General features: G+C 38.8%; 1 protein-coding gene, 1 long non-coding RNA gene and 1 pseudogene across 4 annotated transcripts; 1 reads left to right on the top strand and 2 right to left on the bottom strand.

The window, feature by feature from the left end:
* Positions 1–30,287: 30,287 nt before the first annotated feature.
* Positions 30,288–57,327, top strand: LOC308618689. 2 transcript variants are annotated; one of them, XR_014016061.1, is made up of 3 exons: positions 30,288–30,716; positions 44,056–44,152; positions 57,231–57,327. It is a non-coding gene; the product is annotated as an uncharacterized lncRNA (long non-coding RNA). The 2 variants fall into 2 exon arrangements; XR_014016062.1 differs by lacking the exon at positions 30,288–30,716 and having other exon boundaries at positions 43,968–44,152.
* Positions 57,328–64,895: 7,568 nt separating this feature from the next.
* Positions 64,896–65,598, bottom strand: LOC308619075 (spermatogenesis-associated protein 31A1-like). Its single transcript, XM_081237586.1, is given in 2 exon segments — positions 64,896–65,396; positions 65,400–65,598. Coding segments are annotated over 2 exon segments (537 nt in total). The 5' UTR covers position 65,598; the 3' UTR covers positions 64,896–65,057.
* A 47-nt stretch (positions 65,599–65,645) lies between these two features.
* Positions 65,646–69,816, bottom strand: LOC308618790 (putative spermatogenesis-associated protein 31C2; annotated as a pseudogene). The gene is made up of 3 exons: positions 69,802–69,816; positions 65,763–67,014; positions 65,646–65,656 (listed from the first exon to the last, which is right to left on the bottom strand). The product of its transcript is annotated as a putative spermatogenesis-associated protein 31C2 (transcript).
* Positions 69,817–72,089: the final 2,273 nt, after the last annotated feature.

Below are 72,089 nucleotides of genomic sequence, written 5' to 3'. Positions count from 1 at the left end.
CGGACGCAAGGCACGGCTAAAGGCACGGAAACCGGAGATGGGCGTGGGATGCTGGGGTCCCTGCTGCCGCCGCCACAAGGCCTGTGTGCGAGCATAGGTCACTGTCCACCCCGCCTTCCGGGGAGACTGTGCAGCCCGCCACTGCTGGGGTTCCGGGACCCAGGGATGGCTTCCCCAGGAAAGCGCACGTAGCACCTTGGGCTGGTGCAACATCACGCCGGCCTCTGCCACCGCAGGCCCACCCCGCACTGCGTGCCCCTCCCTCCCCTCTGCCTGAGTGAGCCAGAGCCCCCGAATCAGTGGCTCCTTTAAACCCATCCTGTCTGAGCGAAGCTTTTTTCATTCACTTTTTCTCCCTTTTATTCTGAGCCGTGTGGGTGAAAGGCTCTTGGTGCTCCAGCCAGGCGTTAAGTGCTGTGCCTCTAAGGTAGGAGAGCCAAATTCAGGACACTGTTCCACAAGAGACCTCCCAGCTCCATGTAATATCAAATGGCGAAAATCTCCCAGAGATCTCTATCTCAACACCAAGACCCAGCTTCATTCAACGACCAGCAAGCTACAGTGCTGGACACCCAATGCCGGGGTCAACAATATGATGACAGTTGACAACTAACCTTTTGGTGGTGAACACACTGTAGTTTATATAAATGTCAATATATAATATTATACACATGAACCTTATGTGTTATAAACCCATGAAAATATAAATAAATAAAAATTTAATAAATAAATTTACTTTCATTAACTTATGAAACAGCAACATACTTTGCCCAATTTACTTAGCTTCAGAATTTTCATTTGTACAGTTTGAACCAGAAGAAGTACCTTTATTGGTTTATTTTTTTTTCTAAAATTCTAAGACTAAATTGTTATTACAATGTCTTCAAAAAATTATTAATAGAATGCTTTCATAATTATCTCACGTAAATATTTAGGTAAATAGCTATGTAATAGCTGAATTTTCTCAAACTGTTAAAATATTATTTCTAAAGGTATATTTCAGGTTAAGAAGGATTAAGCTGCAGAGATATAACGTTTAATGATATTTCTCAAGTGATAAGAACTTACTATCAGAAGCATGTAATATATTAGTACCCTCATTACGAAGTTCAGATTCTCCAGCAGAAAATGCTCAGGGCATATGTGAGTGATGATATTTTTTTTTCTATGCCTATATTCCTATAGCATTTCTTATCATGATGTCATTGTGTAACTGCATTTAAAGTGGGCTCTTAGGGACTTCCCTGGTGGCGCAGTGGTTAAGAATCCGCCTGTCAATGCGGGGGACACAGGTTCGAGCCCTGGTCCGGGAGGATCCCACATGCCGTGGAGCAACTAAGCCCATGCACCACAACTACTGAGCCCGTGTGCCACAACTAGTGATGCCCACGTGCCTAGAGCCCGTGCTCTGCAACAAGAGAAGTCACTGCAATGAGAAGCCCGCGCACCGCAATGAAGAGTAGCCCCCACTCCCCGCAACTAGAGAAAGTCCGCGTGCAGCAACGAAGACCCAACACAGCCAAAAATAAATAAATTTAAAAAAAGATGATTCTTTAATAAATCAATCAATCAATAAAGTGTGCTCTTAAGCATTTGCCAATTAAAGAAACTCAACCTAAAGACCCCAAGACCCCATCTGAGTTTGCTAAGTGATGCAGTGTTAATAAAACTGTGGCTCATTGGAATCTAGTGTGTTACAGGACTTTTTGCACACTTAGCTCTTCAACTGATTTGGTTTGGATTCTAGTCAAATTACTTGGTACCTTGGTTACGTGGGCTTGTGAAAAATACCTGATGTATACAACCACTTCCTGTGGAGTTAATAGCTATGTGTTTGCTAAGTATTTTGTGAGAAGAAAAGATCAGAGAGCAAAGAAAACTGGATTTCCTTAAAAGCACTGAACTGTAACATGTATGTAAAGACTGGGTAATTACTGGGCAGAAACAGGCCTGCCAGTAAAAGCCAACTATATGCAGCTCCCTTCTTTTGCTGAAAATCTGTCCTAGTTTCATGTTAAATTATATATTAAAAGAATACTACATTTTTCTATAATGATGTTTTTATAATATAGAGGGTATGTTTCTGACCAAAGACTCTACATCCACGATATATGATAAAAGCAAAGGTATAATGATAAAATATCATACTCAACTCATTTAAGTAGTAAAGTATATTCTAAACCTCATAATGGACAAATATAGTCACTGTGAGGTGGTTCTATAAGTCTCTAATATATTTTAAAAAGGTATATATCATGTTCAAACGAATTTCTACTATATCTTAAATTATGACTATATAAAATGAACACATTAACTTTAATGACCACTTATTTACACTAATATAAGTCTGTTCCCCAACAAGAAAGTTGTACATATGTATATGGGTGTTTGTATGAGTTAGGTAACTGGCATCTTTTAAAAAAACTGTTCAAGAAAGTTTGAAGTAATGAATTTTCATGTAGCATGAAGAGGTAATCAAAATCATTCTCCCATATTTCCTTAATTCTAAGGTACCTTATGTTGTATATGTCCTTAAGTTAGGGAAACTTTTTTTGGAAATAAAAAGCAAGTACACCAAATGCGCACATTAGAAGGAAAATTCTGGTTTTATAAATTTTATAATGAAGAAAGAAAATGGAATACATAGTTTTATTGACCTTAGAATTAAATTTGAATTTAAGCTTAATTTCTACAGTAACCTTTAGAAATTTTTATTATGCAGTCTTTCTTGATGATAATTTGTAATTTGCTATGATTGATTTAGAATTTCCAAATTTCCATCCATTTTTAGAATTCAAAATTTTGGCTAAAACCATCAATTATTTGAAATCCTCTCTCAATCTAGACTGTGCCTGAGGCCAGTACCTGAGCTGATCCTCTAGAGAGCTTCATGGAGAGTATAATAAGGGGAGCCCTTGTTGAGTAATTTATAATTGATTAACATCATCATGAATTGCTCCCAACTTTATTCATGATTCTGAACACTTGAGATAATTGAAATACCAAAAGAATGAGTATAAAGCTATTAGGACAAGTGGATACTTGAGCCTACTCACAGTCTCTCTGAGGCAGAGGCTCACTTTGTGCATAAGTGTAAAGAAATATATTTTTGGAAAAATAATTCTAGTTCCAGTTAGAAGATGGTGAACTCAGAGATTTCATTTATCACTGCTCAAAGTGTTTAGAGCCATTGAAAACATTTCCCCCTAGACATTGACATGATGGACTTATTTTAATCAGCAATTACAAAAGTTGACCAAGTGCCAGGCATCAGTGAGTAGATTATTGGGCAAAAATCCGTTTTTTCCCCTTGTACAAAACCTGGATGCATCCTGTCCAAGGACAGACTTAAACAGGCAAGGGAAAGTTTATTGAAAACTTGCAATTGGAGAGAGAGATTGGACTAAACTCTGCTGAAACAAAAGGTGGGACAGTTTATCAGTTCTGGAGTGAGCTAGTGGACTGGTACTGGAGGACATTAGGAGGAGACTGGTTAATGTGATTAGGCCATCTGTGTTTGCTAATCAGCACTTATTGAAGTTAGACTCTTGCATTCCCACAGAGAATGCGGTGCTATCTTTCTTGATGATTACATTTCAAAAACTGGCTCCCATGTCCGTGAGAAAGACATTCCTGGGTTGTAAATCTGGCAAGATTACTAGAAGAAGATTTATGAGTCAAAGGGGTGAAAAAAGAATTTGCATGTTTTTTAGAGTAAATGTTCTAAATAAGGGGAGGTCAAGGGCCTATAAGTCAGGAAGAAACCTGTCTAAAGTTTTATTAATCTGAAAGGAATGTTAAGGCTGTCTTGGTCAATCTAAACCTTGAACATAGGTACAGATGTTTGCGAACTCTAGAGAAAAGCCTACAAGTACGACCAGCTCCTTTACCTTTAATTTCCCATCCTCCCTAATCTGATTTAGGTATTTCACTTGTGTTGTCACAGGCTTACCAATATCACAGAATTTATCAGGTCAAATTGCAATTTTTTGTCTGTTTACTACTCTTGACACTGGACTGTAAGGTACCTTAGAGCAGGTATCCTGTTTACATTTGTAACCATAGGACCTACTGTAATTCCCCTTACCTCAATTAATGTCTGCTAGAATAAACTGAATTCTAAAAAATTTACAGAAAAGTAGCTGAGATAGGAAATAAAAATGTGGGAATTACAAAAAAATTAAGAGCCTTTAGTTTGGTAAAATGAAGATGGTAAGGGAATATGATCAGAAGCCATATATTCCTAGAAGGTATGAAATTTTCTAGTAAATCCTAGAAAACTAGAAGTTGGCCATACCCAGTGGAGATAGGAAAGAGGGCTCACATTTAATGTACACTATATGGTAGACACTATGTTAGCATATCAAATTTAATCGTTTATCTGTGAAGAAAGCACTGCAAACCCTATTTTATAAGTAAGAAAACTGATACCTGGAGTGGCCATATACCACCTACAGAACAGTGAACCAAGATTGAAACACTCACCTTTATGGCCCCAAGTCATAAAGCTATTAAACTTGGCTGTGTTAAACATAAATTATAATAGTTTAAGTTTAGGAGAGAAAAATGATCAATACTTTTAACTTGGCATATGAGATGATATCCCTAAGAAGGGATCACCCTCAAAATATAAATAGAATCAATAAGTATCAGATGTATCTTTAAATACTAGAGACAAGCAAGGGTGTAAAGAAAACTGGTGATGTTTGGGGGTACCTTCCAAAACTTTTGAAGGTTGTGTCCCCACAAGGAGACTCTGTCTCTTGGTAGCACCATCAGCTCTGCTTCTGGATTGGATGGATATTGAGATGACATTAGAAGTGCTCTTCTCTTAGAGTTAGGACATTCTCTGATTCTTTAGTAATGAAATACCTTTGATTCTTTGCTTTATCACCAAAAAAGTTTGTTTAACGGAACAACCTTTTTGTTTTTCCAGATACACACTGGGAATGCTATTTACCAACTCTCACTACATGCTAGAGATATGATGGTAGTCCCCTTATATATCCCAGTATACCGTACAGAAAATATTAAGGCTACTGGCATCAGTTCCATATGGTTAAATAAGCTACTTAAAGGAGGATATTCCTGAACTGGAGAGGGATGTGTGGGACAAGAGCAAGCAGGATGGAGAGGATTTAATCAACAATTTAGTTTTATCTGGAAGCCTGATAAAATTCAAATACCCATGTCTCGCTTACATGGGACTTATTTTTCAACATAATATGGCTTGACAATTTTTCTTAAGAATTTGGGATGAGAAGGAAAAACATAATAATTTAATCTAGTCAATAAAAGGAATATTGATGTTCCTCTTATTTCTTTGAAATCCTTTGGTAAATTTCTTGACTTGTCATCTGACTGACTTTTACCCTTTTCTAGAAAAAAAGCATACCGGGAGGAAGTAAGACCTACTGCTCTTTAGTGTACTCTTGGCATTCTTCCAACTCTTCTGGAAAACATCATTCTATCACTTATATTCCTGTAGAACTGTAAGTTGAAATGAAGAACCCTCTTACCCAGCCTCTTACACAAAAGTATCACGATATTCTTTAAAAGACCCTATCCAAACAGACACATTTTAAATAATCATTAGTTCACCATCATGACCCAACAAGACTGCAAGGTTGCTTAACAACAGAATCAGGCCCTCTTAACAGGAACATGCATGGGAACAATGGTGAAAAGTGATGGAGATCTTACAAAGGCAAATTATTTGAATTAAATCTTTGTGAAAAGACATCACAGGGAAAATAAGTTTTTTAACCTAAGAATTGTTTCCTGAGATTGATATATTATTTCATAGCTAAACATCAACCACTTTCCATAGAATAGATAGAACAATGGAACTTTTAGTCTTTACATAATGTAGGGCACTTACAAAACATTATTTATCAGTGTTAGCTTGAAAATGAATAATATTTCTGTGCCGTCCCATTATCTTTAAAACTATATAGATATATAAAGAAAGGAAGTTACTTACAAAAATAAATACTGCAAATGTATTTGATTAACGATGTTTTAATTTTATGTCATACGTAATTGGACTATAAAAATTGTATTCTTTTAAATTTGAGCAAGATCTAAGTATATATATATGTATATATATGTATACATACATACACACAAACATGCATTATCTATCTAATTCCCATTTCCAGTGGGAAAAAAAAGAAAAGAAAAGAAAAGGAAAAGCATGCAAAGCATTGTCTCTTTGGGACTCCTAGATTGACTAATTTTTGGCTGAATGGGCTGATTTTATACTACAATACCTGTAAAGGCACTAACTTGCTTCTATTAGTAAATGGAAGAAAATCCAGTACATATAGGCTCTGTTGATGCAATATGTAAACACCCAGCAAGTTCAAAGAGTAAGCTCAACATCCTGGCAGAAGACCTCAACTTTGACCCTAGTCCCATCTCTGGCTTGGACAATTCACTTAACCACAATAGACCTCATATTCCTCATCTCTAAAAGGAGGCCTCCAAGATTATTTTCAGCTCTAAAATTCCTAAAGTTCATGTCCATCACCTCTAAGTAGCATCATTCTTTTTTCTCACAGAAGAATTGTTTGTTTTAGTGCATTGGTTATTTGACTACTGTCTTTATGTAAATACTAGAAGTAGCAGGCTTGTTCGCCAATACATTCAAGTATCAGGCAGAAAATTTTCAATACTGGGTTTTTGTTTGTTTCTTTCTTTCTTCACGGCTGATTGCATGTTGCAGAGCTGATTTTTAGTTTCTGGAGGTTAAAAACATGCAGGTGTAGATATAATGTGCTGCAGCCATTTATATCACCAGCCATAATGTTTTAAAACAACTGGCTTTTTTGCATAGTCTTTAGAAGAGGGTTAGATGAGCACTTCTGTTTTCCTTACCTTGAGAAGTTTTATAACAACACCGAAAGGTCATCTTTAAAATGTCAGACAAGATTAACAACAAAATCTTGGAAGACAGCCAGTCCACCAAGGAAACAAACCCAAAGGACTCTTTACAGATGCAAATCTTAAATAAGCAACAGAACCTGAGAGTGGGGTGAGGGCAGGGGAGAGAAATACTTTGTAACAAAGAAATACATTCAAGAGATGCCTCATGGCCTTGAACTGTTGGAAAGGAGTAGCAGTAAACAAACCTGGCCCCCAGCAATTGCTAAAGGGCACATTCATTAGGAAGTTGGAAGCAAGAAGTCTAAGATCATGAGTCAGAGAAGCAGAATCATGAGCCACACCCACACTGGGTTCTCTATGCTATTGTTACAACCAAGAGAAGTTGATGTAAATATTTAAATTGCAAGGAGTTGAAAAAGTGGTTTTTAATCTCACCAGTTGATGCCAGGCCCGGTTTTTGATTATACAACTGAGGATGTAGCTCTATAGTCCTGACAGCTGAGTAGTAGAGAAGATGCAGTTTTCTTCCCACAAAAATACCACTTCTCCTACTAACAATTCTAAAGGGAGAGAAAGCCTTTAACAGAGAACACATTAAAGGAGACTCACAGTTATTTAAAACCAGAAACTTAAATATTGATGGAAGAAGCAAGTAGGTTTAGGAAGAGAGCAAGCTACAGAAATTGATAAAAGCTTTGCACTTTTAGTTGAAATTTTTGAAATTATAAACAGAAATGGAGAATTCTCTGCAATTTGTATTTTATCCAGTATTCAACTAAGTGGCCTATTAGTTTAGTAGGATGAAAAGTATCTTGCTGGCAAATGTGGAAACTAATACAGAAACAAAAATATAAGGCAGGGACATATTTTTGTAGCAAAGGATTTCACCAGCTTTGTCAAGGTTGACACAAGAATCATATTATAGTTATACTTAATATAAATGTTAGATTATGTAATACATAAATGTATATTCAGTAGAAATAGTCAATAAATTGTACATAATGTACTACAGTAGTAAATGTTAGGTTCTTTTCAATGAATACTTTATAGTGTTTTTGCGATCTTTATAAAGAGCCTAGTTTTTAAAAAAATACTATTTCAAATTTGGGGGATGAGAAGTTTAAAATAAGATGAACCAGATTTCTACAGTCCATTTTCTGATGCTCAAAGTGGGCAGACTACAAAATGGAGCATGGCTGAGGCCATGTGGTAATCTGTGTGTTCCTTGCACTGTTTGAATTATATTATACATCCGTAATATGCAGGGGCACAAATCACTCATAGGTTATGCTTTGTAGGCAAACTTTTACACACAAATAACAACTAGTTAGAATAGACCTTAGCAAAACCGTGATGTTTGCTTGTTTCATCAAGCTCCACTTTCTGAGTTTCCCCTGTGAGTCTATTTATTGCTCTGTCTTCTCTATTCCCTAATACCCTCTGCAGAACACTTATGCCCTCAAGTTCTCTTCCCTCTTGCACATAATCAGAACTTGCTTTTGGATCATTCAGGCTGAGGTAAAAATGACTACGATCTTAAAGCACAACCAGTATTTGAATTTTAATGGGAAAAAAAGATTTAAGCTAAAGGGATGAGATTCCGAGATAAAGGGATGAGAGTTGAGTGCCAACCATCAGTTAGTAGATGAGAAGACATTTTTAGGCAGCAAAACTTTTCTGCATCTCTAGTCATAATACTAATTCTGCAAGCTATATAGTTGGAGAGATGCAATCATATGAAAGGCTCAAGATATCAGAAAATAGAAACCAAAACTATTTCTTCTTAGTTCATAAATAGGGTGTAGGTTTACTAAAGAGGACATTAAAATTGCTCCCTGTTTCCTGAACCCAATCCAACCAGCAAGGGAAAGGAGTTGAATAATGTGGCATTTGAGTTGGTTAATGGCAGGGAGAATTCAGAGTGGAATTACAGATGTAAAATGGATATCAGGATGTTATTTGTGTGTATGTGTCCATCGTGTATGTGTATAGAAGCCACCTCTGTCATCTAGGAAAAGACGTTTAAACCTTCCAGAGTTATTAATTCACTGAGAAGAAACGATAAACTTCAGAGTCATTTTGTTGCTCAATTGGGTCCTATTTGAGGGATGAATCAATAACAATGATTTCCTTGAATGGTCTCTCAAGGCTATTGTTTTTTTATGGCCCTGGTATGCAAGGGGGTTGTTCTGAAAGGACACAAACAGGTAATTCTCTCTTTCAAGGATTTTGGTCGTAGTAGTTGAGCAAAAACTACAGTATGATAGAAAGCAGTTCGTTTTCTTTGTCTCATATACAGAGTTAAAATTAAAAAGTGAAAAGACCCTACGTTTCATCATTTTATATTCAACACTGATCTACATAAGTGTTAAAACAAATTGATCTTACTACCCATTATGATTATTAAGGTACCAAAAAAAATTCACTTTGAAAACGATTCCTGAATATGGATACATTTTGTATTCAGAATCACATGGAAAAAGAAGCCTCTTAATTTACATGGGCCAGTGTCCCATAGTTATTGATCATTATTCATGGGAAATAAATTAATTTTCTAACATCCATCATTTGCTATTTTTTTTAACAAAAGAGGGATTTTATTGTTCAGCACAGGGAAACATAGCCATCATTTTATAATAATTAAATGTAGTGTAATCTATAAAAATATTGAATCACTATGTTGTACGCCTGAAACTAATATAATATCGTAAGTCATCTATACATCAATAAAAAGAGGTATTTTACTTTTCTTATCAGCTGTTCTGTTCTTTGGTAAGAAGTGAGGAAAAAAACACTTACTGATTCAAAGGAAGTCAGATCCTTGATTTGCCTGATGACTATGAATATGAAAAAAGTGTTCTCTACAGAACAGTAGCTCTTAATCAAAAAAAGGCCGGCTCTGGGCCTCCCTGGTGGCGCAGTGGTTGAGAGTCCGCCTGCCGATGCAGGGGATACGGGTTCGTGCCCCGGTCTGGGAGGATCCCATATGCCGCGGAGCGGCTGGGCCCGTGAGCCATGGCCTCTGGGCCTGCGCGTCCGGAGCCTGTGCTCCGCAACGGGAGAGGCCACAACAGTGAGAGGCCCGCATACCGCAAAAAGAAAAAAAAAAAAAAAAAAGGCCAGCTCTAACATATTCTACAAAGAAGACTGTTCCAAGATATAGCAATCTTTTTTGATTCTTTTGAAGTTTAAACAAATAGTGTACTCTGCATGAATTTTATCTTTCAACTAAATCATTCTACTGTGGAATTTATGATGTTATAGTACAAGTTTACGAAGAAAGTGTAGTAGGCTTCACATATCTCCATGTCTTATATTGATGGCATTTAAATTCTAATACCAAACTGTTATTGTTTCATAAACTAGGAGAAAATTACGCTTATAACAAGCAGGAGAAGCTGGAAGAAACAATAGATTTCCCATTCTTTGTTTTCTATTGTTTGTAAAACTAATTACCCTAGTTTACCAATTAATGACAACACATGATGAAATTTTCCTGACTGCTGATTAATTAGCTCTAATTTCACTAGCTTTGTTACTGCTAAGGCTTCCACTAATTCTATGTGTGAATGTCTTCTTACCCTACTCCTCCTACTTTCCTCTTTGAACTTCCTCATATGTAGAGAACCCATTTGATTGACTTAAGCATCAGAAGATACTTATAATCAGAGAAAAAGCAAAAAAGAATGACTATAATGCCAATTAGTATAACTATTAATTAGAAATTATGTTTTGAGGATTTTCAGACAGAAGAGGAGTAGAAATGATAATAGTTTAGTTTTAGGAAAGCTGTAGTACACAAAGAGAACCCCAAATCACACCACAGAGAATTTTGCAGGAATTTAATATATCTGATATACACTCAATTTGTGCCCATGAATGGTGAGCAACTAGAAGTAAAGGAGAATCACATAGTTACATTTCTGGACAAATCAGGTTATCAGAATGATGTAATAATGGCAGTTTACCTCAATCACTTCTTAGGCTTTCTTATTTACTATGCTAAATGTTAAATGAGATTTCTGAGTAAAAGCATTACAATGACTTCAGCATTGTGGGACATGAAACACAGTGAGAACTCAGAGCAAGGAAGGAAATAAGTCAGGTAAGAAGGAAAAAGAATTGAAAGAGCTGAAAGATGTATTACTTGGCTGTCAGGTGGTAGGAGAGTTTATTTGTGCTTTTTCTTAATCTTCATAATGCTCTTGTCAGAATGGTAGTAACATACCCATTTTTTTTTTAGATGAGCGACCTTTAACTGTAGGTTGCACGTGATTGTCTGCCAGGTTTTCAAGTCTGTGATGGGGACAGTAATGTCAGAAATTTCAATCCCAGTCAAATCAAGACCTGGTAGAAACACCATTATGGCAGTGCATAGTTTTGACCCAAATTTGACCACATTAAAATGTTGTTCTTTCTTCTCCAGGATGATAGTCTGTATTTCAAGAAGAATTCTAATTCTTGCCCCATAACAATTTCTCTGAGTTCTTTGTGCCAACTAAAGCCTTTGATTGATTTTCATATTAGCAAAGCCCTGGAATTCTATGCAAAATGCTATGAATGGTTAGCAAATAGCAAAAGGATGCAGAGCCGTTATCAGATTCTCAAAACTCAATCAGATTATCTAAGAGTTTACATGAAATGAGGTAATGAATGCCCTTTCTGGATCCAAACATTATAATATTTTAATCCTTACCGTGGTCCCTGAAATGTCTATTATCTCTAATTATCAGTAAGGGAACTGAGGCGTCATAAAGTCTAAGTAAGTGAGAGGTCTGGAATTCAAATCCAGGCCAGTTTCAGTGTTGAACACCACTAATTCTATAGCCTACACTGCATTCTATACTCTTACTGTAGATAATCAATAAATGTTCATTTATTTCCTTTACCCCAGTTGGGGACAAAGAACATGGGTGTGTGAAAGAAAGCACAGATTCGTTTTAATGTAAATGATATAATAATAATGCTAGTCAGCAGTTACAGAATATTCATATTGTGCTAGGAGTTGAGCATTAAGTACTTTACAGGCATTCTTTTATTTAAAATCTCATATATATAATACCTACCTTAGGAAGTAGGTAATATAAATTTGCCAAGGTGATTGAAATAACGTGGTCATGTACAGTCAATGAAACTGGGAAGGAGTTTTCTGGGCTGATGGTTCAATTTTGGCCAAGACATTAAGGGGAGAAGGGATGAGCACTGGTGGGGAGACTGAAAACTTATTCATCATAGGGAGAAAGCACTGGTGGAAGCATTGTACTGCTTGCTTAAGAACTGTTACCCTGATAACCCAAAAACTGAGGTTTTGCTGAAAGCTGATGGCAGATTTCTTGCAGTGAAAAAGAATTTACTGATATCTCTTCATGTTTGAACATGACTGTTTTGAAGATTTGTTGAAATGACTCAAGTTCTCTTTCAGATCTGGACTAAATGTCTGTATCATAGCATTAGGGCCCATGAAGCAGCATCTGCAAGCCCATACTCACCTCCCCCCTTTTTAGTGTTTTGCACTCTGGAAAAGCAAACAACAGCAACAACAATATCTTATTTCCTTTTATCTATAGTTATTATTCATCTTGTCAAGAAACCCATTTGATATATTTATGCTAAAATATAAATGAGATTTTTCCAGTTTTATTGAGATTGAATTGATATATAATATTGTATCTGTCCAAGGTGTACAATGTGATGATATATATATATATATATATATATATATATATATATATATATATATATATATATATATATATATATATATATATATATATATATATAGTGTGAAATGACTACCACAATAAGTTTAGTTAACCTTAATTCACATAATTACAAATTTTATTTCTGTGATGAGAACTTTCAAGATCTACTCTCTTAACAACTTTCAAACATAAAATACGGTATTGTTAACTGTGGCGACCAAGCTGTAGATGACATCACGATTACTCACTTATCTTATAACTAGAAGTTTTTATCTTTTGATCATCTTCACTCATTTTCCTCACCTCCAACCCCCAGCTCTGGCAACCATCATTCCATTCTTTCTATCATGAGTTCAGCAGTTTAGATTTCACATATGAGATCATAAAGTATTTATCTTTCTCTGTCTGACATTTCATTTAGCATAATGCCCCCCAAATCCACCCATGTGGTCACAAATAGCCAGATTTCCTTCTTTATCATGGCTGAATAATAGTAGGTTGTATGCACCCCATTTTCTTCATCCATTCATCCACAAAAATCACTGAGGTTGTTTCCATGTCTTGGCTACTGTATTGGGTTGGCCACAAAGTTGATACAGTTAATGAATACACTGTTCAATAAAACTTGGTGGAAATGAAAAATGTGTCTTTCATTTTTACTTAAAATAAATCTTTGACAAAGCCAGCTAGGCATCCCTTTGAGTAATGACTTATATTGCATTGAAATATTTTAAACATATGAACAGTAATAGCTTAAATGACAAATGTTACTAATATTGACACAATTGATCAAGGAGAATATGTTAGAATATGTTAAAATGCAGATGGACAGTGAAAGAATAAATATAACTTTTAACTAAATATTGTCTTGATATTTAGACCATTGGTTAAGAACATGATAAACAGGTTTCATCCATTTCAAGAAAGCAGAATATTTGCAGATCACTTAACATTTACTAGGTATGTTCACAGTCTGGAAGGATATATTTCATTTACATGTGTCATTTAATTTAACCACATCCCTCTGTAATAGATAGTATTATCCCTATTTGCAGATAGGAAACAGGTTCAGAAAGATTAAGAATGTTACCTAATTCTAGTAAGTAGCCAAACCTAAACTGATCTAATTCCAGGGCAAAGCTCTTTCTGACACATCAGTGTGGGTCTTTATCTCTTTGAGAATGGTTGAACATTAAAAGCCTTCTTCCAGGTAAATGCGTAAAGAAACAACATGAGCAATGATATAACAATACAATTCTCACTAAATAATTGGTGTGTTTGGCCTTGCTTTTGCTGATAGATCTTTTGCAAAATTGCTTTTCTCTGAGATAGTGGACTTTAAATATTTTATTTGAAGACTTTCCTAAACTATACCTATCAGAAAGCTACTTTGCTTTCAGCCTAAAGAAAAATGAAAGCTTACTTAACTACACTTAGGTGCCAGGGTCATACTATGAACTCTACACCTGCCAGGATTCACGCTAAGATAGGGTGGCTCTGCAAACTGTCCATAGTACTGTGATTTCTTTCTGATATTTTGAAGTAGAAATAATTTAATAACTATTCACAAAAGAGAGAAACACTGTTTCTTGGTCCTCAATATCATACTGCTGTAGACTAATTCTTTTTCTCTTCTGTTGCCCCTTAGTATAGAGAGTGTGTTTTGGGGACCCTCCTTCATGATCTTCTCCATTCCAAGAGCATCTTACATAAATCCAGGACTTCTCAAGCAGCCAGTTTTGCCAGATGGTCTTAGGGTTGGTTGTACCCATATATGTATAATCCTGATCTTCTCAAGTAAGTTCCTTATAGAGCATAATGGCTAAGAGAATTGGTGCTGATACCAGACCTGAGTTCAAATCCTGCCTATGCCCCTAACTAGCTGTGTAACCTTGGAGAAGTAACTTAAGCCCCTTAAAGGGATTAGATTTCTCACCCGGAAAATGGTATAATAAATTCATCTACCCCATATGGTTAGTGTGTAAATTAATGTAACTTGAGATGGTGCATGTTAAGCATTAGCACAGTGCCTGTCTCTTGTTAGTAATAACTGCTTTTTTTATTAATTATTCTCTATATATGAGACATTATTATCTTGTCTACTCTAAAGTTCCAGCATTAACTCAGGCGTAGCTTCACCAAGTACTGATCATGTGACCTTGGCGTCTCATTGCCTCAGTTTTCTCATTTGTAACACGGGTATAATAATACGCTTATTTCATAGGCCTATGAGGAAAACCTCATATATGTATGTGTGTGTGTGTGTCTATATATATGTATTTAAACAGTGTCTTAGAATAGTGTCTGGCACATGATAAGCATTACAGAGTATTGCCTGCTGCTACTAGTACTGCTATTATGAGAACTAACTGTTGAGAATAATCCTTCATATACTGGTTTATTCCACTGAAGATAAAGGAAACTAATAGAATGTTAGAAATCAGATTAAACACAGAAAGCCAATAAAATATACCAAGACAGAAGATGATGAGAGTGTAAAAACATAGAAGAAATAAATGGTTTTTGTTTCTCTTATTCTTTTTCTTTTTTAAAGAAGGAAAGAGCCTAGAAATAGGACAAAAACTATTCATTGGCTATACTGACATGGGATCGCTGGTGACCTTCATAAGTAAAACTTCAGGACAGTGGGCAGTGAGATTACGGTGAGAGAAGTCAGATGGATGTAAATTATAGAGTAAATGGGACGTGAGGAAATGGAAACAATATATGAAGATAACAATTTTGAAAAGTTCAGACATGAATTGGCTAAAGAAGATATGCAGGGATTAGGGGAGGAGGGAGGCTTTCATGTTACACGTATAGCTTTTAAAATTTTAAGTTGGAGTTACTAGTCTAGAATGAGGTTGAATTTTGGCAAGAATCATTCATAAGGAGTAGATGGGCTGTAGAAAATGCAGTGCTGTGAAGTACTTGAGAAGATGAGAGAAAATGAAATGCTATCTGTAGTGCACATGGCCTTTTAACTTTAACTCCTGTAGTAAAAGGGAATACAAAGATCAATGCAAATGCTAATGAATTAATGGATTTGGCAGTGGACTATTTACTGAGTTCTGTGTTCTTAATGAGTTATGAAGCACCTCACCAGCTCAGAGTGAAGGAAGTAGAGAGGATGGAGGTTAAGTAAAGCTTCTCAGAAAATAGTCCTTAAGGAGAATTAGAAAGAGCTTACTGTAAGTCAGAGCAATATTTCCAGTCTTGAAAATCCATTTGCAGCTGGTGATTATTAATTTATTGGAATACCAATTTGCCCTGCCACATGATTTTTCTCCAGCTACCTGGATATAAGTTACACAGAGGCAGAAGAGAGTGAGAGATAACAATGGAGGGAAAATACAATTAGTATTTTTTTTTTTACCTTTTTCCACTTCCCCGTTCCAACTCTGGGGAGCCTTCACGGACATGGCTGCCCTCCCAGCCTCCAGCAGCACTCTGTTATCAAAGAATTCAAAGAAATGGAACATAGGTTTCCAACTTATTAATTTAGCAAAATCAAAAATTATATATAATGTCTTCCGTTGGCAAAGATTTTTGCAATATAATTTGGTTCCATCTTTTGACAAGTAATTTGGCAATGTCTAGCAAGATAAAAATGTTAATAGCTTTTTACACATTAATTCTAATTCTGGACGCTTATGCCAATAAATACTTTATAATCCAGAAAATTATTATATAAAGGTGCTCATTGTCATGTCATTTGTAATAACCAAAAATTGGCAACACCTTTAATTGTTAACAATAGGAAAACAGTTTGGGAAATATCCACTTAGTAGAAAGTTACACAGTTACTATATTATAATTACAAGATGATGGAGCAAAATAGAATAATGCTTAATAAAGAAAGAATGAAGAAAGTTGACCTACAATTGTCTCTTCCTTATGACAGTAATTATGTAAACATATAAATATTTATTAAAACTTAAAACCAAAATAAAGTTTTAAAAGCTCTGTACCAGTAATGGGGATTTTATGTTTGTTTCAAAATATTTTTTAACATAACTCTTATAATTTTGTTTTTTCTACTCCTTTTCTTAAGAATTTCGGATTATTACCTCATTTTTCATTCCATAGTTTCAAATAAAGTCAGCAATTTTATCATCAGAGAAGATTAGACTTATTTGACAGTTCATAATTCCAAGTTATTTGGTATAAAAAGACCATATACACTTGTAGGTGCTTTCAAAATAATATTTCGAGATTTTTTTTTTTTTTTGCTTAGTCTTTCCTAGTATGGAGATTAAGCAAACTACCTAAAATTGCTAGCCATTTTTTTTTCATTTTTCTCATTTTATTCATTTATCTTGCTCTTCACAGAAATGATAACAAATGAGTCGGCAGTTGCATCTGCCAATTTCTTAAATCCTCTATTATCCACATTATGAAATCATACTTATATGAATGCTTCCAGTATTTTTCAGAGCTCTTTAGTTATTATACTTTAGCATTCTGTATGAAGTATCTTATGTAAGTGTAAAATTTAGACTCAACTTCTGGAAGCTTTTGATTTCTTAGTTCAAAAGTGAGAGATCCTTAGTGCAGCCATATGATTAACAATTACTTGTATAGTAAGAAGCTCCTAAATTATTGTTTTATGGATACCTGGCAGTTTTCTTGCCATTTCTCAGAGGTTCTCTATTAAACACATTCTCTCTCTTTCTCTCTCTCTCTCTCTCTCACTCTATCTCTCTCTCTCACACACACGTTGTGATTAAAAGCACAGACTTTGGCATTATGAAGTCTAAGGTTTAATTTCCAGTTCAGTAGTTTCTGGGCCACTTCACTTTAGGCAAGTAACCTAATGTCTCTGAACCTTGCTATTTTCATCTGTAAAATGGAGATTACAATTATATCAGACAATCATCAGAACATCCGTAATGATTTTAGAGTTTCAGAGTCAGGTACAAGCAGGCACTCAGTAAATGGCTAGTGCTTTTATTACTTTATTATTATTTAGGTCTTGGTTTTCCTTGAGTCTGTGAGTCCCCATAATGAAATGTAATTTCCAGTAGATTGAGTAATACCTATTTTCACCAAAAATTTTAACTGAGTTCATTACTTTCTGTGCAATCCAAATTAGTTTTCTGCCTTTTTTTCTGTGCCGTCTGTAGGTGTTCAATAGATTTATTTAATAAATGTATGAATGCATGAACGCGTAGATGAATTTTTAAATACTTCTTTTTGAGAAGGTAGAACAAATGTGACACCGTAAAACAGATAAGAAAATAGTCCATGGAAAAAATGGCAAAGTCACATATGTGCCCAGGGCCAGCCTAAGGAGAATTGTTTTTTTTTTTTTTTTTAAGGAAAAATGTGTTGAATAGCTTATTTTAATTATTTTTAAAAGTTAAGTACAGGGGGCTTCCCTGGTGGCGCAGTGATTGAGAGTCCGCCTGCCGATGCAGGGGAAACGGGTTTGTGACCCGGTCCGGGAAGATTCCACATGCCACGGAGCGGCTGGGCCCGTGAGCCATGGCCGCTGAGCCTGCGCGTCCAGAGCCTGTGCTCCGCAACGGGAGAAGCCACAACAGTGAGAGGCCCGCGTACCGCAAAAAAAAAAAAAAAAAAAAAAAAAAATAGTTAAGTACAGGGACTTCCCTGGCGGTCCAGTGGTTAAGACTTCACCTTCCAATGCAGGGGGTGTGTGTTCAATCCCTAGTCGGGGAGCTATGGTCCCACAAGCCTCACAGCCAAGAAACCAAAACATAAAACAGAAGCAGTATTGTAACAAATTCAATAAAGATTTTAAAAAGTGGTCCATATAAAAAAAAAAGTTAAGTACAAAAATTTGCTGATGATTTACATATTTAGCACCAATAAAATAATGTGAGATTAGCTGTACTAAAACAGAAGGTTGAGCTACATTCACATTAAGTGACATTATATGGTCTAAATTTATGGAAAACTTCTGAAATGGCTGATAAAAAGTAAGATGGTGAGTGACCTTTGAGCAGAAAAAGACAGAAAGATAAATGGCCTTTTCTACATTCTATTGTGCCTCTAAGTAAAATGCTTGGTAATCTAGCTACAAAGCAATATGTCATTTGGCTTTAGGCACCTATTGTGATTTACCTTGTGAGGATCAGATTTTGCCATGGAGAGGATTTGTAAAAGTATCACACATTCCAGTACCATTGGCAACCACAGCTACCAAAAACTCCAATTTAAATTGATGAACCTAATGTCAGATGATAGTATCATTTCCTTGTGGGTGTCTTGGGAAAAGATGGGTAGGAAATGTGTAAAAGTGAATACTTTATTGACTGAAATAACAATTCATCATTTTGAAAACATAAAATACATTAAAGTTGTTATAACATCATCACTGTACTTTAGACATTGCCTACAATCAAAGTTTTCTGCCCTTTGAAACAGAACCTTTTTTGTGGTATGCATTAATCATATAAAAGATTAAACACTGAAAAGAAATTCAGCCTTTAAAGACAATTTGCTTTGATTTATTCAGTGGGTTCTTCCAAAAAGTTAATACAAGAATTATTGCTTGTTGAATTGGAGTTACAAATTCTTTCAGAGTTACTTAGTATTTTCTGTAATATCAGTATCAAGGAAGGTAAAGCAAATTGACATATTCATTAGGAAATACAGGCACATAATCATAAAACAAGAAAACACAGCGTTTTTATAGACTTTATTTTTTAGAAATGTTTTAATTTTACAGAAAAATTGAGAAGATAGTATAAAGTGTTTCCATATACACTATACCCATTTCCCTCTATGATGATCCACTTATATTAGTATGTTACATTGTTACAATCAGTAAACAAATATTGATACATTATCATTTACTATAGTCCATCCATTAGTCCAGTTCCTTAGTTTTTACCTAATGTCCTTTTTCTATTCCAGGATTTCATCCAAAACATCACATTACATTTAGTTGCCATGTTTCCTTAGGCTCCTCTTGGGTTTGATAGCTTCTCAGATTTTCCATGGATGACCTTGACAATTTTGAGTAGTTAGGGTTTTGTAGGATGCCCACTACTAGAATTTGTTTGATGCATTTTTCATGATAATATTGGGATTATGTGTTTTGGGGAGGAAGACCACAGAGTAGAAGGGCTATTCTGTCAGATCACATCAAGTGTACAAAGTATGAATATGCATTATGAATGCTGAGGTCGACCTTGATCACCAGGCTGAGGTAGTGTTTTTCAGGTTTCTCCATCGTAAGGTTACTGTTTTCCCTTTTTCATACTGTACTTTTTTGGAAGGAAGTCAATATGCTCAGCCCACAACTAAGGAATAGGGAGTTATGCTTAAGATGGAGTACTACCTAAACTATTTGGAATTCCTTTGCACTGGAGATTTATCTATTCTCCTGCATTTATGTATCCAATTATTTATTTATATCAGAAGAACTCATGGATTTTTATTTTATACTTTGGGTTATAATCTAATTCTGCTTTAGTTACTTTGTTCCTCAAATTGCTCTAGTCCTGACCCTTGTGAACTCTTTTCAGTTGGCTCTTGTGCCACTCTGAGGTATCCCCATCCTATATATTTTTTTGGAACTTTCTGACAGTATAAGATGATCTTGTCTATAAATCTTGTATATTTACTACCCCAGTCCTAGAATCAGCTATTTCTTCAAGGATAACTAGGTCTTTTTAGTGGAGAACGGTATTAGATAGGAGGATCTGGGTGTGGGGTGTGCTAATTGCTGCTCGGATGTCATTGCTTCTAGATCTTCTCAGCTGACAGAGCAAAGAGATAATATGTGTGTACATGACCCATGTATACGCACATATCTATAAGTATCTCTCTACATAACCATGTGTATTAAGGTAATATGAAGCAATATTAAGCTAAACATGAACGTATGTTGATGTTTCCAACTTTAATCTGTTACCACATAGATCATCTTAGCCTCATCTCTTGCTTATCTTTAAATTTCAACTCCAGCAAAACACTTGGCTTTTAGAAGTATGAAAATCAAATTGTAGCAACTTTGGGAAGCCACGTCATCTAGTAGAATAATTCTTAAAGGGCAATGTGTATATCATCAAATTTTAATTTACAGTCAGCAGTACTTTTTAACATCAGTAGAACTCCAGACCTCTGCTTCCAAGAAGATGAAGTAGCCCATTTCTCCCAGGTTCTCCCACTTAAAACTAAAGCCCTGAACATAACAACAAACAAACATAGGAAGACGCTGAAAGGTGGAAATGAGAAGGCAGACTTAACTAGGGACTTTGGGACTTGAGGAATAACATGGTGATGAGTCCCCTGTGTTTCCTGTTGCTTCCCATACATCCTGGAGAGGGTATTACAGGAACCCCCAATCAACAACCACCAACAGAACAAGAGACAGAAAAGCTTCAGAAAAAAACACAAAACCCTGTTCCCCCTAGCCAAAGTATGAGGAAAGGGGTTGCTAAAGACAGAAGACCATTTGGGCAATAATATACACACTACTCGAGCCACGTGCCAGTGGAATATACACACTACTCAAGCCAAGTGCCAGTGGAATATTGCACCCATCCCCTATGTCCTGTCGTTTCAGTTAGGCCAAGGTAGGATTTGATCTTCCACACCACACCACTCCTGCCCTCCAGAAGAGCCAGCGCTCTGATTCCCCACCAGGGTTGTTTCAGTGTGGTCCAGTGGTGAGCTGAGCCTCCACCCATTTCCATTAGCAAACAGACTTTAAAAGGTGGTGCCTGGGCTTCCCTGGTGGCGCAGTGGTTGAGAATCTACCTGCCAGTGCAGAGGACACAGGTTCGAGCCCTGGTCTGGGAAGATCCCACATGCCACAGAGCAGCCGGGCCCGTGAGCCACAGCTACTGAGCCTTCGCTCTGCAACAAGAGGGGCCACAACAGTGAGAGGCCCGCACACCACGATGAAGAGTGGCACCCGCTCGTTGCAACTAGAGAAAGCCCTTGCACAGAAATGAAGACCCAACACAGCCAAATAAATAAATAAATTTACTTATTAAAAAAAAAAGGTGGTGCCTGACAGGCTTGTTAACACTGGGCTGCTCTCACACAGTCGTGGGGTCCAATGGTGGGACATAGTGTCCATCTCTCCCTGACATCAATAAGAATAGGATGTTACAGGTTGGAGGGAGTAGGCACCCCACTAACCCGCAACACATGATATCAGTGAGACCCAATGAGGTGCTGAATCCCCATAACCATCCTGAGGCAATAAGACAGAATGAGATGGCACAAGCAGGGCTAGTTGTAAGTACTCTTCCTCTTACACTGGTGTCAGTGGGGCCAGCAGGTAGCTGACCCTCTACCCACACCCGGCATCAACAAGAAGGAATGAAGTGGGAGGAAGGACAGCAAACACTTCACTTCTCCACTCCCCTGTGTCAAGAAATCTACTGGGGAGATGAACTTCCACTCCTACTAAAAGGCAACACAATGATATTAATGTTCCCACTTTTGAGGGGAAGGTGTCAGAAAGGCCAATAGGATAGCTGAACTTCTACTTGATCTGTCTTCAGTGAGACAATGTAAGTGCCCACTTTTGCTGGGGTATCGTCAGTAGGGCCCAATGGAAATCTGTACATAACCTCCCAGATCTCATACTACGCCTCAAATAGGATGACTTCCTTCTAAAAAGTAATAATAAAATTAAATGGGATACACAGTCATATAATAACTCACAATGTTTAGAATACAATGGAAAAATACTTATGACACCAAGAACCAGGAAATCACAGAATAAATGAGAAAAGACAATAAACATACACCAACACTGAGATAAAACATCTCTTGAAATGATCAGACAAGGATTTTAAATAAGCTGTCACATAAGTGCTTCAATTAGCAATTATGTGTTCCTTGACAGAAATGGGAAAAATAGAAAATGTAAACAAAGAACTAGAAGCTATAACAATAAAAACAAATGAGGACAGTAGAACTGAAAACTACAACAATCAAAAAACTTTGCTCAAGAGTAGAGTGGAGATTACAAAGCATAGAATCATGAAATTAGAAGAGATCAATACAACGTACCACATGTACAGAGAAAAATAGACTGAGGGGTAAAGATGGGAGAAAGAACAGGATCTCAAGAACCTGTAAACAGTAACAAAAGCACTAACATTCATATCATCAAAGTTCCAGAATGAAAACAGAGAGCAAGTAGGACTGACAAAGTATTCAAAGAAATCATGGCTAAAAAGTTCCCAATTTTTTAGAAGACATAAACACAAATTCAAGAATCTGAACAAACCCAAAGAGGAAAAACGCAAAGATATCCTTGCCAAGACGCATCATAACTAAACTTCTGAAAAGTAGAGACAAAAAAAATCTTGAAAGTGGACAGGAAAAACGATGCATTACTTATTGAGAAACACCAATTCCAATGACAGCATATTTCTTGTCTAAAACTCTGGAGTCAGAAGCATTGACATAACATTTTTCAAGTGCTAAAAGAAAAGAACGCTCAGCCACAAATTCACACTTTCTATATCCACTTTCTTGTTTGACTTACATTAATGGACTACTAACTCATCTTTCTATATCTGCGACTGCCATCACCCTTCTCAAAAAATCTAGTCACAGTATTTCCAGAGTGATCTTTCTGAAAATGAAACAAATTTTTCTTATAAAAATACCTGATTGTGTTATGAAACTTTTCTCTCTTCTAAGTTACCAGTTAAAATCCTTCAATGGATTCCCATCTTTCTTGGAGTAAAATCTCACATCCAAACTCTCTTTGTCCTTTTGGGCTGCTGTAAGATTATACTGCAGGTTGGGTGGCTCATAAGCAACAGGCATTTTTTCTCACAGTTCTGGAGGCTGCAAGTGCAAGAATAGGGTGCCAGTATGGTCAGATGAGGGCCCTCTTTTGAGTCACAGACTTCTCATGGTAACCTCACATGGCAGAAGAGCTTAGGGAGCTCTGTGGCGTCTCTTGTATAAGAGCACGAATACCTTTATCATTTCCCAAAGGCCCCACCTACTACCACTATCACCTCCGGAAATTAAGATTTCAATGTATAAATTTGGAGGGGAACACAAAGACTACACCATAGCACTTAGTATACACACATGGACCATTCATGGTCTGCCTTCTACCACCCTCTCCATTGTCTTCTTTTCTTACACTCCAGTGAGCATTTCTTTTTTCTTTTTTTTTTTTTTTTTTTTGCCGTACGCTGGCCTCTCCCTGTTGTGGCCTCTCCCGTTGCAGAGCGCAGCCTCCGGACATGCAGGCTCAGCGGCCATGGCTCAAGGGCCCAGCCGCTCCATGGCATGTGGGATCTTCCCGGACCGGGGCACGAACCCATGTCCCCAGCATCGGCAGGTGGACTCTCAACCACTGTGCCACCAGGGAAGCCCCAGTGACATTTCTTATACTGATTATGAATGGAACTCCTTTCTGGACTGATCCTTAACCATTCATTTTCTGGCAAACATGAATTTATCTTCTCTTTTCCTCAAAAATTCACCCTTCCTTCATGTTACATATCCATTTCAATTGCCTTCTACAGGAAGGCCTACTGATATCCCCCATATACTAGTGTCCACAGCATGAATTAAGGTCTTACCGTGTCTTCCTATAGCACTCTGTAATAATTTTTACGGTAACTATGGATTTTCTTATTTGAGTGTCACAATACATTGACTTCTCGGTGGCATGATAATGATTTTAGTAACAGTAACACTGGTGCCTAGTTTAACCCATGGCATACTTTAGGTGTTCAATAAATGTTTGTTGAATGAGTGAATGAATGAATGAATGGATGGTCAGTTTGGAATCTTAATCATGTTACTTTTCAAAAATCTGTTAAAAAGATACCCACAGCTTTCCAGAAGATTAGGGACCTAGGATCTTCAACTTGATTTAATAGAGGAAATTTTTACTCATACATCATGCTTAAATGCCTCAAAGTAAAACCATTAACCCAGGAATTTAAGGTTACCCATTTGGACTTGCAAGCCAATAATTAATATCGCCTGCCCCCACTGTATTAGATGGTTTCAATGTTCCACTCATATCTCCCCAGCACTCATCATTCCAGTATATGCTGATAGACTCATGCTACCACCTGCAATTATCCACCTTAGGGCAGGCCAGAAATGTACAGGAGTTAATGTATCTGGGTGTAGCTTTCAACCAAGGACAGAGGGGACTGGAAGATAAGTACTTCAAGTTTCTCACCAATTCTTGGGATAACTCTGAGACATGTTCTATAGAGTTTCACAGAACTCCCCTGAAGTACTGGCAGCAGTTCCCTGCAGGAGTAATTGATTCAGTAATGCATCTCTGTTGGCTTCCTTCCACGCCTCCATTCTCAATTCCCACTCCACTTCTGAGTTTTCTGGAAGCACCTCCCAGATGAACGGTTTGCATTCAAATTATTGCCTCAGGTTCTGCTTCTAGGGGAATTCAATTTATAGCCTCCTAACAATCCAGTGCTCCTTACAGAGCCATCACTGGTACAAGTACCAAGGCATGGCACATTATGTATCACTCCTCCTAAATCCTAATATTTTTAAACAGATAGGAAAGAGCATGACCTTGAAGAGAAAAACCGTTTATATGAGAATGGCCAATGGATAAAGGGAAGGAGAGACAGTGCCATTTGTTTTCCTTTAATGATAGTGTGAAATTTATGGGCAGATGGTCTAACAGGTGTGACTATAATTTGAGGAGCCTGCTCCCTTGGTTACAGAAGACTGCTATTGTTATTATTATGGAAGCACAACCTCATGACTTTATTGCTTCACTTGATGTAGACTTTTCCTTTACCCTTAAATCTTTCTACATCACTGAATTGCAGCCAATAGATTTATTTTCTCCCTATGGCTCCATCACACAAAAAAGACACACATGTGCACACACACACACACACACACAGAGTTTTGTGTATGCCAGTGCTAGAAAAGACAAGCTCATGGTGCATGTATGCAATGGATATTGTACATTACAGGTCTCTGTGAGATAGTCTTCTGCAGGTTCCTATGTTTATTGTATGAATAATTAACTTTAGTAAAGTTAACTTCCTGAAGATCTTGATGAAGACTGAAGAAAGGAAGTAAATTTTAAAGAAAAAGACTTAGAAACGTGCCCTTTTTGCCCTTTCTTTGTGTCTTAATGAACAAAGGATAACTGGGCCTTTTTTGAAGTCTTTGCTTGAGTTGAAGACACAAAATGCAACCTGTACTCTTATCATAATATGTTCAGTTTATGAGTACACAAACTTATAAACCGTGAATTTCCCTAAAGTTATTATACCATTTAGAAGATGTTTGCTGGGACGTTTACTTAAAACCAAACAATTGAGGTCTATATGTCCAAATAATTTCCTTCTCTCTTGCTGTCTCCATTTCAGTTTCCTGAGTTTCTGGGAAGGCCTGGTTTCCCCAAAGGAACGATTTCTGGTAGAAGTCTGAAGGTCTCACCCAAAAAAAAAAAAAAATCCAGTATAGCCAATGAATTGAGGACAAGAAGGTTTCCAGTCAGGATCATTTAATCTCATACATTACAATCACCTTAAGTAAGGTGTGCTGATAGCTGGATATGATTTAACTTCTTTGAAAAAGATGCATATATAACCTACCCCACAAGGAAGCTGTTCTCAATTCCCTTAGTGGTTGTGGTGTTTATCAGAGAGTGCCTTGGGGGAAGATGAATACAATAACAGTATGATGCTCTTTTTTTTTCATTTTTAGCTCATTGTTGCCAAGTACCCTTGGTGACCTTGGTGCCTGTGGTTTAATCCCAGGAGGTTAGACATGAGAAACAGCACATTAATCCTTTTTAGTATTTTCTCCCAAGACAAATCATTTTTATAGGTTGTCTCCATGGTCTTCTAGTTGCTTATCAAAATTAAGCATCAAGTCTTCTAAGTAAGCAATAGCCCCTGTCAGTGTGAGGAAATCAGCTTGGTTCTTATTGGGGCACATCTTCTTGGTCTTGGCACAAAGTGAGTTCACATAGTGAGTTAGAAGGTGGAGAATGGGGCATGCGAAAGGGGAGTTCTGTGTTCTCATTTACCTATGCATGTTGAAACTCCACTAACAGTTTTATTTTCATTAGCAATTTGTGATAAAAACTTAGGGTAGGGCTTCCCTGGTGACGCAGTGGTTGCGAGTCTGCCTGCCAATGCAGAGGACATGGGTTCGTGCCCCCGTCTGGGAAGATCCCACATACCGCGGAGCGGCTGGGCCCATGAGCTATGGCCGCTGATCCTGCGCGTCCAGAGCCTGTGCTCCGCAACGGGAGAGGCCACAACAGTGAGAGGCCCGTGTACCGCAAAAAAAAACAAAACTTACGGTAAAGGGAATAATGAAGCTGTCCCACTATATGGCATGACAAAAGATAGTAGTGACATCAAAATCAGGGCCTATCCATCTCATTTGCAGTTATATACTCAGTGTTTAGCCTAGCATTTGATCTCTCATCAGTATTCAATAAGATGTGTGTTGAATGACTTAAGGATGAATTAATGAATGAAAAAAGTTAATATGGTAGAAAATGTGTTTTATCCTTGTACTTTCATGTGTTGCCTTCTGTATTTCAAGACCCAGCACTGTAACTGACACATAGAATATAAGCAGTAAAATTTGTTGAAAGAATGAATGAGTCCCCACAATTCTAAGAATAATTTAAAGACCAACACAGACCCCATATCTACCATGGTCTATGACAGAAGTATCCAGAGATGAAAGCCTGATCTCAGCTAGTGGTAGAACTGACAGAATTTATTTAGTTTTAATAATTTACAGCTCATCCCATTACATTTAGGCATAGTGCCTACATGAGCCATACAATTAAATGTTGACTGAAAAAAAATGCACAACCTAAAAGTTGAGAATTATGTTTTATTTGGAGGACATACTGAGGACTTAAATCAGGAGACAGCCTCTCAGATAGCTCTGAGGGACTGTTCTGTAGAGGTAAGGGAGGGCACAGGATATTTAGGGGTTCTTGCAAAAAAAAAAAAAAAAACCCGGTAGTTGGAACATCAACATCTAGCTCCCCCAAGGTAGAATGCAGTGTGTTCCCCTTCCCTCGGCCTACCCTGGGGCACCCTGAAGGGCCTACGGGTCTGAGTGTGGTCCAGCAAGCCCAGGGGAGCCGGCGGGTCCTCAGAGTTCTTGTCCTGAAACTGGCGCTGACGCGACGGAGCCACGAGTCTCTAGACACTTACTGCCGTTAGACGAATGCGGAACTGCGACTAAGGCCTCAGGGAACCTGCTTCACACCTACCCTTCTGGATGCCAAATCAAGACCTTACGTTGAGGCTAGGGCCCCCGTTGAGATTCCCCTTAGCTCTAGAGCAGGGCAGGAAGAGCTCCCACCCAAGACCTGGAAGCCCCCTCTTTCTTTCGAGAAAACTCTTTTTTTTTCCTCAGAGCCATGCCTGCAGGGATTAGAAACACGGCAACAACAGTGTTTTTCAGGTTTTTTCCGGCTGCAAGAATGGAGCTTTCAAAATGGGAAAACCAGGCTTTTCGCTATAGACGCCATGTCTAGATTGACATGCAGCCTAAATACGTGTGTTTTCTAACAAGTAAAAGAGACACAAGCTACCCACTGTGCCCTAAACTGAATCAACTTTTTAAAGCAGGGTGTTCTGCGGCTAGCGAACTGCCTCAATGAAGGAATGCCTTTGGTCGGCCGAGGGGCCTGTGTATCTTCCAATATCCGGCAGTCTTACATGAAGAACTGTTCTTTAGTTGAAGTTGCAGTGCAAACTGAATTTCCCCTTGAGGTATGGTGACTGCACGTATGAGGTCCGAGGAAGAATTGCCTTCCTCCCCTTTGAAGTCCCAAACCACTACACCCAACATCTTTGTCTTTAGTTGAAAGTGGTATTTAAGGTGAGGATTTCAGACATTTGGGAGATTTACTGAGTTCTCCTGGGTCTCTTCCATGTATACATATTATTAAATTTTGTTTGATTTTATCCTGTTAATCTTAATCTGTCTCATGTCAATTTAATTCCTAGACTAACCAGAAAAATCTAGAAGGGTACAGGAAACTTTCTTCCTGCCCAACAGGCATTATAGTGCAGGGCACATTGCCTGCCTTTGAAAGCATCTGAACTTATACACATTGAGAACCCTCTCCTTTCCATGCCCCTTTACCATAGGCATAAAGATTTCTGTGCACATCGAGGCTGACAAGAACTCCTGAGTCCATCATTGTTTCTCCAGGCAGTCATGAAGACTGTCAGAGAGGAAGAACTTTTCCTCTGCCCTTCTGTAGGCAAATGGAGTAGGGGGTCCCCAAAGAAAAAGAATCAAACATAACTTTTTGACATAAGAGAAGCCATTTTAAGCCTAAATCATTTGTGATCTCAGCCTGGTCGTGATGCTTGCTCTTGAACAGATCTCAGTAATTAATGATCTTGTGAAATAAAATTGTCCCTTACCATCTGGTTCTATAAGAATGAAGTCACTAGCCACTGTAGTCTTTGATCTTGACAAAAAAGTAATCACTTGACCTAAAAGAGAACTGGAAATTTTTCTTTGAGCCAAATTTGAGGATTATAACCTGGGAAGAGCATCTCAGAAAACTCTGAAAACTGTTCTGCCCATTAGAAACCCAGGGAGGTATATAAGATTTTTTTGAGACAGAGGGCTGTACATCAAATGACATTTTATTGAACGTTTACATAATTCAGATCTAAGTGCCATCCTGCTGGTCATGTAACCCCTTACAAGGTCAAGAAGAAATGTTATCTCTTAAGGAGGGAGTTGTCTTGTTGATGTTAGGAGAATGTTGCTCTTTATGGTTGAGCAAGTGTCCCTGCCTATGGGGGAGGTTTGGTCAATGTATAATGCAGATGCACAATGCACAGTGTGGGGAGAGAGGAGACCAAAGGGCAGAGAAGAATTTATGTTTAAATTTCTCTTGTCTTGCCATAAAATATAAATTTTGTTTCACAACCTTCAACACACCCTGAATGGAATTCAGGACAGAGATCAGGAATGAGGCAGTCTATGCTCTGAGAAAACCCGGCAGAACAGGCCTTCAGATAGTTCGATATTTTCAGATTTTATGAGCCCAGTTTCTTTTATCTTCTCATATCTAGAAAAGCACTAAAATCATTAATGGAGACATCTGCTCCTTGTGACTAGCAGCCACCATTTCGTGACTAGCAGCAAATTTCTGCCAAAATGTGTCCCTGATTACATGTGTCCCCCTTCACCAAAATCACATACATGCTGACCTTCCCCCTAACTCTTTCGAGCAGTTCCTCAGAGCTATCTGAGAGGCTGTTTCCTTGGCTATAGTCCTCATTTTGCCCCAAATAAAACTTAACTCACAACTCTCAGTTTGTGCTTTTTTTTTTTCAGTTGACAGTTTAAAACTTTCCCAATTTGGCTGTTCAAGGAGCCACCGTTTTGGGAAAATCCCTGCTGTTCTCCTTACTTGCTGCAAGTAATAAACCCTTCCTTCTCCTGCCCTTTGGCTTGGTTGTGTCTTTTGGCTCAACAAAAGAAGTGTTTCAGGTAACACTTTGAGCTGGTCTAAGAATTAAATTGACGTGAGACTGATTAACAGGAGAAAATAAAACAAAAGTTTAATAATATGTATATCTAGGAGTCGTTTTTGGCCTAAGCCATTTTGCAATCTAAGCCTGCCCAGGATGCTTGCCGTTGAAAGGGTCTCGGTAATTAATCATCTTAAGGGAACAAAATAATGCAGAATCAAAGGACTGTTTTCAGGTCAAAGAATTAACAATAACAAAGATAATTGTAAAGACTCCCAGTTCTCTTTCAATGGTAAAGATTAGCCTGATCAACTGGGAACATAAGGAATGATGATATTGACCTTTTCTGACCCTCATGACTTCAGTCCACTAAAGCTTGGACTCTGTGGACCACCCAAACCCCTTCATGAATATGCATATACCCTTAGCTTAAAAATTCCCCAATTTTGCTGTTCAGGAAGACACTGCTTTGGGAAAGACCCCCGGTGTTCTCTTTACTTGCTGCAAGTAACAAATCCTTTCTTCTCCCAATCTTTGTTTTTGTTGTGCCTTTCAGCTTGACGCCCACCAAGAGGCAAACCCAGGTTTTTGGGTAACATTAGCTCTTTGGCGGGCAATGAAAATGACATAAGGCAGATTAACAAGAGAAAATTAAATTATTATGTGCACATGGGGAATTCACGTAAGTATGAAGAATTCCAAAGACAGCAAGAAAAGGTGGCATATATATATTCTTGACTAAAGAGAAGTGAAACTGAGCAGGACCCTGTGGCGCTCCTGGGCACTAAAGTCTTTCTGTGTCTCCCATTTCTTGTTTGCAGGGACTAGGATTCAGCATCCACAACCTGCCCTGAATTCCAAAGGGTAGGGTCAAATAGTTGCTAATCAGGGAAGGGAGGGGCTGCAGAGACAAGGGAGGAACTGTCAAGAAACAATAGTGCAGCTTTGGGACAAGATCCTGGTTCTGCCTCAAGGGAAACATATAACAATAACTTTGAGCTCTTCTACAGAACTCAAACCCCCAACAAATGGAAGATGTTAACTACTTGATGAAGCATCCTTCATTCTAGAGAGAAGGTCACAGTTTGATAACCTTGAGAAGCATAGAAGCTCATCAGGAGACCACCTGAGGCCAGATAAAAAGATTGCAGGCCCTGAACACACCAAAATCCTTATCAGCAACCCTGACCTTGAACCATTGCTATAAAACTCCTCACCAAATCCCCCCAGGTTGGGACACACAGTTTTGAGGGCATTAGCCTGCTGTGTCCCCCTTTGCCTGGCAACACAATAAACCTATTATTTTCTACTTCACCCAAACTCTGCCTCCGAATTCGATTCCATACCAGTGCACAGAGGTCAAATTTCGGCATCAGAAGGACGTATGGGTCTAAAATTTCAAGGGGAAGTAAGGTATTCACAGGAAGTTAAAAAGAGTTAATGTTTGGTAAACAAATGTTTGCTGAGCCATCCAAAGACAATGAGACACAGAGAGAATTTTTTTTTTGCGGTACGTGTGCCTCTCACTGTTGTGGCCTCTCCCCTTGCGGAGCACAGGCTCTGGATGCACAGGCCCAGCAGCCATGGCTCATGGGCCCTGCCGCTCTGCGGCACGTAGGATCTTCCCGGACAGGGGCATGAACCCGTGTCCCCTGCATCGGCAGGCGGACTCTCAACCACTGCGCCACCAGGGAAGCCCCACAGAGAGGATTCTGATCAAATGGGCTTTTCAATGTTCCTCCTGTTCTACCACACCTAGTGTTATACTACATTTATCTCTAGTGATAGCTTCTTCCTGGGACAGGCCTCCTGTCTTAAATTATTTTAGGCAATAAGGGGGAAGTTCAAAGGCTCTTCCTGAGTCTTTTGGGCCTTGATTGTTTTCAGCTCAAAATAATCCACATGCCATAGTGGCACATCTTGTGGTGGCCTGCACTTAGACCCATTGGCTCCCACGTGCAAATGAGAACCATGCAGTGACTCAGGGAGAGCCCTGAGCACATTATTCAGATAGACACCAACATGAGGCAATTTTTCTTCAGTGTGTTCAGTGAGAGAAAGCAATACAAGAGGCACTGCCCTTTTACTTTGGGGGAGGTTGAAAGTCCCTTCTTGGAAAGGAAAAATAAGTACTTTTAGAGCATTTAGAAAACCTAAAACCTGTGACTCAATTTTTTTAAGTGCAGAGTTAATTTTACCCAAATGTGTTTTCTTAAAAATTGCAACCAGTCAAGATCAGTATCTTCAAGGGGTGCACCAGTTGTGATATTTGCTGACTTTACACTGTTCTGAAATTGAGGATACCTTCCCTCTACTCAGTTAAGGTTTATTTTTATTAAGTTTTAAAACTGTTTTAAGTAGGAGATCTTTTACTGGAGCCTGAGGATTGATAACGTTAACCACTGTGACACTGCTCTGTTACCTCACATCAACCAAAGAATTGTGAAGGAGCTGATCACATACCCTGTGATTCCCCTCTCTCACCTGGTATTTAAAAATGCTTTCATGAAACCCCCCAGGAAAGGGGGTTCAAGTGTTTTGAGCACTAACTGACCTGAACTCCCGGCCTGGCACCTGCAGTAAACGCTGCACTTTCCTTCGCCATAACCTGGAGTCAGTAGATTTGCTTTACTGCACATGGGAGAGCAGACCCACGTTTTTTTCATCAGCATATTTATATATATTATTATATATTGTAGGCAATGGAGATATTTTACTTCTTTCCTATTGTGCTGTTTTATTTTTTAACTGAGTTAACCATGAAAGTCAATTTTTGTTGATAGAGGAGAAAAGGTACAAATTAATTAGCTATAGTTAAAAATTTAAAGCTTTCAAAATGCTTGTTATTTATAATGAGGTTTATTTAACAGAATTAGGAAATAATTCTGTATTTAAATGGTTCGATTGTGATTGTGGAACATGAAATTGGTAGTCCACAGGACATATACTAAATTTTCACCCTTAGTGATACTATATTTGTACTGTCCATGTCAAGCTAAAATGTTGTTTTTTAACAATCTTTAGCAAACATATCTTAGTTTTATTAATCAGAGGGAATATAGGAGCTCAATTTGATGTAGGGAACTTGAGCATTCCATCAACATGAATTTGAAGAATACACTAAGAATATCTTCTACATTACATTGGAGTAGTGAATTACTGGTAATTATTTAGGGAATTCTTTTGAAAAATATAGTCACCAGGGGCCAATAGTTGAATTCTATTGAAATAGAGGTAGATATTAATAAGAATGGAAAATTATATTTTCATTTTATATTGCCCATATCTTCATTTTATTTGTAGGTTTTGAAAGTTTGCAAGAGAAAGATATCAGAATTTATACTTCATTCAACAGAATCCCTTGGACCAAATGATCACACACTCAGAATACATAAGAGGAGACATTACTGACTGTGGCCCAGGAGACAAGGACAAGACCTAGAAAAGACACAGTCAATAATGGAGGGAAAGAAAGATTGGAATAGACAGGCATTTCTCTTAATGAAAAATGTTAACAGTAGAATCCTTGAGGGAGAATCTTTGAAAACATTGGATTTCTATAACAATAAAAAATTGAGTCCCAAAGTACAATGAGAAATAACAATAATGAATAAATAGGATAAAGAAATTATATGTTAACTGGCATACATTCCAGGCGATGATCAGACTCCTGCAGAAACCAGGGCTTTCTGGCCTTTAATTCCCCTTGGGCGGAACTGCAGCGCCCCTGTCCCCAGCCTTCAGCCATCAACTCCAGGACTACAGAGGCAGAGTCCTGGCCCTCAAGTCAGGCTGCCTCACTGACTTGAATGCCCATGGAAAAGGGAACATTGATCCTGACCTGAGACACAGCCCTCAGATGTTTGTAAGCTGGAAAGTCTGCATCAGACTTCCTTGCATCTCTCTAGGGTGAACTAGGGAGCAACAAAATGTCACAAAACCCTTTCCCACAGAAGAAGTCTGGGAAAAAACACATGACGATCTTGGCCTTGGTGCCAGGTGAGGCTGATATAACTAGAGCACACCTTCTCCTGGGTTTGGTACCAGAATCCAGGGCCCTGGTGGGAGGACCTGGGCTCTGCCCTGGGTTCCATGGACACAGACAAGCAAGTGTCATCTCAGCAACCTTCAAGGACCCAGATGTGAGAAAGAGGCAATGAAGACACGATGGCTGCTTCAGGGTGGCTTGGTGTCAGCCTAGAACAGCTGGACTTCATAAGGAATAACACACTGTGGAGAGAAATAATAAAGAATTTATAATAGGAACAGAAAATAGTTTTATTTGAGCCAAGCTGAGGGCTATAATCTGGGAGGCAGCCCCTCAAAAGGCTCTAAGGAACTTCTCCACTGAAGCATGGTAGTCTTATACTTTATCAGAACAAAGAACATACATCAAACATGACAGGGGTCTATTCCTTAATGATTTCAAAAGAGACAGATTGAGTACATATATAGTGAGACAGTAGGATCCTGGTACGTGGGAAAGGAACCTCATCTTCGAGAGGGTGTTAACATGGGCATCATAAGAAGGGAGTCATTTATCCTTCTTTTTTAATCAGACATTTCCTTTCCTTAATGGTTAAAGCAGATGTGCTGTGTGTGTTTGACAGGCTCTTTCAGTTCACACAAAGTTTACACTGAACCATGTATAAGCCTAAATGATTTCCCCATACCTCATTACGTGAAAAATTTCTCCCTCAACACTATAATTTGGGGCTTGACTTATCTTGGCGATAAACCAGACCCATAATACCCTCAGCTCTCGAGGCCTCTCCACCTGCAGATCCTGCTGTATCCTCCCCCCAGGGCACAGCACCACAAGAGGGTGTCAGGTGAGGGGTTTGGGACTCAGAGAATTGACTCCCGAAAGTGTTTCTGTTTTCCAAGATAAATAACAATACAGTTTGGATTCTAAAAATCATCCAAATAAGTGACAAAAAAAATGCTAGACCAACAGTGAATCACAGCGTTTTTCATAAGATAAATGAATGTTATATAATGAAAGAGTAAATAGAGCCCAGAGGCTTTAATATGTAAAATTAAAATGGAGTTCAGTAGTGTTTAAAATACATCTAAAGGTCATATTTATGAGCTGCAAGTCCAGCTGTATTCCACAAGAATTTAGGCAAATGCATGAAAGATGAGTTATGAGTAAAGCACTATCCCCAAACTGTGGGTGTGGGGAAACTCATCCTAGCACTTTGTGCAGAACTAATACATTGCAACCATATCTGGTTTCAAAACTGATATTTTCTGCAACTAAAAAGGCAGAAATAAGCTAAATAAGCTACCTATCCCCTCTTTGCCCTTCAGTTATTAATTAAGACTCCTATTTCTTCCTCTCTTATCTATTTTTTTAAATTCCAATTTCAAATGCCAAAATATTCAGCTATTATATATGTTATTGTTCTCTTAATTTAGTGTCTACACAGCCTGAAATTTCTTTTTAATTTCCCTATTATATAATTAGTTTTATATTCATCAATTATGTGATATTTCCAGCAGGTACTGAGCTTTTATGCTCCAAATGTATGCCCTTCCATACTTTAACGCACATAAATATACTTTATACTTTTACATCAATTTAAAAGGTAATCTATTGAGTGAAAATTCTGTCTTCAGCATTTTGTTGGGGTCAGCAGTGGGGAGTGAAAATGTAGAAGAAGGAAAAGACATGGCTTATTGTTCTCAAAAGAAGTTACAGAGAAACCTCTGACTTCCTTATCAAAAGGAGACCCATTTCTTTTTCAATGTCTTTTCTTTTTTTAAAAAAAAAATTTATTTATTTATTTATGGCTGCATTGGGTTTTCGTTGTAGTGTGAGGGCTTCTCATTGTGGTGGTTCCTCTTCTTGCGCAGCACGGACTCTTGGCTCATGGGCTTCACTAGTTGCAACATGCGGGCTCAGTAGTTGTGGCTCGCGGACATAGTTGCTCCATGATATGTGGGATCTTCCTGGACCAGGGCTTGAACCCGTGTCCCCTGCACTGGCAGGCGGATTCTTAACCACTGTGCCACCATGGAAGCCCTCAATGTCTTTTCTATTGTCTTCAAATCTATCGGGCTTTAAAATGATTTGTGTGTGTGTGCTCATATTCTGACTGTCTCTCACAGCAGATTGTGAGTTCTGTGAAAGTGAGGCAGGAGATAGATGGGCCCCAGGGTAAGCAGCAGGAGTTCATTCCCTCTGGACAGAAACTCCAAAATATCAATAACAGGGCAATCGAGAAAGGAGGCTGTGCCCTGCCCAGATAAGAGATAAAAGACTAGATGTTCCTCATTCTCGTAGTCAAGGAGACCTTCCCAGCTACACATGTGCAGAAAGGTTCCTTGGAGGTCAAAAAGGGAGAGGGCATCACCCCATAGTAAGTGATGTCAACTACCCATAGGCCTCTTCGCTAGAATCCATCTTGGCTAAGAGATGCACATGAACACGGGAGGACCCTGAGGTATACCAAATATGGACTCAGAACCAAGCAAAGCAAGATGATTGGTCAAAGGAAACCTGGAAGAAATTCCCCATAAAAGTGATTCAAACTACCAAGTGAGCGCAACTCTCTCTCTGAGCCCGCCCATGTGTCTAGCCACATGTATTCTTTGTCCTCCTAATAAACACTTTACTTGTTTCACTACTTTCCATCTCTGTGGAAATTCATTTCTACACAGCAGACAGGCCAGGACCTTGTCACTGGCCACTAGTCCCTGGTGGTCTAGTGGCTAGGATTTAGTGCTTTCACCGCCCCGGCCTGACTTCAATCTCTGGCCAGGAACCAAAATCCTGCTTCAAGCAGCTGCAGGCTGAGGCCACCTGAGATGAAAACAGGGGCAATGTTTATCTTGTTTAAGATCATGTCTTGTCAAAAAACAAAATTCAACTGAGTAAATTTGAAAATCTGATTGGCCTTATTTGATGCTTTATGAATTGGGCAGCATCTCATCTAGTAAATAGAAGGGCACTTTGAGAAGTTTTACAGAGTGGACGGTTTTTATAGAAAGGAGGGTGGGCAAGAAAGTCATTAGCAAAAGAAAAAAAGGTTATTTGGGACCAGTACTATCTTCTCTTTGTAGGGAAGGGAAGCCTTGAGTTTTATCTTGCAGATTGCCTCTTCTTCTTGGTTTGGGGGAGATGGAGAGGGCCCCTGTGATAGATTACCACATTGGTGCCGACCAGAAAATTCCAGATTTCAGAATTAAGATAACATTTCTGGTGAAGGTCGAAATTGCAAGTAGGTTAGGTATTAAATATATGCGTGGTATCGTGGGCTTCATCACAAATGAAACCATTTTGTGTCAGTGGTTTTCCTCCTTAATAGTCCCTAATGCAGAACTAGCAGAAACACAACAAAGATTTGTGAAAAAGGAAATGAGTGCCTAACTCAATTGGTCAACTGGTGTAAAGAATGTGGCATAAGAATAAAAAGATCTAGAGAGCAGATGAAAGAAGCTTTTGTTTATATTTTTAAAAGGAATGTCTTCTGTGTTTTCAAATTACTGCAAATCTAATCAGCAATGTTGATGTGACTCTTAAAAATGATGCTTTTTGAAAGGTTAGAGAAAGGAAAAACAAGAAAAAAATAAGGATGTTTGGCATTCTGGATGTTGGCTAAATGGCAATTTCATCACTAAGAACATATTTTATTCTATTGTCATGATATATGGGTAATGTATGTAAAGATATATTTATATGTCATACATAATATATATTTCCTTTTAATCACCCCTATTGGGGTACAATTTGCATACAACTAATAGCACTCATGTTAAGTGTATAGCACAGTTAGATAAATTTTGACAAATATGTACAGTTGTGTAATCACTACCACAATCATGATACAGAAAATTTCCATTACCCAGAAAGTTTCCTTAGGCTCCTTTGTGGTCAATCCTCACCTTCCTACAAAAATGATATGATGATTTGCTTTCAGTGACTATAGTTTTCCCATTCTCAAATTTCCATAAATAGAATCTAACAGTGTGTATTTGGTTCCTGTTTTCTTTCACTCAGCATGTTTTGAGATTCATCCATGTTGTGTATATTAATATTTCATTCCCCTTTATTGCTGATGTGAATTACTCATTCACTTGATGAACATTTGAGCTGCTTACAGTTTGCAGCCTTAAACTTTATGAAAGCATCGGGATTTCCATTAGAATTCTTTAATTTCTTACCCAATTCAACGGTATGATTTGAAAGTTATCAGAAACCTGCACTTGTCAGAAAGTCTTTAGTATGAATCTTCCTGAAGATGAAGCATTTTTTCAAAAGCATCTATGAATGATAAAAAAACTTAAAAAGACACAGTTAAAGAGCTGGTTAAAATGCAATTGACAAAAAAAAATTGTTTACTTCTGTAACATACAAATTTGACATATTCAAATTTTAGAAATTTTATTTAATTTCGTATAACATAAGAATATCTATATTAATGATATTTAGTATAATCTAAATGGATAACCTAAGAAGGTTGTAGATACATTTATCTCTAATCAATTGACAGTGCCTCCCATAACATACCAAATCATCCTAATTAGTTTAATATCTCTCTTTGAGATGACTTAGGGGTCCTCTGAAACATCCCAAAGGTATCTAGAGGTCAAAATATCTTTCATTAGGATTCTATACTTGAGAAGTTTATCCAAAATGTTAAAAAGTTTCAAGACACTTGGTCAAATAGGATTACAGATCACTGTGAAACAATGCTTATGCATTTAAGCAAAGTTACAATGAAAGATTTTAAAAGCAAGTACAGAAAGTTATAACAGATTATTTAAAAGGTAAAGAAAATTTACAATCTTAATCAAAAGCAAATCAATATTCCAAGAAAACTTTTTTCTCTTAACAGAGAGAGAAAAAAATTTTAAGTTTTTGTACTTTACTTTTAATCTTAAAATTCATTTACTCAATTAAATTCATTCTAATCTTAGTGAGTCCTGACAACACATAGAATTTCTTTCTAAAGATTACTTTTTCCCCAGAAATCTACAACTTTCTATATTCATATTAACTTGCCCTTTATTTTATTTCCTCTTTAGAAATAACCAGCTTTAAGACAAAATTACTTCCTTTTTCTTTAACAAAATAAATTCCTATTCTTCATACCTTCTTTTAATGAAAACACACATCCTATTACCCTGTATACGAAAATGTTCTCATTATTTCTAGTGGCTTTAATTACATATTTAATTAGAATTCTCAAGTCTTAAAAACCTAAATTCCTAGTGAAAATTAAGAAGTAAGCAATTATGAGCTGTTCTTTACATTAGCATTCTGTAGATTGGCAAATTTATAAATAAATGTTATTTATAATTTCTAAAAATATGTGCTTTCTTATGGAAAATGTCTCAGTGTGACACCAAACATATTTATTAATAGTCTTAAATATCTTTACTTTCTCTGTAAAAGGAAGCCAATGTTTAGTAATTAATATTTCAGTATATTATTTTATTTGGAAAAGACCTCGATATTCAATGAATTCTCATCATTTAGCTTAATTTAGTTAAACTCTAAAATTTCAAGTTACTAAAACTTCCAGAAAAGCTATTTTTTTTCTTTTTTTTTCTTTTTTTTTTCATTTTTTTCATTTTTTTTTTCATTTTTCATTTTTTCATACATTTGTAGCAAGTATTACTATCAAACTCCACTCATTGGGCCAGAGACCCTTGTGATGTTAGCGAAAAACTTGCCCCTCATGTAGCACACTACCTACACTTGTGAGTTCATCGGCCAGTGGCCTCAACTCCAAGCTCTAACAATGTGCAGCAGAAAAGCTATTTTTAAGTAGACATTCCTAAAACATAATTATTCCCAGAGTTCACCTAAAAACTCTTGTCTCATTTACCTCTATTTTATTCACTTGTTCTCAAAAATTATGTTTAGATTACCCAAGAAAACTTTATGAGACATTAGACCAAGTCAGCCATTATCCCAAATTTAATATTGAATATTTTTCAGATCACATGAATCTGAAATTCATTCAACTTAGTTTCTTTTATATTTCTGAGCATTTCTGTAAGGGCTTAATTTCCTTTAAGTCAATTAAATAGAGCTCATTTACAAACTAACTCTGATAATACCATCCAAAGGAAAAGAGATATATTTATAATGTACACATGGACATACATACATTCCAGACAAACAGAGATCTCACAGTTTTCCTGCCTGAGTTTAAAAAGGACTCTTCTCCCTTTTATTCCCCCCTCAGTCTCAGGAATTGGCGATGGTATAGACAAGAGTGAGTGAGAGTACATTAGAGCCCAGGGTAGAACATTTACATTTCAAAGTCACAGGGAGAAAAATGTAAGTTCCTCCTAGTAAGATTTGTTTCCTTCTGGTCAGAATAGTGAAGAGATACTTTTAACAAGCCAGCTTTTTCATATGCAAAAACAAGTTTTAGAATGTCAAAAAGTGCCCCATCTGGGGCATTATTCTCCAGAGCCTAAAGAATACTGTGACCACATGATTTTAGAAAAATATCACCTTCTCCTTTTCATGGGTATGAGCCCGTGAAACTAAGAGCTAAGAATTTCCCAATTCTGCAAAATACACCATAGGGAATATAAGATGAAACAGAGCTCTGATTACCCCTTCTCAGTTGTTTATGGCTGGTAATCTTAAAATCTCAAACAAACAAACAAATGTAGTCTCTCAGGGTTTCAAACTCCTAAGCCCAAAAGGGAAAATCCCAACAAATGTTTAGCCACTGACAGACCCAAATGGCTAAGAGAATGAATACCCTGGTATTATCACACACAAGTTCCACTACTTACTAGAGAAATCTCAACCAGCAAAGCATGTGTCTTTTTCCCTTTACCACAGAAATCAAAAGTGCCATGGGCCAATGATGCCTGCTCAGTGGCAAGTGTTCAGGGCCATCTCTGAGACAAAGGTGCTCAAGCAGCTGCTGAGTAGTATCCATGAGCTGCCACTGGTCAGGGGCCAGTGTGCTATGGTTGAGATGCCCACTAGGGATGGTGGCCCCTTCATGGTTGCCCAAATTATTGCCAAACCAAACACAGATTCACTCCCTCAATGCAGAGCAAAGCCAATCTACTGATACCAGTCGTGGTGAAACAAAGTACAGTGTTTATTTGCAGGATGCGAAGCAAGGATAACAAGCAGCTAATGCTCAAAAGACCCAAACTCCCTGAAGACTTTTGGGCAAGTGTTTCTAAAGGCAACATTAGGAGTGAGGGTCTCAGGGTGAATTATCACTTCATGGACATTCTTTTGATTAGTTGGTGGAGAGGTGACAGGGTGATGTTTTGGGAAGCTTAATCATCAGCCTTCTTGTTCCAACCAGTCTGGGACCTACATGCTTGTGATCAGCATGTAGTCAAATCCTCCATCAGGTGGAGAGCCTTAGTGTCTACAGAAAACGCTCAAGTGTCGTGGTCCATACGTGGGTTGGAAAAGAATTTCCAGACACAAGGCAGAACGTAAAGGAGATAAAATTTATTAGAGGAAATTGTCTCTGCCAGAACAGCAGGCTGACTTCCTAGTAGTCTGGGGGAGTGGACCCCAAACATGGGCTATTGATCAGTTTTTATAGCCAGAAAACAAAGGAATGCTCCAAGTTGAAAATTTCATTTACTGATTGGTCGAGGCACATATACTTTCCTTCTATAGGGTGGCAGTGGGACAGGGAAGATGCCTTTTCTTATTTGGGACAGGTCTCATCGCCCAGCTGGGCTCAGGAATTTCATAACCATCACAACATGGTGGGGAGGGCAATTAAGGGTCTGATAAGGGGTGTAACGCTGACACTTTTTCAGAGAGGGTTGTCCTTTGTCCTTGAAGCACCATTGTCCTTGGAGCACCACATCAAGGATATGTGTCAGACTGTTATCTATATCCCTTGAGGAGAAAGGGATAGAGACAACACTGTTTTTCAATCTCTTGTTACTCTTCTTGCTTGACTGCTTTTCCTTTGTTTCTGAATTTGGTCAGTTCTATAATCATTACCTGCTCTTTGGAAATCAAGGGAGGCCTAGGGGACTAAAGCTTTGTTCTACAAACAAGAAGCAGGGAACACTGGGAGTCTGTCACTGGGAAGGCCCCACAGGATCCTACTCAGTTTCACAATCATGAATAAAGCTGTTTCTATGAACGTTCATGTACAAATTTTGTGTGGACATATTTTACTCATTGAAATTCCTAGGGGGTGAAATTAGGGGTTTGTATTAATGCCGAACTGTTTTCCAAAGTAGTACATCATTTCACATTTTCTTCAGGAATGTATGAGACTTCTGGTTGTTCTCCATCCTTACTAACATTTGATGCTATCAATCTTTTTAATTTTAGTCATTCTAGTAGATGTGAAGTTATTTGCATTGTGGTTTTAATTTTTCTTTGATGACTAATAATGCTGAACATTTTAAAATGTTGCTTATTTACCACTCATGTGTCTTCTTTGGTTAAGTGTGTTATTAAATTTTTGGCCCAATTTAAATTAAATTGTTTGTCTACTAAGTAGTGTTTTAGTAAAAGCTGGAGAAGAAGCAAGTTTGGCTGGATTACAGAAAACAAGGGGGAGAGTGGTAGGAATGAGGCCAAGAGAGACATGGGAGAAGGGGAGAACAGATCAAAAAGGACTTCGAGGCCTTGGTGAGAACTTTGGATTTATTGTAATTAAATTGAATTCACTGGATGATTTTGAGTCTAGAGTGGCACAATCAGGCTTAAATTTTAAGGGACCACTTTGGCAGCTCTGTGAAGAGGCCAGAGGAATGGGAGTAAACACAGGATAGACTAGGAGGTTATTGCAGCAGTCAGAAAGAGAGAAACTGGTTAGTTGCAGTTCTGAATGACCTTTCCCCTCACTCTTGTTCCTGACATTCCAAACTGCATAATTTCGGATGTGGAAGACTGAGAAATTTCCTGGATTTTCTCAACAGAATATTGACTTACTCAAGGCCTTTAAGTGGAACACACTCTACTGAGGGTTGAGAGAAAGCTGACAATAGTGGCTTGCCTAGCTTAACTCCGTGGTTATGGTTGTTAGTTGTGGTTGCAATATTATGGTTGTGTGACTCTTTGGTTAGTATTCACTTTCTCCATCTTGGAATATACTTTTGATGAGGATGGAAAAATGATCTCTGTTTTTAACTCGCCACTGTAGCCTCAGTTTGAGCACAGTGCCTGCCAATTAGCATTTAGTCAATGGTTTTTTTTTTGTAGGGGAGTGAATGTGTGTATGTGTGAGGGAGAGAGAGAAGAGGGTCAGAAACAGAGAGGGGAATAGACAGCCATAGGGACAGGGGAACAAGTCCATATTGCAAAAGAACAGGACAATATTTTCTGTGAGTAGAATGCTCAGAGCCTGTGTACTGTGTTCTTTTCTACTTTCTCAGGTTAGATTTATCCCTTCATAAATTTTCTTTATCTTATCCAAAATGAATCTACATTTTTTTTCCTTATAAGTATAAAGAAAAAGATTTTTGGGGGGGAAAATTTTTAATGTCTCACTACAATTCAAGTACCATACATGTCTCTTTCTATTATTTGTATATCTTGAAAATATACCAGCATTATTGTCTAACACAAAGGAGGCACTAAATAAAAGTTTTTCTTTGAAACATTGGTACTATAAATTATAAGAGACAGGAGCCATGTTTTCACAGCTCTGTTTCTTGAGCACCCAGCCCAACGGTATTGTGGAGATGGAATAACAATCACCATGAGCACAGGTCACTGCTGACAAAGGGACTTGCTTTCTCTCCAAACCATTTGACTTTGTTGGTGCCCAGGGCAGGATGCTCCAAAATATGCCTCAGTGGAATATTACTTTGAATTAAAGTTACTGAAGAAATGACTGATGCAAGAGAGACACACTGACCTTCCTATCTGTCTCCATGAAAGCAGGAAATTAATATCTCATGTGAATGGTGCCCTCCCTGTACCAGGAGGTAGAAAGACATCATTAGCACCAGAGATAGGGAATGCAGGGTGAAGAAGGCTGTATAAACCTTGTGACTTCTTTAACTCAAGAAGGTTGGCAGGGACATTTCTTCCTCCTCAACAGCTGACAAGACAACCAGGAGGCTGGCTAAACCCTGCTTCCCACCACAAGACTGCTGCAGCTGAGAGATCCTAGGACACATGACAAAGGCCAGCAGAAGGTAAAATGTCATATCTCCTCAACTTCCCAGGCCTGTAAGGTCTGGTGGGCGGGAAAGTGCTTAAGAGTCTCCTTTTCTCTATCTCTAAATTTAGATTAGCAGAAGAAAATACTTATGGAGCAAGATCCTTGTGACATAGAAAATCTGGTTTTTGGAAATGAGTAATCTCATCTCAGTTTTTCTTAATCCTTTCCTCCCAGAGATAGTCACTGTTTTTCTTTGTCTCTGTCTCCTGAGTCATGTTTCATAAGAAGAAAGAACCATAGGGCAGAATACAGGCATAGGCCCTATAAGCCTGCTGTTTGAGACAGCCTCACAGACTGGTGAGTTAACAGTTCTCTCCAGTCCAGTGCCTATTAAGACAAACGTTGCTGTCAGTCCTCTATATAAAAACTGGATGAGATTTTTCCTTCTGTATTTTTCTATGTCCTGAGAGTTTGGCTTTTTGTCCAGTGAGAATATTCTCACTGGTCTCCACCATCTGGACGGTGTATTTACTGGGGTGCATCTGGTAACCAGTTGAATCGACTGGGGTTCTGAGACACAAAGTCATAAACAGCACACTCTAGTCTTGTTGTGCCAGCTGTCAGAGGAGTTTGTCCTAAGGGGACCCAGTCCATAAGGGGCCTTTGTTGTTTCAACCTTCATTACCTTTTAAGTGTTGGAAAAGTCCCATTCCAGCAGCATATGCCTGATGTCACAGATTAGTAGGTTTGGGATCAGAGGTGCCTCAAATTCCCAGGAGAGACCAGGGACACAGTTTGCATTATACCACCCTTACTCCCTGTGCAATGAAGGCCTTTGCTTTCTTAGATTATCCTTGGAAATGAATTTTCACATTATAGGGGCTATACCATCCGTGCCCGCTCCATCTGAAAGTATGCTTATTTCATCCATAGTAAGGATTTATTCTAAGCCTGAAAAGTTACCTCTGGGTCGTTCCATAAAAAACCTTACTGATTTGAGTCACTATTCGAAATTAATGAAAGGTCTTACTCCTCAATGTCCAGATGATGGATCCTTTAAATTTGTTGTGTTTAAAAGATTACCTTTTTGAGAGCTCTCATCATAAACAGCTGTCATATTGGTATTTATGGAAGGATTAAATTGAAAGGAAAAATAATGTATAACAGCTAGCCTCAGGGAATCGTTATTAAGATGAAATAACAGAAATTAGACTTAAAGATCCAACGTGAATTCTCCTTTTTAAGAAAAATTTTAAAAATTGCCCCATCTCCTCAGCAATTCCTTAGGCCCTCCTACAAATAATTAGGAAAAGATCAGTTGGAAGCCAATATTCAAGAGCTAATAGAAACAATTATCTTTGTCTTCCAAATCTCTACAAAACCAGAAATGCAACTTAGGAACAAGTCAAGGCCCATTTATCTTCACCAACCCTGAAACCTATTCCTCTCAAATTCTTGTAGATATTATAAAAGTTGAGGATAATTGGAGCAAAATTGTCCTGTACTTAAGAAGAAAATGTTTTTAAAATAATAATTACCCTGAGACTTATGATAATAGAAAAATACACTCCAAAACTCACAGAAGAAAATTTACATTTTTTCTCTGTCCCTTAAAGTTATAAATCTTACCATGTCTTTAAAATGTAAACACAGCCACATTTCCTGAGACTGAGCCCAGATTATCTCAATTGTTAGAACCTGAAACTAAAATTTAAAGAAAAAAAAGGAAAGAGGTTTTTTTTAAACAAAAACCACCAAAAAAACCCTCTCTTGCTCAAACTCTAAATCAGTCTCCTTAAAATTGTTTATCAAGGGCAAGTACACTTAAAGGGCAAGAAGACTTAAAAGTCTTCTCCATAACTAATAAAAGACTGTAGCTATCTGAGTGAGTAAACTTAATTTATTCCAACAAGCAATCTAAAAATTCTCAAAAATATAACAAAAACGAATACAAATATTTTTCAAATTCACATGATCTTGGATAATTTTTTGTAAGTAAAATTTGTTCAGGTTTAATGGTTTAATTAATACAGACATATCTTAAGAGTTATCAGCATTAAGTATAATAGCTTTATGCTATGTAGTTTTACTAAAATTCAAATAAGCTCATGTTATCTCTTTTACAAAATTTCTCAGAAAACAGTAATAATAATAATAATTTAAGATGATGGCTAACACTACTTTAACATCTTATGAAATTGTCATGAGTAATCTGAGTGATTGTTAAGAACAAATTAATTAAATAGACATAAGATAAGAATTTTTAGGTAAACTTTTTTTAGCAATAATTGTTTTTGCTATGTCAACTTAAATAGTTTTCAAAATGTCTTTGATAAATTGTACCCTTAGAGTTTTGCTAAGTTAAATTAAATGAATTGAATGTCTAGATCATTTCCAACTAAGACAAAATACTGAAATATTAATTGCTGAACGAGTCTAAGTTTACCTACTTTTGACCTCTTATTACACACTAAATATGTTTGGTTCTATTAGTAAACATGTCTTGTGCTTCATTAAAAGCTTGTACTATGAAGTAGAATATGTTTCTAGAAATTATGAAATGTATTTATAAGTTTGCCAAGCCACAAAATACTTACACAGTTAATAATTTTTAACATTATCTTTACAAAAAAATTAAAGCTTCAAAGGATTAAGAATTGTAAATAATATATGTGGTTAAAGCTACTAGGAATTATAAGGAAATTAGAATATGTTTTGGGGTAAGAAAAAGTGTAAGCTATGGAGATGTTTTTGTTCATGTAAAAACTTTGTTAAGTGATTTTTGTCCTAAAGCTGGTAACTTCTAAATGGGAAAGAGAACAAGGGACAAATCAAAATGGGCAGAGAAAGGTGTAAAAGGTTTGTTAAAAAGGAATCTTGGGCCTCCCTGGTGGCGCAGTGGTTGAGAGTCCGCCTGCCGATGCAGGGGATACGGGTTCGTGCCCCGGTCTGGGAGGATCCCATATGCCGCGGAGCGGCTGGGCCCGTGAGCCATGGCCGCTGGGCCTGCGCATCCGGAGCCTGTGCTCCACAACGGGAGAGGCCACAACAGTGAGAGGCCCGCATACCGCAAAAAGAAAAAAAAAAAAAAAAAAAGGAATCTTTAGAAAGGAATTTTATGTGTAGTCAGGTCTAAGATTGGAATGAATTTAATAAAGTGATTGAGTTTTAATATCCAAAGTAAGCTGGTAGAAAATTAAAATTTGTTTTTTCTCTCTTTTTGCAAAATTTTCTTATTTATTGGTCTGCTCTTAATGAGAAATTGTAAACAAAGACTTTTTTTACATTTAATGTAATCTGTCTAGCAAAACAAATATTGTACATTTTGTCTTGATGAGTCTTTGATAATTTTGAACAAAAACTGAGTGCTTTCAATATTAAAAGAGCTAAGTATTTTTACACTATTTAACTATCTGTATTTACATGTGAATCTTTGTAACTTTGATTAAATTGATAACTAAATATTAATTCACAGTGACATATGATCATATTTGACAAAGTGTTTTAAAACATTTTTATTTTTGAAAAAGTAGATTTTCCCCCAAGTCACATTCTAAATGAAGTCTTATTGACCTGGAAATAATGTTCAGGTTTTCCAGAGGCCCCTTGGAACACCCTCAAAGATTTGTTTTATCTTATTAGAAAAGAGAGCTATGAAACTCATTAGGCTTATTTGGTATGTTACTTACGTGGGAAGCATTGCTAAATAAATGATCATAAACTCTAGGTTATATCATAAGGGTGAATGTTATTAATATAAAAGTTCTGGAAAGTATATGAAATTCCTAAAATTGGATATGTCCTAGTATAATGTTATCAGTCATAATTCTAGTTATTATCTTAAATGTTTTGTGTCACAGAGATAAATTTTCTTGTCAATTCCATTAGAATGAATCAAATTTTTAGTAATGGATATTTGTCTTTTATTACTTAGACAATGGTTTTACTCAGATGCTTTTACAAAAGCTTCCTGAAAATGTGTTTCATGTTCAGAGAAATTCATGGAAAAGGATCTAACAAGTATTCTAGAACACAAGTTTCTGATGAATTTCAAATCATTACACTGAACTGAGTAAGAATTTACAAAACCCTAATGGAGAAATTGACGGTTTCATAAAACTTCTAACAAAAGATCAAACAAAACAAGAATTAATTACATGGGACTAAGTAAACTGAAGAAGATGGTTATAATATTTTATGATTTTAAAAATAAATTTATTTAGTTTATTTATTTTTGGCTGCATTGGGTCTTTGTTGCTGTGTGTGGGCTTTCTCTAGTTGCAGTGAATGGCAGCTACTCTTCGTTGTGGTGCATGGGCTTCTCATTGCAGTGGCTTCTCTTGTTGTAGAGCATGGGCTCTAGGTGCATGGGCTTCAGTAGTTGTGGCTTGTGGGCTTTAGTAGTTGTGGCTCATGGGCTCTAGAATACAGGCTCAGTAGTTGTGGCACGTGGGCTTAGTTGCTCTGCGGCATGTGGGATCTTCCTGGACCAGGGTTTGAACCCATGTCCCCTGCACTGGCAGGCAGATTCTTAAACACTGTGCCATAAGGAAAGCCCCATTTTATGATTTTTTTTTTCGTGGTACGCGGGCCTCTCACTGTTGTGGCCTCTCCCGTTGTGGAGCACAGGTTCCGGACGTGCAGGCTCAGCGGCCATGGCTCACAAACCCAGCCGCTCCATGGCATGTGGGATCCTCCCAGACCGGGGCATGAACCCGTGTCCCCTGCATCACAGGCAGACTCTCAACCACTGCACCACCAGGGAAGCCCTATGATTTTTAAATTTGAAACATTGCTGGTTTTATTTTTTTTAAGTTTTGTTTCTCCAAATGTAGGAAAATGTGTTTTTCTCTCTTAAGCTTAGAGCAGTTTGGTAAATTATACCCATGTAAGCAAAATTGAATCATTTGTCTTTTTCTCTCTACCCGATTCCTCCAGAATTCAGAAGCTTTCAGTGAACATTCTTGTTTTCTTGGCAACATAGTGATTTGCATAATTTCAATAAGAATCTGTTCTCCTTATAATAGCACATAATTGCAAACATTGCTTATATTACTAAAGTTTTGCCTAGAATGTCATATTTGAGAGAGATATACATAAACTTAGGTTTGACCAAACAGCTTTAAGAAACTAAGGTTGACTTCATGGAGCCAATAAAGTCCCTTGGGAAAATAGTGTGGTACCTTGCTTAGAGTTCCCAGCAGCCTTACTAGTTGAGTAAGGAAGGTCACTTCCTGGCAAATGCAAGAACCTCAGAATATTTGGGGGACATTTAGGAGAAGAATTCACCCAAATCTATAGATGTCAAATGATTGGCTTGGCTTCTTAGCCTCAAGGGACTATTAAAAGTTTAATCTGGAGATTCCTTATAAAAAGTTCCAGCAAAGCAGATTTAAAAGAGCCTATATGGGAGATTTCCCTCTAACCCTGGAGATATTCTGCAGAGATAGTGGTTGACCAGAGGTAAAGCCTGAAGTCCTTCATGAATTTCAATCAAAATTGAACTTTAAGAAGCCAGAACTCCTGACAGTGACATTCAGGAGAGAGGGTAGAGACAAAGATGACAGAGTAGAAGGACGTGAGCTCACCTCCTCTCATGAAACCACCCAAATCACAACTAACTGCTGAACAACCATCAACAAAAAGACTTGAACATACAAAAAAGACACTCTACATCCAAAGACAAAGAAGAAACTACAACTAGATGGTAGGAGGGGTGCTTTCATGATATAATCAAATCTCATACCTGCTGGCTGGGCGAACCAGAAAGTGGAAAATAATCATCATATCACAGAGGTTCTCCCACAGGAGTGAGAGCTCTGAGACCCACGTGAGGCTCCTCAGCCTGGGGACATGGCAGTGAGAGGAGGAGATCCCAGAGCATTTGATCTTGAAGGCCAGTGGGACTTGAGGGCAGGAGCTCCACAGGATTGGGGGAAAGAGACTCCACTTTTGGAGGGTGCACACAAGGTTTCATGTGTACTGGGACCCACGGCAAAGCAGTAACTCCATAAAAGCCTGGGCCAGACCTACCTGAGGGTCTTGGAGGGTCTCCTGGGGAGGAAGAAGTTGGCTGTGGATCACTGTGGGGGCAAGGACACTGGTGGCAGAGGACCCAGGAATATTTTTTGGTGTGAGCTCTCCTGCAGGTCACCATTTGGGCACTGAGACCTGGCCCCACCCAATAGCCTGCAGTCTCCATTCTGGGATGCCTCAGGGAAAACAACCAACAAGGTGGGAACACAGACCCTCCCATGAGCAGACAGGCTGCCTAAAGTTATTCTGATTCCACAGCCACCTCTAAACACCACTTGACACAACCCTGCCCACCAGAGGGAGAAGACCCAGCTCCACCCACCAGTGGGCAGGCACCAGTCCCTACCACCAGGAAGATTGCACAAGCTCCTGGACCAACCTCACCCATCAGGGGGCAGGCACCAGAAGTGAGAGGAGCCATGATCCTGCAGCCTGAGGAAAGGAGGCTACAAACACGGAAGGCAGAGAAATGTGTTCCAGATGAAGGAACATCATCAAACTCCAGAAGAACAACTAAGTGAAGTGGAGATAGGCAATCTTCCTGAAAAAGAATTCAGAGTAATGATAGTAAAGATGATACAAGTAACTGGAAAAAGAATGGAGGCACAGACCAAGAACATAGATGAAATTTTTAACAAAGAGCTAGAAGTTTTAAAAAACAAAGGGAGATAAACAATAACTGAAATGAAAAATACTCTACAAGTAATCAATAGCAGAATAAATGAGGCAGAAGAATAAATAAGTGAGCTGGTAGACAGATTGGTGAGAATCACTGCTTTGGAACCGAATAAAGAAAAACAATGAAAACAAATGAGGACAGTCTAAGAGACCTCTGGGACAACATTAAATGTGCCAACATTCACATTATAGGGGTCCCAGAAGGAGAAGAGAGAGACAGAGGGGCTGAAAAAATATTTGAAGAGATAATAGCCAAAAACTTCCCTAACATGGAAAAGGAACAGTCACTGAAGTCCAAGAAGCACAGAGAGTCAAATACGGAACAAACCCAAAGAGGAACATGCCAACACACATGAATCAAATTGACAAAAATTAAAGACAAAGAAAACATTAAAAGCAACAAGAGAAAAACAACAAATAACATACAAGGAAACCCCAGTAAGGTTATCGGCTGATTTTTTTCAGCAGAAACTCTGCAGGCCAGAAGGGAGTGGCCCAATATATTTACAGTGATGAAAGGCAAAAACCTACGACCAAAAATACTCTACCTAGCAAGGCTCTTATTCAGACCTGACAGAGAAATCAGAAGCTTTATAGACAAACAAAAGCTAAGAGAATTCAGCACCATCAAACCAGCTTTACAACAAATGCTAAAGGAACTTCTCTAGATGAAAAAGAAAATGCCACAACTAGAAAAAAACAATATTATGAATGGGAAAGCTCACCATTAAAGGCAAACATACAGTAAAGGTAGGAAATCATCCACTCACAAATATGATATCAAAACAAGCAATCATGAGAAGAGGAGAGTACAAATGCAGGATATTGGAAATGCATTTGAAATTAAGAGGCCAGCAACTTAAAACAACTTTTCATATATATATATATATATATATATATATATACACACACTCTGCTATATCAAAACCTCATGGGAAATGCAAACCAGAAATCTACAATAGATACACAAAGAAAAAGCAACCCAAATGCAACACTAAAGATGGTCATCAAACCACAAGGGAAGAGAACAAAAGAGGAAGGGAAGAAAAAAGAATTACAAAAACAAACCCAAAACAATTAACAAAATGACAATAAGAACATACATATTGATAATTACATTAAAAGTAAAGAGACTAAATGCTCCAACCAAAAGACATAGACTGGCTGAACAGATACAAAAGCAAGAACCATATATATGCTGCCTACTAGAAACTCACTTTAGATCTAGACACCCACACAGACTGAAAGTGAGAGGGTAAAAGAAAGGTATTCCATACAAATGGAAATCAAAGGAAAACCAGAGTAGCAATAGTCATATCTGACAAAATAGACTCTAAAATAAAGACTGTAACAAGGACCAAGAAGGACACTGCATAATGATCAAGGAATCAATCCAAGAAGAAGATACAACAATTGTAAATATATGTTCACCCAACATAGGAACGCCTCAATATATAAGGCAAATGCTAATAGACATAAAAGGAGAAATTGACAGTAACACAATAGTATTGGGGGATGTTAATACCCCACTTTCATCAATGCACAGATCATCCAGACAAAATCAGTATGAAAACACAGGCCTTGAATGACACATTAGACCAGAAGGACTTAATTGATATTTAGAGAGCATTCCATCTGAAAGCAGCAGAATACACATTCTCCTCAAGTGCACACGAAACATTCTCCAGGATAGATCACACGCTGCGCAACAAAGTGAGCCTTAGTAAATTTAAGAAAATTGAAATCATATGAAGCACCTGTTCCAAACACAATGCTATGAGATTAGAAATCAACTACAAGAAAAAAACTGTAAAAAACACAAATACATGGAGGCTAAACAATATGCTATAAGCAACCAATGTATCACTGAAGAAATCAAAGCAAAAATTAAAAAGTACCTACAAATGAAAACAAAAACACGAAGATCCAAAACCTATGGGATGCAGCAGAAGCATTTCTAAGAGGGAAGTTTATAGTGATAAAATCTTACCTCAGGAAACAAGAAAAATCTCAAATAAACAACCTAACCTTATACGTAAAGCAACTAGACAAAGGAGAACAAACAAAACCCAAATTTAGTAGAAGGAAAGAAAACATATAGATCAGCGCAGAAATAAATGAGAGACAAAGAAAACAGTAGGAAAGATCAATGAAACTAGAAGCTGGTTCTTTGAAAAGATAAACAAAATTGATAAACCATTAGCCAGCATCATCAAGAAAAAAAAATGGGGAGAGCTCAAAGCAATAAAATTAGAAATACAAAAGAAGTTACAATGGACACCACAGAAATACAAAAGCTCATAAGAGACTACTACCAGAAACTATATGCCTGTAAAATGCACAACCTAGAAGAAATGGACAAATTCTTAGAAAGGTACAACCTTCGAAGACTGAATCAGGAAGAAATAGAAAATATGAACAGACAAATCACAAGTCCTGAAATTGAAACTGTGATTAAGAAACTCCAACAGGGCATCCCCGGTGGCGCAGTTGTTAAGAAACCACCTGCCAAGGCAGGGGACACGGGTTCGAACCCTGGTCCAGGAAGATCCCACATGTCACAGAGCAACTAAGCCCGTGGGTCACAACTACTAAGCCTGCTCTCTAGAGCCCACGAACCACAGCTGCTGAGCCTGCATGCCACAACTACTGAAGCTCACGTGCCTAAATCCCATGCTCTGCAACAAGAGAAGCCACCGCAATGAGTAACCCATGCACCGCAATGAAGAGTAGCCCCCGCTTGCCACAACTAAAAAAAGAAAGCCTACATACAACAACAAACACCCAATGCAGCCAAAAATAAAATAAATAAATAAATGTATTTTTTAAAATTTATTAAAATTTATTTAAAAAAAGAAACTCCCAACAAACAAAAGTCCAAGATCAGATGGCTTCACAAGTGAATTCTATCAAGCATTTAGAGAACACTAAACACCTGTTCTTCTGAAACTATTCCATAAAATTTCAGAAGAAGAAACATTCCCAAACTCATCCTATGAGGCCATAATCACCCTGATACCAAAACCAAACAAAGGTACTACAAAAAAAGAAAAAAATAAGTCAATATCACTGATGAACATGGACTCAAAAATCATTTACAAAATACTAGCAAAGTGAATCCAACAACACATTAAAAGGATCAGACACCATGATCAAGTGGGATTTATCCCAAGGATGCAAGGATTTTTCACTATCCACATATCAATCAGTGTGATACACCACATCAATGAATTCAGTAAAGTCACAGAATACAAAATCAATACACAGAAATCTCTTTCATTCCTATACACTAAAAACAAAAGATCAGAAAGAGAAATTATGGAAGGAATCCCATTTACCATCACATCAAAAAGAAAAAATACCTATGAATAAATCTACCTAAGGAGACAAAAGACCTGTACTCTGAAAACTCTAAGATGCTGATGAAAGAAATGGAAAGTGACACAAACAGATGGAGAGATATACCATGTGCTTGGATTGGAAGAATCAATACTGTCAAAATGACTATACTACTTAAGGCAATCTACAGATTCAATGCAATCCCTATTAAATTACCAGTGGAATTTTTTTTTAGATTTTTTTCATGTGGACCATTTTTAAAGTCTTTATTGAATTTGTTACAATATTGTTTCTGTTTTATGTTTTGATTTTTGTTTTTGTGTGTGTTTTTTTGGTTGCATGGCATGTGGGATCCCAACTCCCTGACCAGGGATCGAACCTGCATCCTCCTCATTGGAAGGTGAAGTCTCAACCACCGGACCACCAGGGAAGCCCCCACCAATGTCATTTTTCACAGAACTAGAGCAGAAAATTTTAAAATGTGTATAGAAACACAAACCCCCAAATAACCAAAGCATACTATGAAAGCAAAATGGAGTTGGAGGAATCAGGCTCACTGTCTTCAGACTATATTACAAAGCTACAGTAATCAGTATGGTACTTGCACAAAAACAGAAATATAGATCAATGGAACACAATAGAAAGACCAGAAATAAACCCACACAACTATGGTCAATTAATCTATGACAAAGGAGGTAGGAATATACAATGGAGAAAAGACAGTCTCTTCAATAAGTGGTGCTGGGAAAACTGGACAGCTACATGTAAAAAATGAAATTAGAACAATTTTCTAACATCACAGACAAAAATAAATTCAAAATGCATTAAAGACCTAAATGTAAGACTGGATATTATAAAACTCTTAGAGGAAAATCCAGGCAGAACACTCTTTCACAGCAGCAATATCTTTTTGGATCCACCTCCTAGAGGAAAGAAAACAAAAACTAAAATAAACAAATGCGACCTAATAAAACGTAAAAGCTTTTGCACAGCAAAGGAAACCATAAACAAAACAAAAAGACAACCTACAGAATGGGAGAAAATATTTGCAAATGATGAGACTGACAATGGAATAATCTCTAAAGTATACAAATAGCTCATGCAGCTCAATATCAAAAAAACAAACTACCCAATCAAAAAATGGACAGAAGATCTAAACAGACATTTCTCCAAAGAAGACATACTGATGGGCAAAAAGCACATGAAAATCTGCTCAACATCGCTAATTATTAGAGAAATGCAAATCAAAACTACAATGAGGTATCACCTCACACCAGTCAGAGTTACCATCATCAAAACGTCTACAAACTGTAGACTACAAAAATGTTGGAGAGGGTGTGGAGAAAAGGAGTCCTCCTACACTGTTGGTGGGAATGTAAATTGGTTCAACCACTATGGAGAATATTATGGGATTCCTTAAAAAACTAAAAATAGAACTACCATATGATCCATCAATCCTACTCTTAGGCATGTATCTGGAGAAAATTATACTTCCAAAAGATACATGCACCCCAGTGTTCAGTACAGCACTATTCACAATAACCAGGATATGAAAGCAATTTAAATGTCCATTGACAGATGGATGGATAAAGAAGATGTGGTACATATATACAATGGAATATTACTCAGCCATAAAAATGAATGAAATAATGCCATTTGCAGTAACATGAATTGGCATAGAGATTATCATACTAAGTGAAGTAATTCAGATAAAGACAAATATCATATGATATCACTTATCTGTGGAATCTAAACAAATGATACAAATGAACTTAATTACAAAAGAGAAACAGACTCACAGACTTAAAAAACAAACTTATGGTTACTAAAGGGAAAAGGTATGGGGAGGGATAAATTAGGAGTTTGGATTCACATATACACACTACTATATATAAAATAGATAATCAACAAGACCCTACTGTATAGCAAAGGGAACACTACTCAATATTCTGTAATAACCTATATGGCAAAAGAATCTGAAAAAGAATGGATATATGTATATGTATAACTGAATCATTTTGCTGTACACCTGAAACTAATTCAACAGTGTAAATCAACTATACTTCAATATAAAATTAAAATTAAATTTAAAAAAAAGAGATTAAAAAAAAGAAGCGTCTTCCAAAGCAAGGATCAGATCAAAGAACATGAATGGAATATTCCTACTGGGACAATTAGGAGGATAACACATCCTTGGTAGGTGCAGAGCCTGTTCACTTATCCTCTGACTTTCCTTATTCCCTTTCTCCACTACATCCAATTAAGCAGATAAAAACTTTGAGAAAGCTGCCTCTTCCTTCACCAATGCCAAGAAGGACAAACTCAAAGAGCCATTTGTCTGTCTGTCTTCCTCTGATGTTGCTTCTTCATGTTTGAGCTATTGGGAGGAGAGAGAGGCAATAAATTCTCTTAATAAAAGCAAAAAATAAAAATAAAAAATAAGCCTATATGGTCAGTCACAATCCTTGCTATACTTATATAAATAAGACCAAGTTTATTGCATCTAGACTTCTTTTGCAAACAAATTTGTCTTAATTTGGCTATCTTTGATAAAAATGAGGGTGATTTTAGAGAGAAAAATTATCTTTCGATAGAAACCAAAATACATATTGTGGATATTAGATTCTAGTGCTATTAATTTTCCTTGAAGTTTTGTTAATTACTTGAAAACTGGACTGTATCCTGAATTTTGCTAGTTTCCTCCACTACCTGACTACAACTCTCCAAACTAGTGTTTCCAAATTTTCTCCCACCCTTTTGACTTGGAATCATTGAAACTAAAACTGCCTTTTTTTCTGAAGTCCTGCATACTGAAGGTAGATATCTTAATATAAACTTCAGAGAAATCTCCACAGCAGCTCATGTTTAGACAGTCTTCTTCGTTCCTGTTGCTATATGGACCACTCAGAAAGTTTACCTGAACATCTGATGGACATTCAAACTACAAAAGATGCTTTAACCCTGACATTTAGAGATCTTCTCAACTGTCTACCCTCAGAACTCAAAAACTGATATGAAATTTGCCTCCATTATTATCCATTGTTTTTTTGTCTCCATAGCAATGCCTCTTATTCAATACCTGATTGCTTGTACAGTAAGCTTAACTTCTACTTGGAAATACTGCTTTGGAAGAGAAAATTAAGGTAAAATGATCATATGGATGGACTCTAATCCAATATAACTTGTATCTTTATAAGGGGGGAATATTAGAACACAGACATGCACAGACTGAGGGGCAACCATGTGAGGACACAGCGAGAAGGTAGCCATCAAAGGAGAGAGACCTCAAGGAAACTAAACTTGATACTTTGATCTTGGACTTCTAACCTCTAGAGCTATGAGAAAATATATATTTGTTGTTTAAGCCACCTAGTAGCCAGTGTGGTATTTTGTTATGGCAGCCCTAGCAAACAAACAAACAAGCCCTAGCCAGTGTGGTATTTTGTTATGGCAGCCCTAGCAAACAAATCACTATTAGGGAAAAAAAATCATGTGCTTTGTTATTCCAGTAGAATGATTTTAACACTGATTACTTCTTACCTTGAGATTATAAAAGACAGTGATAAACATTACTGTAGAATATATATGAGTTGTGTCCTATGAAACAAAGGTAGTTAACAAACACCTCTCAGCTGTAGATGATGCCATGTGTTCATCTGATCAGCAAGAGGACATGAGTAGAAGGGAGAACCTTTTCTGCTTCAGACAAGCAACTTCCTGGATTACCCTGAGTATGACAAAGAGGGCCATTGCTTGGGGACCAGGTCTCCAAGCAGTCACAACAGGCCTCAGGAACCCACAAGAAAATTGTGAAGGAAGAATATTACTAGCCAGGCCCATACGAATCTTTTCCTCCCATCACTGTTCTTTTGTGAAAAATTCTTCCAAATACACATTTTTGTCCCAAAATATCATGTTGGACGCTCGCTACTAGGAGCAAATTTTTCTAGCATCTCTGTTGGATGAATTTTCACACTTGCAAAATCACTCAGAAAAGAGTTCATCCTCCCAACACCTCCCCTGCACCAGTGTCCCCCTAAACAGCATCTGACCACAATATGAAGGAACTTACCTCCCAGGAAAACAGGTGCTTGAATGTGATTTAATTATCTCTGCATCCTCTCCCTGGTCTCCCTGTGAAATCTAGTCACCTCTTTGCATTAAAGCATTTCTGTGAGAAGCCCTTTAAGGTGCTGGCTATTCTCAATTCTGTCCTGCTGGTTTCTCTTAAGTGCCTAGAAGCTGTCCTCTCCACACACAAACTGTTCTGACAAACTTCATTTGAATGATTTGGATTTTAATTCTCAATTTGCTTCTGTTCCTAAGCCTTAAGGCTTTTTTTTTTTACCAATTCATAAAAAAGCATCATTAAAAAAAAGACAAGGTTGGGCTTCCCTGGTGTCGCAGTGGTTGAGAGTCCGCCTGCCAATGCAGGGGACACGGGTTCGTGCCCCAGTCCGGGTAGATCCCACATGCCGCAGAGTGGCTGGACCCGTGAGCCATGACCACTGAGCTGGCGTGTCCGGAACCTGTGCTCTGCAACGGGAGAGGCCACAACAGTGAGAGGCCTGCGTACCAAAAGAAAAAAAAAAAAAGAGAAGGCTACTCGCAGATCTAACATGCTAAGCTTTAACTTAGTACGTTCTTAGGACTGATGTTTTCCAAGGAACAAACTTTCTTGTTTCCCGTGCAATAATAAAGGTTTGTTATAAAAGTTAAGTACAAAAAGTGAGAAAAAATAAAAATAGTGGTATCTTCACAGTTGAGTTCTTAACATATTTTCTGATACATGTAAAAAGAGAAAAATTGGCAAAATGAGTACCAACATTTTTAAAAATAATAATTAAGCCTAAATCCCTGGATTTACCAATTTTATAAAATAAGAAAGTAACATTTTATAAAATACAATTTTATGAAATATGATTTTATAAAATTTGTTTAGCTAAGTAACAAATGATTTGCCCACAAAACAGATTTAGCAGGTGGAGTCCAGGGGGCACATTCTACAAAATAAATTTATTGACACTGTAAAGGGTTACTAGCATAAAATTGTGGTGGGAATAAAAAGGGCAGTGACCTTCGTCCTGAAGTTTAGGAGTGATCCCTGAATTGAGAGATATCTGAGTTGAAGTGGTCACTGGAAACAAATGGTAGAGACAAATCACAGAGGGCAGACTGTATCAATTCCAGCTTCTGGACTCAGAGAAGGAAGGAAGAGCTTCAGATTTCATTGCAGAGAATGAGGCTGAGAAACTTTAAAATCAGATGCTTTTTCCCAGATCCAGGGCGCCAGCTAATGCACAAAAATGCTTAAAGCCACATAGGTATGTCACCTTTATTTCCTAGAGAAGAAGTTAGCATTTTCTAAATCCTCATCTACCGTGCCTGGCATGCATTATTTTATAGCTTTCTGGAAGTTTCATCAGCACCACTGGTATATCTGTAGTACGATGTGTCTGTGGAGAGTACAGAATCCAGGTCCGCGATGGGGGCAATGGACTCTTCTAGCTACCACAGTGAGTGGTGCCCCTGCAATCCTGAGTAAGGAAGACAACTTGCCTTTGGGTGGGTAGTGTTACAATCTGCATGTCTAGGGGCACAAATGTAAAGACCCTGTTCTGGGAATGATTATGATTCTGACTGACCTCAAAGGGGTAATTATGAAACCCCTGGATCATCAGGATCTGGATGTTCCCTACTTTTACCATGGTGTGATCATGACAGAAAGTGTGGCTGTAGATATCTGGGAACATTTCCAGAAATGTCCTCCTGTAGGAGTTAATTATAAAGTAAATGTGTATAAAAGAGAAAATAATATTGAAACCTATCAAGGGGAGTAGAACATAAGGGTTAATATTGTAGATGGACTACTTTGGAAAAAATCTTTTTCCCTTGGAGTATTAAGAAGTCATCGCATAATTGCCATCTCTCCACATTTTGTTCTAGAGTGCCTGGTTTCTTGATATCAATGTGAGACCTGTTTTAAATAAAAATCTATTTGTAAAAATCCAGATCTGTCATATGTTCTAAATATCATTATAGTGTCTTTTAACTATAGATTAAAAATCACTTCATTTTCAACAAAATATTTTGATGTAAACATCAAATGTTTTGAAAACAAAGGGGATCTGTTTTTGTTGTTTTCTCTTTTATCTAATTTTTGTATCCATTTTGTCTGGGCATATTAAATGGTAAAAATATTTATAATATTTATACTAGGTGAATCTCCTTAAAAAGAAAATACGGAAGGCCACAGAGTCTGGGAATATTAATATCTTTTTAATAGATTGATCCCCCTTGATTTCTTATTCTGGAGTAAAGGTACAAGTTTTTCCATGAAAATTAGACACACAAATCATCTGACAGAATGTATGACAGATGGAAAATGATTGATGGGAATTTTGCTTTAATGCACATTGTTCATTGTAATTTTGTCCAGCTTAATGAACTGTGAATTAATAATGAGGAGCAACACATTCAATGTATTATAGTAATAAAGTGCTTTTATGGACATTTTTCATGTTTCCAGACTTTCTTGGCCACCCTGAACAATTTTAACTCAAAGGATTAAAAAATAATCACTGATTTAACTGTGTTAAAATAGTCAACTTTGAAAAGGATATTTTTCTGTATGAACTTTTTCCTAATTGATTCCATTTTGTTCTGATCAGTAAACTTACCTGAGTAAGCTGCACTATTTAAAAAAATGTGATCTGATAGAGTCTTAGATGACATACATGACCAGAGTCCATTGCTTTCTGCTTCAACGACATAAGGGAGTAAAGTGAAAAATTAATAATTATACATTTTTTAATTAGGAGAATAGAAAAACTAAATTTCTTGTAGAAATAAGCCCAAAGAGTCCTCGTGTCAGCCCTGCTCCTCTTAAAAGACCGTGACGCTGTAATACCAATGGATAATCTGGGAGACAACCAGCTGTCATTAAAATAGATTTTACAAAGGCAAGGACAATAGGTTGCTTATTAGCAGTGAGAAGTCAGTAGTCTTTTAGAAGTGTACCCTTTGGAAAGTGTGAGATATATAATAAATGAAAGCCTTTCATTATTCATTGTTATAAGCCAAATGTAGATTAAATGTACACTACCTTCAATTCAGATATTAAGATATCCTTCCCTCAGTAATTTTATGAGGTAACATGTATAATGTCAAGCATAGGCTAAGTCATATATTTTATAATCTTTCAAAAATTTTTAAAGCAATGTGTTAACCCTATAATGAATATAAAATGGATCCTAACTGCATGTCTTAGAAAATGTGCATTTCATAGAATTATTTAAGAATGAATCTTTAATAGCCCATCTTTTTAAGTATGTTAGCTGAACATTATGATTGTGTAATATCATTTTAGGGCACTACTACATTTTAAGAAATAAAATAATATTCAGAACCATAATTTGGCCAGAATGTAAAATTTAAAACCAGAAATTTGGCTTGTGAAAAATCCTCACATGATTATTGGCCTGGTAGAAAATAAAGCAAACCTCACAAACCTAATGCAAGCTATTATGTGCAAAATAATGTGCTAGTTACACAGCCCTCTGGGAAGTGAATGTGAGTCCGGATGCTTCCTTCTTGGTTTATTTCATTCCTAGAGTACCTTTGTTGCAGGTTTTTCTTATGTTCCCAAAGGAAACAAGTAAGCCATCTCAAGTTTAAGCTTTGTCCTCAATAAAGTAAAAAATGTGCCAGATACCATTTGACTGGATGATAACTAAAACTGGACAAATATTTTCTCTCACTGGAGACTGACAGTGTTTTAGTTGTGCTTAAAATTTGTGATTCTCCTAAAAAAAAGGTACAAATGAAAACTTATGGTTACCAGGAGATAAGGGGGGAAGGATAAATTGGGAGATTGGGATTGACATATACACACGACTATATACAAAATAGATAATAATAACCTACTGTATAGCACGGGGAGCTCTACTCAATACTCTGTAATGGCCTCTATGGGAAAAGAATCTTTAAAAAAAGTGGACATATGTATATGTATAACTGGCTCCCTTTGCTGTACACCTGAAACTAACACAAATTTGTAACTCAACTATACTCCACTAAAAATCTTTTAAAATAAAAAAATAGAGTACTACATGCATTTCTAAGAAATAAACATTATTTTCTTCATTCTTCTAAAATAAATAAAAATAAAATAACGTAATATGTGATTTTCAAGCTAATGAACACCTAAGAATGAAATTTGAAAGTCTACATTTGGAATGTATAATTCTTTTGTTCAGAGGCAGTGACATTACAAAAGAACAAAACTTCTCAAACATTTCCCCATTTAGAGTAATGCTGACAATGAGTGGTGGATCTCAGAGGGGCACAACTGATAATATATTTATCATGCTGCCAGCTTGCTAAGTGGTTTCATATTCACTAAGAAAGACTTGTCAATGGATACTGAAGAATAGATGTGAGGTCTCTGTGTGTTGTCTCTGGGTGAGATCTCTGTGTGAAGTCTCTGTATGTGGTCCCTTTGGAAGGTATCTCTGGGAAATCTGTTAAATCGGTGCTAGGTTTCTGTCTGAGGGTCTGTGAAGCAACATGAGGTCCCTGTGTGAGGTGTCAGTATGTGATCTCTGAGAAAGGTGTTTGCGTGAGAAGTCTCTCTTGGGAGGTGTGTCTGTGAAGTCTTTGTGTATTGTCTCTGGGTCTCTCCATTTCGTTTTTTCTTTTGGTCTCTCAATTTCTTGTCTTACTGTACCTTATGGAAGACGGAGCAGCAAGAGAAGGGCAAAGGGACTTGCTTCTTTCTGTTTTCTTGCTGTTCCATCAGCATCACCTGTCTGTGGCACCCTCCCAGCAGGAGCCAGGGGGATCCAAGTCCAGCTTCCCCATATTCCCAGAACTCACTTCTGGGTGCCCCTGAGAGCACCCAGCAGCAGCCAGGCTCAGGTCCCAGCCCTGTCATCTCTTTCCTCTGGGTACCGACCCCTCCCACAAGTCCTGGCTCCACTCTCACTGCTCTGCCTATTCTGGAGGCTGCCTTGGCAATTGGGGCCCAGAGGTAGGGCATGGCTCCAGGGAGAAACCAGGGGTGTGAGCAGTCCTGTGCTCACTCTGCCCCCTCCACCCCAGGTCACAGCATTTCCACATGTTGAGGGGCCTGACAGGGATGGGGGATGGGGTCCATTTCTGTTGTCATCTGGATCAGGGGCATCAGCTGGAACAGAAATCTCCACAATGAGAAAGACACCACCTGGAGCTGTGTCCACCATGCGCCCTGCACATGGCAGAAAGCACCAAATCACTCTAGAGAAATTCTTCTTCATCCCCCTGCTTTTCCATATGGATGGGGGTCAGGAGACAAGAAAAGCTGTGCCAGAAGCAGATCAGTGGAACACCCCTGGATTGCACCCTGCCCCATCCACTTTGCACAGGTCACCTCCACACCACCACAAATCCTGTCTGATTGCTTCTTCACCTGCCAGGCTCTGGGGTGATTAAGGACTGGGAGACAGGCAAGGCTTACTACACAATCACAAGCCAGTCCCCACCTCTCCCCTGGAGCAGTCCTTGGGCCATGTGTTTATGTGAAGGTCACCAGACTAGGAGTCACATCCCAAGTTCCCTAGTCCTGGCTTTTACACCTATTGTTAACTTATCCTTCCTAAAAGTCAAGAGGTGATGATGTGTAAGCTTATTAAATATAGTATTAAGAGATTAACCTTCCCTGATTTGCTTTACTTCTATAAGTTTGACCTTCTGTTTTGACCTAAAGGTGGTTTCTCTAGGTCTGTGATCTTAGAGTTGGAATAGGGTAGAGACCCTGGGGTGGGGCCATGATGAGCTACTGGACCCTTAACTTTTCCTCCCCTTTAGGCCTTTAGATGGTGCTTGTATGTCAGGGGGCTGCTCTTTCAGAACTGCACATTTATGGGAATCTGGTACCACTTTGCCTCCTTCCTTCGATCCAGGGATTTTTCTACACCTACATCCCACCCTAAATTCACAGTGTTTGACCATCAGATAGTTACTACCCACAGTCACACCCCTATTCCATTCATCCAAAACTCCTTCTCTGGGGTTAACATAGAGTGGAAGGTAGGTGACCCATGAACATAGCCATTCATTTATATGGGACTGGACTCAACACAGCCCTCAGCAGCCTCCCTGATACTCCCCCCACCTACACACACAGAGCTGGAAATGCCATCCTTGCTGCTGCTCTAAAGTCTAGGAAAAACAGAGGTGGGGGAGGGTGATGTTGTACATTTTATTATGCCTAAGCTAAAAGGGGTTCATAGGGCATATCTCAATCCCAGCCTTCATCAGAGAGAGAAGGAACTCTTAAGAGCAGATGTTGTATATTCCCTACCAAGAGATCCAGGGGCAAGATTTCTCCCGTTTCTGAACTCAGAGCCCATACTCTATTCCCCCCAAACTTCCATCCACTTGGCTCTGACACTTCCTGGAGCCTGAATTGGAATGTCCGGCCCTATCGTGTAAACCTATCCACTACAGTTGCATAAAGTTCAAAGTAGCATAGAAGAAGGAGAAAGACTGGTTGAACCAGGTCCTTGGGTGTGGGTTTCATAGGTTTTTCCCATCTCATTGTTAGAGTAATTTTGGTTTGTGTAATGACAGTATCATAAGGTGCAATGAAGGGACACGAGACAAGGAGCAAGCTTGTGATGCTACTGTCCACCTCCCTCCATGCCCCTCCCTTCTAGAAGACAAAGTGCACAGCACAGACAGCAGCCATTACACTATGCTTTTATTAGAAAAAATATATATATATATATGTATTCGGGAACATTAAATATCTTGGATGTGCTAATGAGAAAATCATTTTCTCTACATGGACTGAATTTTTACTTGGAGATATGTTTTCCTACTAAAGGGAAGACTAAAGAAGGATTTTACTGTCGACCAGGCAAAACACCTCCCCAAAGATGACAATGCCTTGGACAGTGTTGATGGCGGGCTGGGGCACCTGGAATCTTTGGCCCATACTGGCAGGTACTAACTGGAAACAAACTCTTCTTGGGGGGCAAGGATGGGAGGCACCTTAGGCCCAGCTGCTCATCGTCGAACCTTACACTTTTCAAACTATGTTGGTGTCTGACTTCCCTTTCCCTGATAGAACAACTCTGGCCCTTGGAGGTGGCTTTATGACCGCAGGCTGTATAACCCATCATTCTCCCTTGCTCTGGGTAGAAGGTAAGCCTATGGTAGCAGAAACACCCACATACTGGGACTTAGAATTCCAGTTTGTGTTCATTTAACTTTGTGGCATGAAGTCCATGGTGAATTGCTCTTTTTTCTTCTGGGAACTGTCCAACAGCTCTCATGCGTGCCCGACCCTCAGCAGTCTCACTCTTCAAGGTTGATCTGCTTTTGACTGATCCGTGACTCTGGGCAGTGGCTGATATGGGCTTTTTTTTTTTTTTGCAGAGCATCTCGACCATTGACTTTTTTCTTGGGGAAAATCCACTTTAAAAATAGCCTCATCCTTTTTCTGTAGAGGCTTTCTGTAGGGTTATGTTTCTTCTCTGGCATGAGCTGGAGACATCTGCTCCCAATAGAGTCTGTTATTCCCCTGACCTGGGCAGGGCGGCTCATACTTCCAGCTTGAGAGGTCCCTAATTCTTTAAACCTTTCTTCATGCTCTCCTGGTTTATGACTCCTACAGTCCTCTCTTTTGTAAGTAGGGGCAATCATCTTGCTCTGGCTCTTCCATGAGTCTTGGAGTTTTGAAGTTTTGGGCTCCTGCTGCCCTAGGTGGCTCCTTTGGGCTTCCATAAGGCCACTTGGCTCCTGGGAATCTAACCTGTCTCTGGTGGGGACTCTCTGGGGATGGCACTGAGGCACCTGAGAAGCCAAGTTGTCTGCAGCAAGGAACCTGTGTTTGGGAAAGTCCTGAAGCTGGTTGTCTGACTGTACCTTTACTTTGGAGTTAAACTCACTAGCAACCTCCATGTTAAGGCATGGCTCACCTGGATGTTGGAAAACAGACAGTCTAGGTAGTAGGAAATTTCTACTGGCCCCTGGCACCTCTAAACTCCTCATATGTACATTTGTGGTTTGGGATTTTGTCAACACTTTGGTTTCCAAGATAACACTAGACTGTGGTTGAAGAGCAGGAGACTCCTTGGCCTCCACAGCCTCCCTGGCCTCTTCACCTCTCAAAGATTGGGATCCTAAGTTCACCTCCATCACTGTTACCCTATGGCAGGGGTCTCATGAGGCCTGACCACCACTCTCCTCTCTTGGCTCATTCCTGACCATTGCTGAACTTGGACCTGGCTCTAGGCTGTCCCTCTTGACCCATTCCACAGTCTCACTCTTCCAGGTTCTGCCCACAAGGCTGAGTGTGAGGGACTGAGAAGGTGGCCTGTCCTCCTGTCCAGTCAGAGAAACCTTTGAGGGTCCATAGTAGTCAGCAGATGGAATCGCTCCCAGGGCACTCTGGATTTCCTTACACACAGCTGAGGGGGAAAGGAGAGGCCTCTTCACGGTAGGAACTGACTCTTCTGTTATCACCTTCTCTCCTGAATGAGCCTGAGGAGGTTTCTCCAGGAACTCAGCACACTTGACTGTTGAGTGGGACCCAGATACACAGGTGGCTGAAGGGGAAGTGGCAAACTGTAGAATGGTGGAGGGTTGGAACTTTTTCGACTTAAAGAGATTTATGGGCTTGAGGACCTTGAGGGGTCGGGTCCACCTGTGCTTTACCCAAAACCTTATAATATGTGCTTCCAGCACCTCTCAAGTGTCTGGATCAAGGAAGGAAACCCTACAGGAGGTGTTCATGCAGGGTTCCCAACCCTTCAAGCAGTATCTTCCACAGGCTCCAGCAGGCACTGCTTTGTACGTCTTACCAGGAGGGTCTGGACATGAGAGCTGATGAAAGTTGCCCTTGCCAGGAAGCCTCCCCAGGCAGCTGTAGGAGAGCAGATGGGGCCAGGATGGCTGGACAGGACAGGCAGGGGTGGGCACCTGCAGCCCAAGAACCCTCCTCTGCCCCCACACTGACTTCATAATGCCCCTGCTCTCCTTCACCCTAGGGCTTTAGCCACGCCCTCCCATGGCTCCCCCTTCCAGGGCTGGGGTCACATTAGAGGCTCTGGGAGGAAGGACGACCCAGGAGAGAAGGGGAAAGATTCTTTACCTTTGCAAAAGTGAAACCAGGTCGTGAGTCCCCTCCAGTTCTTCCAGGCAATCTCTGAAAGCTGGAAATCAGGAGACTGCATCGTGGTGGTGAAGGCAGAGGCCTAAGAGTCTTTCAGGAGGCTGAGTGCAATGGCCCTTTAAGGGAAATCTTTGGAGGATTAGACTCTGGAGCCCAAGTATCAGTGTCCAAGGCCACATGTCCCTGACAGTGATGGTAAGTCTCACTTGAAAAGGGTTTGTCCTTTGCAAAGTGCTTCCACGTTCATTAGGCTCTGTTAATTAGGCTCAGGCTCTGTTTCCTGAGGAATAAGCTCTGCCACTGGCATCCTCAGAGACCGTGAAGCTGGGCCCTCAGGACTAGGAGAGATGGAAGCTAACTCTCGGGTCACGCAGGGCTGAATGGCAAAGGCTTACCTTTCAAAGATCCACCTTTCTTCCTACTCCTGCTCCTCCCCTTCAGCTTTACTTGATGCTAAGAGATAAGAAAAAGTGAGGGGCTAACACCCAACTCTCACTGTCCTCTATCTAGGCAAGCTGTGTTCATGAACAACATGACTTTCTACATTTAACTAAAACTCTGTGGGGTTTTTTCCCCTTTTACTTATTTTTAAAGTGGATAACAATCTTTTCAGTTTTTCTTCTTTGAAGAGTGCAAAGAAGGTTTTTTTTTTATAGTTGTTTGGTTTTTTTTTTTGGGCGGGGGCGTATTCGGGCCTTTCACTGTTGTGGCCTCTCCCGTTGCGGAGCACAGGCTCCAGACGCACAGGCCCAGCGGCCATGGCTCACAGGCCCAGCCACTCCGTGGCACGTGGGATCATCCTGGACCGGGACACGAACCTGCGTCCCCTGCATTGGCAGGGGGACTCTCAACCACTGCACCACCAGGGAAGCCCAAGAAGGATTTTTTAAGTTTTAATCACCATAGATTTCTTCTGTCACTGTTCCTCTGATCAAGAAACACACACATTCTCAGACCTAAATGCCCACGTGAGCTTTGTCAGATAGGATTCTGCTTCCCAAGGCCAGACCTCTAGTCCAGCCTCTTCTCTCAGGCTCTCAGGGGCTCAGCCCCAACACAGAGGAAGGTCTCACTTGAGACACCCGCTGTGGGAAGGTGGCTGGTGAACCAGGGCTCAGGGGTCAGCCTTCCTGCAGAGATTGAACTCTTAGTAATCCAGTCCTTAACCATTAGTCACTGCATTTGGGACTTGCCCTGGAGCCCTCTACCATACCTGAACTCCTGGTCTAAGATCTTAGGCTAGAAATCCTCATGCCCACTCTAACCCCTCTCTGGCCTGGCTTTTCCCTAGAAGGATGATGTTCTATACTTTTCTGAGAGTTCCCATCTCAGGAGTCTCTCTACGTGGTTTAGAAAAGTGGAAATAAGAATAAGAAAAAAAGAGAGAATCTCTGCTGGGTTTAAGCCAAAGGTTTCTTACCTTCCTGATGTTTCTATGTTTCCTAGGTGGTGCTAAGAATAGGTTACTCTGGAAGCAGTGGAGTAACATTAGGAAGAGCCCCAGTCCACACAGGAACCCAAGGATGATATCAATCACCCAGGAAGTTGGGCTGGATCTCAGCCAGATGGCAACAATGTTTTTCAAAGAAAAGAGATTCTCCATCTTCTGAACTGCATTGCTGCCCTCAGGCAACAGAGCACTGGGAGTTCACTTGATGGCAGAACCCCAGGCCTGCATCACAGAGCTGTGGCCTTGTCACAAAGGGCTCCTGAGTGTGGGGGAGGGGCAATAAGAGAAATAGGCTGAATCACTGCCCCTCCTTCCCATCCAGACCCACAGACACCTGCACCCTCCTGGGGCTTCCAGATCCCTCCTTCCAACTACTCTCATCCTGTCAGAGAGACCTTAGCCAATTTTCTCTTCATTCCATCTGGAACCTGGTTCCTTCATCCATTAGAGACCTTTACTTGAGGCCCACCAACTTGATAACTCTTGAACATCTTAAGCTGACCCTGGAAGACTAGCTGTTTCACAGACATTTTTACTCAGGATTTCCTTTGTCCTCAGCTCCAACTTTCCCGCATCATGTTTGTGTCTTGTGTAAACCCAGGGATAGAACTTGAATTTCTTTTACACTTATTTAGTTTTGTGAATTTTGAATAGTGTATGTTTTGCCTCATTTTCTATCAGAGGGAACTACACACAAAAATTAAAATAATTTATTTTTCAAAATTCATAAGTATGAAAGAATTATAAATAGTTATGTAATAGGGAAGAACAAATCTGCCTCCACATGAGATCTTTTTTACTTTAATCTTTATGCTTTGTTGCCTGAGCTAACTCTGTCCATCCCTGTGATCCAGGCTGGCTCTGCACTTTTTGTAAAACAATGTTGCCTAGAGCCTGAAATATACAGGATAGACTATTTCTAAGGCTCTGACTTTTAAGAGCCCATTCATGGAGATAAAAAGTTGCAGAACAGAGAATAATAATTGTTTTCTTGGAGGTTTACAGGAACACATGACCTGACCACGATCTGACCCATCTGGCCAGCCTCTAGAACAAAGGATCCAACACCAAGATATTTGCAACAATTAGTCATGCCCCTCCCTCACCTTGCCTTTAAAAAGGCTTTGCTGAAAGCCTTCAGGGAGTTTGGGGTTTTTCCTGGGCATGAGCCACATGTCTTCTTGCATGGCACTGTGTAAACCTTTCTCTGCTTCAAACTCTGATGTTTCAGTATTTAGCCTCACTGTGCATCAGGCACACAGACTTGCATCTGGTAACAGTTAAACCTCCAAATGATGTTTTTGTAAGTTTGTAGTGTTTATAATTCTGGAGTTAGTAAATCTTTAAACTGCACAAAAACTTTTGGGACACACTGCAAACACGCACACACACACGTACTCATTTTCCTTAGCCAATCTAGTACTTTCAAATCCAATAATCCATACTTTTCTACTTAAAAAAATCTTTCATATGTTGTCTCAACCCAACTTCTTAGTTTGCAATGATAAGACAGTCCCCACTCTCCAGATAAATTTTGAAATATGTGGTCTTAATCCATTAGGGCTGCTATAACAATATACCATAGACTGGGTAGATTAAAAACAACAGACATTTATTATCACAGTTCTGGAGGCTGGGAAGCCCAAGATCAAGTCACCAGTATGGTCACCTCGTAGTGAGAGCTCTCTTCCTGGTTCACAGCTGGAGCCTTCTCTCTGTATCCTCATATGATGGGAGGAGGCTAGAGATATCTCTGGAGTCTCTTTTATAAGGCACTAATCCCATTCATGAAAGCTCATAAGCACTTTTACACGGCCCCGCCTCCTATCTTTAAGAGGTAGGATTTCAACATGTAAATTTTGAGAGAACATTAACATTCAGACATGTGCACTCATTCTATACACGGAAGCTAGGAATGGGTTAGGGTGAGCCAAGGTCCTGACCCTAAAGGGCTGTAGGGTGAAGAGTAGGACTAGGGGTCAACCCTTGGGGCTGAGCCAGGTCTTGAGCAGCCTCTTCAGATATTCCTAGTGTGTTATGTATGTATTATCTTTTCTGAGTGTGCCTTGACTTTCCTGCCCCATCCTCCCAGGCCCCTGAAGCTTCAAGTCCAGCCTGAACCATATAGAAAGGGAGCTTTGAGTCTTACACAAAATTCCCTTATGACATCCCTTAGCAGTAACACAAGATTCACTGAAGGATTCACATGGTAAATATGTCTTAATGCCCCATGAGGGCTTTAAAATAATGTGTATTCTCTGCTTGTTGGTCATAATTTTATACAGTTTTAGTGGGAACATGGGCATGTGATGTTACTTGGCTATATTGCCATGAATGTGCACTTTCACAAACGTATCTCCTACATCTACTATTTTTCCTACAGTCTTTCCCTCCCATATGATATTCTCACCTTAATTCAACCTTTTATCAAAATTTAGACTTAGGTCTGTCACCATGTGGACATGCTTTGTAACAAAATAGCTTCAACCGAGGAGGTCAGTGGAAGGCCTGGACCAGCTATCTTGGTTCCATGATAGTAAGCAAAGGATCGCAAACTACCATGTTAAGCTTAAGCACAAAGCAAAGTTTATTTAAGCATAGGTACACTCTCAGAGAGGGAGAGAGAGAAGGAGAGAGAAAGAGCAGGCTGTTTCTGAGAACAGGCTATTTCAGCGAAGTGAAGCAAGCCCAAAGCAAAGTATATCGAAGCAAAGGTACACTCTTGGGATGGCGGGGGGGGGGGGGATGGGTGTACTGTTTCTGCAAATTGAAAGCAGCATTCCTATAAAGGCTTACGAGCGCTTTTTTTTTTTTTTTTAAAGATGTTGGGGGTAGGAGTTTTTATTAATTAATTAATTTATTTTTGCTGTGTTGTGTCTTCATTTCTGTGTGAGGGCTTTCTCTAGTTGCGGCAAGCGGGGGCCACTCTTCATCGCGGTGCGCGGGCCTCTCACTATCGCGGCCTCTTGTTGTGGAGCACAGGCTCCAGACGCGCAGTATCAGTAGTCGTGGCTCACGGGCCTAGTTGCTCCGCGGCATGTGGGATCCTCCCAGACCAGGGCTCGAACCCGTGTCCCCTGCATTAGCAGGCAGATTCTCAACCACTGCGCCACCAGGGAAGCCCCTTACGAGCGCTTTTAAGGAGCATTTTGCAGAGAGGCGGGGGTGAGTGACAAGGATCATTATTTGATTGACAGTCCTGAGCTATGTAACAAGTTTTCTGCTGTTCATGCTCTCATCCTTGAATCCCCAAGAAATGCCTACTGGGTGTGGGGAGGGGCAAAACCACATGTAATTTATTGTAATTAT

This window comes from Mesoplodon bidens, assembly GCF_964165515.1.
Source record: "Mesoplodon bidens genome assembly, chromosome: 6".
NCBI classification, from domain to species: domain Eukaryota; kingdom Metazoa; phylum Chordata; class Mammalia; order Artiodactyla; family Ziphiidae; genus Mesoplodon; species Mesoplodon bidens.
The sequence above is the reverse complement of the archived record's forward strand: the minus strand, read 5'-3'. Positions and strand labels throughout refer to the sequence as shown.